This window comes from Oryctolagus cuniculus, chromosome 17 (genome assembly GCF_964237555.1).
Source record: "Oryctolagus cuniculus chromosome 17, mOryCun1.1, whole genome shotgun sequence".
Lineage (NCBI taxonomy): Eukaryota > Metazoa > Chordata > Mammalia > Lagomorpha > Leporidae > Oryctolagus > Oryctolagus cuniculus.
Window position 1 is genome coordinate 51,068,281 of NC_091448.1, and position 70,674 is coordinate 51,138,954.

General features: G+C 49.2%; 1 protein-coding gene and 1 long non-coding RNA gene across 5 annotated transcripts; both read left to right on the plus strand.

Moving 5' to 3' along the window:
- Nucleotides 1-8,381: 8,381 nt before the first annotated feature.
- Nucleotides 8,382-51,160, plus strand: SCIMP (SLP adaptor and CSK interacting membrane protein). 4 transcript variants are annotated; one of them, XM_070061266.1, is made up of 6 exons: nucleotides 8,400-8,476; nucleotides 20,764-20,837; nucleotides 34,418-34,541; nucleotides 36,795-36,858; nucleotides 39,061-39,134; nucleotides 41,249-41,599. In XM_070061266.1, exons 3-6 carry the CDS (start codon nucleotides 34,430-34,432, stop codon nucleotides 41,446-41,448), a joined length of 450 nt encoding a protein of 149 aa, XP_069917367.1. In that variant the 5' UTR covers nucleotides 8,400-8,476; nucleotides 20,764-20,837; nucleotides 34,418-34,429; the 3' UTR covers nucleotides 41,449-41,599. The 4 variants fall into 4 exon arrangements, with proteins under 4 accessions (XP_069917368.1, XP_069917367.1, XP_069917369.1 ...); XM_070061267.1 differs by lacking the exon at nucleotides 20,764-20,837 and having other exon boundaries at nucleotides 8,382-8,476; nucleotides 41,249-43,202; XM_070061268.1 differs by lacking the exons at nucleotides 20,764-20,837; nucleotides 41,249-41,599 and adding an exon at nucleotides 50,847-51,160 and having other exon boundaries at nucleotides 8,412-8,476.
- Nucleotides 51,161-64,224: 13,064 nt separating this feature from the next.
- LOC138846193 (uncharacterized) lies at nucleotides 64,225-66,734 on the plus strand. The gene is made up of 3 exons (XR_011383637.1): nucleotides 64,225-64,393; nucleotides 65,961-66,078; nucleotides 66,224-66,734. It is a non-coding gene; the product is annotated as an uncharacterized lncRNA (long non-coding RNA).
- The last annotated feature ends 3,940 nt before the right edge of the window (nucleotides 66,735-70,674 follow it).

Genomic DNA, 70,674 nt, shown 5'->3' on the forward strand with positions numbered 1-70,674 from the left:
GCCGCAATGCCCAGGGCTGGGCTAGGTCGAAGCTGGGAGCCCAGACTCCTTTTGGGTCTCCCATGTGGGTGGTAGAGGCTCAAGTACTGGGTCCATCTTCCATTGCTTTCCCAGGCACATTATCAGGGAACTAGATCAGAAGTGGTGCAAGGCCGGCGCCGCGGCTCACTAGGCTAATCCTACGCCTTGCAGCACCGGCACACCGGGTTCTAGTCCCGGTCAGGGCACCGGATTCTGTCCCGGTTGCCCTTCTTCCAGCCCAGCTCTCTGCTGTGGCCAGGGAGTGCAGTGGAGGATGGCCCAAGTGCTTGGGCCCTGCATCCCATGGGAGACCAGAAGAAGCACCTGGCTCCTGCCATTGGATCAGCGCGGTGCGCTGGCTGCAGTGCACCGGCCACAGCGGCCATTGGAGGGTGAACCAACGGCAAAGGGAGACCTTTCTCTCTGTCTCTCTCTCTCACTGTCCACTCTGCCTGTCAAAAAAAAAAAAAAAAAAAAAAAAAAGTGGTGCGGTGGGGACTTGAACCAGCACTCCGACGTGGATTGCCAGCATTGCAAGAAACAGCTTAACCTGCTGCACCACAGCGCCAGCTGCAAGATAAGTAATATTAAATCATACTTCTTTTCCAGAAGAATAATTGAGTACAAAAGAAGGGAGCTTGCGGGAGCAAAGTCTATGAGTAGGTGAGAGGGCATGGGGTCCAGAGAGCCAGTGGGGGCCTGCACTGGTGGAAAGGGGACCCCAGAGGGCCTCCTCTGATTGCAACTACCTTCTCCAGGGCTCACTAACCAAGACACCATCAGGGTGTGGGGGAGATGGTAGAGACCTGAAGAGAGGGAACTGCAAAACAGTACCTCAGAAAGTAAAAAAGCGAATTTACTAAGAAAGGGGATAGAATAATCTGGCAGCTTTGCAAGCTCAGTCGAGATTTGTAGCCATGACTTGAGAGTGAGTTCAGTTAGTGTTCACTTGCTTGGGATGCACAATAAGAGGGTAGTTGGGGTTAGCCAGATAGAATGGGCTTTTGTCATTTTTATTGGCTGCTCAGGTTCTGAACCCCTCTCCTATATTCCCTGTATTTGAATTCCCGTTTCCTGTCATTGCAGTCTTTGTTAGTAGTATAGCCCTTCTCCCATCACAGAAGCTGAGGCCACCAGATCCTTTTTTTCCCAGTCTCCTTTGCAGCTAGTGCCGAGCACACGACCTAGGTGCACCTGATCAGATGCACGGTCCTGAATTTTTAACGGGGACCTAAGGAATAAGCAGAGGCAGTGGCGCATCCTCCCTGACAGTGGTGGCCTCCAGTTCCCAGTGCCATCAGCAGTGTCACTGTGACCCTGAGCCCCCAGCATGGCAGCAGAGGAGGCCTCCGCTGTTCTCTGTCGTAGCTTTAGTCGTGGTTCCTACTGCATAACCTCAAAGCTGGTTCTCCAGCAACCCCAGCAGTTCTTTGAGTCAACCAGTGTCTGCGCCATGTCAACACTTCATTTATAAACTGGAGTGATAATTATCAGAAAGCCACTGAGTTCCCTTACAGATTAAGTGGACAAATTCAGTTTTTTCTTTCTTTCTTTCTTTCTTTCTTTTTTTTTTTTTTTACGTTTTAGGCCTTTATTTTGTGAGAACGATGCATAGGAGAGTGAGAGCTTTATCTGAGAGAGAGAGGTGAATGGGGTTCATACTGAGCACCAGGAACCAGCTACATGGATGAACATCTAGGTCAGGAAGCCTAGAGCACATGGCCCAAAGGCCATGCACCCTGGAGGCGCAGGGCTACAGCAAGCCCCCTCCTGGCAAGAGGTCAGGGAAGAAGAGCAGACAAATTCAGTTTCTTACCATAAGGGTATTTTGTGGCCTAAATAAGCAAACACAATTTGTCATAATAAATACATTTTATGGGTTTTATGATTATCCCAAACTGTGGTTAAAGGTTACATTTCTGGATGATTAGGCAAAAACAAAAAGCCTCCTATACTCCAACAGATGAAGAGATCATGGAATCTTTTGACTTCCTTCTCCTTGAATACCAGTAAACCCTGGAGAGGAACAGCCCTCACTCTGACAAGGAAGCAAGCATGTATACTTTAATCATAAATTAGATCTTTGGTGACACCTGGCTAGTCTCCAACAATGCTAACCTTTTCTCCTTTCTCTTACTAAAATGGTAACAACACTTGTATTCTCAAAGGATGCTGTAAAACATACATTTGCTTTCTAAGCTTTTTTTTTTAGAGATTTATTTTATTTATTTGAAAGAGTTAGAAAGAGAGAGAGAGAGAGAGAAAACTTTCATCTGCTGGCTCACTCCCTAAATGGCCGCAATAGTCTGAATCCAGGAACCAGGAGCTTCTTCTGGGTTTCTCACATGGGTGCAGGGGCCCACAGGCTTGAGCCATCCTCTGCTGCTTTCCCAGGCACATTAGCAGGCAGCTGGATTGGAAGTGGAGCAGCCAGGACTTGAACTGGTGTCCGTATGGGATTCCACCGCTGCAGGCTGGGGCTTTAACCACTGTGCCACAGTGCTGGCCCCCAGGCTTCTTTCCAAACATCATTGTGGCCAATAATTTTTTTAAGCCAAGGCTAAAGTTTTCAATCTTATCATGTTGAGTCTACATTTTTAGCAGCTGTGCCTTTTGTTTACTTTCTTGTCTCATCGTGTTGGCAAAGACCTTCCTTGATTATGAAACAGAAGTGGTGGGGCCAGCGCTGTGGTGCAGAAGGTTAACACCCCAGTCTGAAGCGCTGGCATCCAACATGGGTGCCGGTTCAATTCCCAGCTGCTCCTCTTCCAATCCAGCTCTCTGCTATGGCCTGGGAAAGCAGTAGAAGATGGCCCAAGTCCTTGGGCCCCTGCACCCACATGGGAGGCCTGGAAGAAGCTCCTGGCTGCTGGCTTCAGATCAGATCAGCTCTGGCCATTGCAGTTATTTGGGGAGTGAACTGGCGGAATGGAGGACCTCTCTCTCTCTGGCTCTGCCTCTCTCTGTAACTCTTTCTTTCAAATAAATAAAATAGTTCTTTTAAAAAAATAGTATTAAGATAATTGTGTTTGTCCTTTTGATTGTGCAACTGGACTCTCCCGTCAGTGACCAGTGTAAAGCCAGGCTCCACAGGGCTGCAACCCTGGACTGTAGGAGAAAGGACAGTGGGTGGGATCTGAGCAGTAGACATTAGTTTTGACTCACATTTTACTTACCTTGGCTCATTCTTCTCCCCCCTGCCCTCAAGAATTCCACCATTGCTTCTTAGACGCCCCCCTCCTCCACATCGGTAGTTTTGTAAATCTCCATTTTGCAAATGAGGGATGAAAGCTCCCAAGAGTCACAGAGCTGATTAATAACTGCCAAGTCTAGACGCGAGTCTATACACAGAACTGGGGGGCAGCTGAAGTGGGCCTGGTGGAGTAGCAGTTTAAACCACTGCCTGGAACACTCACATCCCATATTAGAGTGCCAGTTTGGTTTTTATTTTTAAAGTTTTATTTATTTATTTGAAAATCAAAGTTACACACACACACACACACACACACAGAATCTGCAATCTGCTTGGGTTCATTTCCCAGATAGCTGCAACAGCCAGCACTGAGCCAGGCCAAAGCCAGGAGCCAGGAGCTTCTTCTGGGTCTTCCACATGGTTGGCAGGGGCCCAAGGACTTGGGCCATCTTCCCCTGTGTTTCCCAGGCCATTAGCAGGGAACTGGATTGAAGTGGAGTGGCCGCGACTCGAACTGGCACCCATGTAGGGTGCAGTATCACAGGTGGTGGCTTCACCTGCTATGCCAAAACGAGGCCCCTTGAGTGCCAGTTCGAGTCCCAGCTACTCAATTCCAGCTCTTTGCTAACGCACTCGGTAAGCAGCAGATGATGGCTCGAGTACTTGCATCCCTGCCACCCATACGAGAAACCTGGATGGAGTTCTTGGCTTCTGGCTTTGGCCTGGCCCAGCCCTAGCTGTTGCAGTCATTTTGGAAGTGAACCAAATGAATGGAAGATTTCTTGTTTTCTTTCTTTCCTCCTCTTTTCTCTTCTCTTCCCTTTCTCTCTCTCTCTCCCTCTCTCCTTTTCAAACAAATAAATCTTTTTTTTTTTTTTAACAGGCAGAGTGGACAGTGAGAGAGACAAAGAGAAAGGTCTTCCTTTGCCGTTGGTTCACCTTCCAATGGCCGCCGTGGCTGGCACACCGCGCTGATCCGATGGCAGGAGCCAGGTACTTCTCCTGGTCTCCCATGGGGTGCAGGGCCCAAGCACTTGGGCCATCCTCCACTGCACTCCCTGGCCACAGCATTGAGCTGGCCTGGAAGAGGGGTAACCGGTTCAGAATCCAGTGCCCCGACCGGGACTAGAACCCGGTGTGCCGGCACCGCAAGACAGAGGATTAGCCTAGTGAGCCGCGGCGCCGGCTCAAACAAATAAATCTTTAAAAGAAAAGAATTTTGTGGCAGCAAACCCGAACTCTTTTTAGGATATTCTGCAGCCTCTGTGGTTTCTGGTTTCTGTTCTAACTTCCTAGAAGGTGTTAATGAAATCATGCTGTATTTACATAGGGAAAATCACTAAGCCAATGACAGCAGGCCATCAACTGAGATTCAACAATAAATTAGCAAGGAAAAGTTCCAGGGGCTGACATCATGGTGCAGTGTGTTAGGCTGCTGCCTGAGACAGTGGCATCCCATACGTGTGCCCGTTGGAATCCCTGCTGCTCCACTTCCAATCCAGCTCCCTGCTAACGCACCTGGAAAGGCAACAGAAGATGGCCCAAGTGCTTGGGTTCCTGCCACCCACGTGGGAGACCCGGATGGAGTTCTAGAGTCTTGGTTTTGGCCTGGCCCAGCCCAAGCTGTTGTAGTCCTTTGAGGAGTGAACCAGTAGATGGAAGTTCTTTCTGCTTCTCCCCCAACAGCCCCGTTGTAACTCTGCTGTTCAAATAAATAAATGAATAAATCTTAAAAATTTTTTTGAGTTTTAGAAATAACTGAAGCTTTTCAAATCACATTATTTACTAAAAAATTACATTATTATATGAAAATGTTTTATTTTGATAAGATTCAAATATCATGAAAATGAGTATGAATGTGAGAATATTCTAAAATTGTATCTTCCAGAGAAAAATGCTTTTACATTGTTCAAGAAATTTTTTTTTTATTTTTTATTTATTTTTGACAGGCAGAGTGGACAGTGAGAGAGAGAGAGAGACAGAGAGAAAGGTCTTCCTTTGCCGTTGGTTCACCCTCCAATGGCCGCCGCGGCCGGCGCGCTGCGGCCGGCGCACCGCGCTGATCCGATGGCAGGAGCCAGGAGCCAGGTGCTTTTCCTGGTCTCCCATGGGGTGCAGGGCCCAAGCACTTGGGCCATCCTCCACTGCACTCCCTGGCCACAGCAGAGAGCTGGCCTGGAAGAGGGGCAACCGGGACAGAATCCGGCGCCCCAACCGGGACTAGAACCCGGCGTGCCGGCGCCGCTAGGCAGAGGATTAGCCTAGTGAGCCGCGGCGCCGGCCCAAGAAATTATTTTTTTAATTGTTTAGTTTTATTTTATTTGAAATGTGGAGAGAAGAGAGAGCTCTTCCATCCACCGGTTCATTCCCCGAATGCCCACAGCAGCCAGGCTGAAGCCAGGAGTCGGGAACTGCATTCAGGTCTCCCACTGGGGAGGTAGGAACCCAAGCACTTGAGCCATCAAGGCTGTCTCCCAGGGTGCGCATTAGCAGGAAGCTGGAGTCAGGAACAGAGATGGGACTTGAACCCATGCACTCTTAGAAGGGATGCAGGAGTCCGAAGTGATGTTTTAAATGTTACACCAAACACCTGCTCCTATATTTGTTTTTCATAACTGAAATACAGTATCTTGATTCGTTTTAAAACAGTTTTAGATTTATAGAAAAACTGTGAAGTTAGTGCCGGGTTCCATATTCCCCACATACCTGGTTTCCTGAGTCTTGGCATCTTATCTTGGTATGATACCTTATTACCTCTAATGAGCCACTATTGGTGCCTTGTCAATTAAATTCCATGTTTCATTCTGATTTGCTTCACTTTTACCTAACGTGTCTCTTGTTGTCCCAGGCTCCCCTCTAGGACACCCCAGTGCATTTAGCTGCCCTGTCTCTTTGGTCTTCTTACAGCTGCAGTTTCTCAGGTTCACCTCGTCTGGTTTTTATTCGAGAAGCAGAGTCAGAGAGGATCGGGTCACTTCAAATAGGGCAGGGTGCACAGGGGTCCTAACGGAAGAGGGGGCACCTGCATCGGGGGAGGAGGACACAATGGTAACCACGACCTTGGCTTCACCACGTTGCTCAAGTGTGGCAGCGTCAATGGGCCCGGCGGGACAGATCTTCTGATTGTATTAACCAAGTGTCCCTAACCCACCCCTCAAAAACTGGACATGTGGCTTGCAAAGATAAACTAATGAAGCCAGCACACGTCCCAAACAGGCAAACGACAGATCTGATGCTTCTCTCATCCCTGGTTGAAGTCCTGAGACCAAAACAATAGTGCACTCACAGATATGATGTGAACATAGCTAACAACTGAGATGCTTACTCGTCTCTGCCCTCATTAACGATGCTTCGCACCCCCTAGTGTACAGTCTATTCTGAGAAAAACAGAGTACTATGCATAACCAAACGTGAGGAACTGGATTGGTTGGTGGCATGGGCTGTTTGGTGTTGACAACAGACTCTCCTAAGTCTAGTGACCATTCCGGTGACCTCACTGTCTCAGCGACTCTAGACTGTTCTTATTCCCCTCACTGACCCAGAGCAGTGCCCGATAAATACTTGTCCAGCAGGTGGTGGGTGCACTACTGAGTGACAGCTTCAAGATCAAGAAGCTGCCAGCCTTCCCAGCTGTGCCTTGCCCTGACGGAGCGCCCCTCCACTCCCTCTCACCCCAAATCAGATGTCTCAGACTTCCTTGAAGGTATCCGCAGCCCATCAGGCACCTTCTCTCAGCTGATTCCAACCAACCCCCCAGGACTTGAGCCTGATGGGATCTCATCCCTTCCTGATGTGCCTGAAGACCCTTAGAGTCCTTACCATAGTGTCTGCAATTTTAGTAAGATTCTGCTTTGCGGCCAACGCTATGGTTCAGTGGATTCAGCTGCCAGTTGTGATACTGGTATCCCACATCAGAGCGCTGTCTTTTCCTCTGTCTTTCGAATAACTAAACAAACCTTTAAAAAAATTTTTTGGGGGCCAGCACTGTGGCGTAGCAGGTGAAGCTGCTGCCTGCAGTGCCAGCATCCCATATGGGTGCAGGTTTGAGACCCAGCTGCTCCACTTCTGATCCAGCTCTCTATTATGGTCTGGGAAAGCAGTTGAAGATGGCCCAAGTCCTCGGGCCCCTGCACCCGTGTAGGAGATCCGAAAGAAGCTCCTGGCTCCTGGCTTCGGATCGGCACAGTTCTGGCCATTGCAGCCAACTGGGGAGCAAACCAGCAGATGGAAGACCTGTCTCACTCTCTGCCTCTCCTTCTCTCTTTGTGTAACTCTGACTTTCAAATAAATAAGAAAATATTTAAAAAAATTTTTGTTGTTGTTGTTGTTGAAGTAGAGACAGGCTAGTTCACTCCCTTAATGTCCACAACAACCATAACTGAGCCAGGCCATAGCCAGGAGCCCAGAACCCAATCCAAGTCTCCCACTCAGGAAGCAGGAACCCAATCACCTGAGCCGTCACCTGCTGCCTGCCAGGGTGCACATCAGCAGGAAGCTGGAGCTAGGAGTGGAGCCTGGACTGGAACCCAGGCACTCCCACAGGGCATGTGGCTGTCCTGAGCGGTGTCTCAACTGCTAGGCCAAACACCCACCCCAGCTTTTGCAGTTTTTAGTTGTGTTTTTTAGTCACCATTCCCTGAAGGCAGCATGTAGGGCCTGCGACAACAAATGGACTCCGATGACTACAAGGGGTCTTTAAAAAGTTTATGGAAAACACATATTTTGAATAAACTATACATGGATTTCAAATTTGTTTCCGTCATAATCAATTCATATTTCAGTTCCATTTTCCACCAAATTTTTGAAGTCACTTCGTCTTTTATGCATGAATGAATGGAAGGGAAGAAAGAACGAAACCCTGGGCTTGGTTCTCTACTAGAATGTCAATCAGAGGCTCGCTGCGGATTCCCATTGAGTGGGATGCACCTTGTAAGAATCCACTGTTTGGCGATATTAGGCACTCAGCAACCTTCTCAACTGTGCATCCGGCGTTGGGTTTGGCCCTCATGTCTATTTCTCTCTCTTTGATCAGATTTCAATCTTGTACCCAGATGGCTGCCCTAGGCAGCAAGATCTAGATCTGCAGGCCTGGTGAGGGCACACACCCTTGTCTCTGGCCCAGAGCACACACAGGAAGTCAGCCAGCCACCCAGTCCCAGCTATATTTAGGCTTGTGTCACCTGATGGGGTCATCCATTAATCAGGGCACAGCAGCAGCTGCCGCATTTCAGGAGTAAACTGAGGTGGGACGAGAGGAAGCAGGTAAGAACGTTGGGCTTTGCTCTCAGGCTGACTTGAGCAAGTCACAGCGCAGGAGAGAAGTGCAGGGCTTATGTGGCACCCAGAGACACAGAGGTCAGACTGCAGGAGGAACTTGACTTTACAGAGAGACCCATTTTTAGCTTGGGTAGGGCAAAGGCAGTGCCCCTGAGATCAGCAGGAAGAGTCCCTTGGTCCCTTGGTGCCGTTTCTGACCTGAAGGCCAGGTGGGCACAGGGACTGGAGCTCAGGCCCCTCCCCGCTGCGTGCCACCCAGCTGTAGTCAGCAGAGCTGTGGGTCACAGGACATCATTCCCAAGGGAAAAGCTGCACAGAAGCAGACATGGCAGGGTTGTTTATTTTTCCCCAAAGCCCCAAGGGCCTTCCTTGTCCTAGATTTGGTTTATCAAATGACTCTCTGGGAGCTGGGGGATGGGCCCTCAATGGTCATGGAGCCAGTTGCTCCTCCTCCCTTACATCTCTAAATCCATCTTCTTCACCCACCCCCACCCTCCCCCCACTACTCCTTGCTGTCTTCCGGTCCGCCTAGTCAGGTCCTGCCGACAGCTCTGGCTTCCCACAGTCAAATCCTGTCTGAAAGGCAGGGGCACGTGCCAATCAGCACGGGGTCATCTGTACCATTCAGTGTTTCCAATTCCTCCTGTTTTTTTTTTTTTTTTTTTTTTTTTTTTTTTTTTTTTTTTGACAGGCAGAGTGGACAGTGAGAGAGAGAGACAGAGAGAAAGGTCTTCCTTTGCCGTTGGTTCACCCTCCAATGGCCGCCGCGGCCGGCGCACCGCGCTGATCCGATGGCAGGATCCAGGAGCCAGGTGCTTCTCCTGGTCTCCCATGGGGTGCAGGGCCCAAGCACTTGGGCCATCCTCCACTGCACTCCCTGGCCACAGCAGAGAGCTGGCCTGGAAGAGGGGCAACCGGGACAGAATCCGGCGCCCCAACCGGGACTAGAACCCGGTGTGCCGGTGCCGCTAGGCGGAGGATTAGCCTAGTGAGCCGCGGCGCCGGCCCAATTCCTCCTGTTCTAATGTCGAGCCTTCCCCTACCCTAGACTGGTCTCTTTTGTTAAGAGCTGTATTATTATTAACAAAGTCTACAACTTGAGTTTTGACATCTGTATATATCCACAGAGTCATCACCATCATCACGACAACAAATGCACCCTCCACCCCTGAAAGTCGCCTCTTTGTAATCCTTTCTCCCCAGTTCTTCCACGGACCCTCCCAACCCACTGACCTGCTTCCCACCCCTATAGCTTGCAATTTGGAGAACCTTGTGTCTAAGTGGAATCATACAGTACAGGTTCCTTTTTATCTAACTTCTTTCATTCAGTGTAATTATTCTGAGATTCTTCCATGCTGTTGTGTGTATCAGCCATTCATTTCTTTTTAGTGCTGAGTAGTATTCCATCTTACAAATGGAGGACAAGTTGTCTATTCATTTACCTGCTGATGAACATTTAGATTGTTTCCATTTTTTATTCTTCCTGATAAAGTTGCTAGGAACACTTCTGCACCCGTCTTCACCTGGGTGGATGTTTTCATTCCTCTCGGGTAAATAGCTGGGAGAGCAATGGCTTGTCTGGCGGGAAGTGAATGTTTAACTTTGGAAAGAAACTATCCAAGTGTTTCTGCAAGCGGTTTCTCTGTTTTGCCCTCTCACCAGCAGTGGAGGAGAGTCCCCATGCTCCCTCCTCCTTATCAACACTTGGGTGCTCAGTCTTTCTCGTGTCAGCCACTCTCATAGGTGTGCAGGTGTCTCACTGGACTTTCAGTCTGCAGCTCCCTCTCCCTAGGAACTACAAATGCTGGACGTTTTTTCAAATGGTCGTTTGCCATGTGTGTGTCTTCTTTAGTGAAGTGTCTCTTTAAATCACTTCCCTACTGGATTGCCTGTTTTCTTTTACTATTTTGAGAGTTCTTCGTATATTCTGCACACAGGTCTTTATCAAATGTGGGATTTGCAAATATCATCTTCCAGTGTCTTCTCCTTTCACTCTCTCATCAGTGTTTTTTGAAGGGAATTTTATAATTTTGATGAAGCCCAATATATTGATCCTTGTTCTTTTTTTTTTTTTTTTTTTTTTTTTTTTTGACAGGCAGAGTGGATAGTGAGAGAGAGAGACAGAGAGAAAGGTCTTCCTTTTTTTCCGTTGGTTCACCCTCCAATGGCCACCGCGGCCAGCGTGCTGTGGCTGGCGCACCGCACTGATCCGAAGCCAGGAGCCAGGAGCCAGGTGCTTTTCCTGGTCTCCCATGGGGTGCAGGGCCCAAGCACTTGGGCCATCCTTCCAGGCCACAGCAGAGAGCTGGCCTGGAAGAGGGGCAACCGGGACAGAATCCGGTGCCCCGACCGGGACTAGAACCCGGTGTGCCAGCGCCACAAGACAGAGGATTAGCCTATTGAGCCGCGGCGCCGGCTGATCCTTGTTCTTTTATGAATTGTGTTTTTGATGTAGCAATTAAGAAATCTTTGCTAAACCAAAGTTCATTAGGATCTCTCCTGTTTCCTGCTGAAATTGTATAGTTTTTTTTTTTTAGCATTAGTTCTATGATCCATTTTTTGTTTGTTTATTGCATGTGGATGTCTTATGGCTTCAGCACTGTTTGTTGCAAATACTATTCTTCTTCTTCTTCTTCTTCTTTTTTTTTTTTTTTTTTTTTTTTTTGACAGGCAGAGTGGATAGAGAGAGAGAGACAGAGAGAAAGGTCTTCTTTTTGCCATTGGTTCACCCTCCAATGGCCACTGCAGCCGGCGCACCACGCTGATCCGAAGCCAGGAGCCAGGTGCTTATCCTGGTCTCCCATGGGGTGCAGGGCCCAAGTACTTGGGCCATCCTCCACTGCCTTCCCTGGCCACAGCAGAGAGCTGGCCTGGAAGAGGGACAACCGGGACAGAATCCGGTGCCCCGACCGGGACTAGAACCCAGTGTGCCAGCGCCGCAAGGCGGAGGATTAGCCTAGTGAGCGGCGGCGCCGGCGCAAATACTATTCTTTCTTCAGTGAATTGCTGTTGTAGTTCTGTTGAAAATCAAGTGACATATGTGTGCAGGTCAGTTCTGGACTTTATTCTGTTCCACTGATCTCTTTAGACAACGGAAAAACTCTCCTTTCTCCAGTGAATTGCCTTCCTTGCCTTTACACCTTTGTTGAAAATCCATCGACCATATTTATGCAGGCCTATTTCTTGACCCTCTGTTCCACTGATCCATGTGTGTACTGTATGTATCAAGAACACACTGTTTTTATTACTGCAGTTTTAGAACAAGTATTCAATCTGATAGTGGTAAGCTCACCAGCTTTTTTCTTCTTCAGTGTTATTTTAGTCATCCTAGCTTTTTCCATTTCCATATAAATTTTTAATTTTTATTTATTTATTTACTTAATTTATTTGAAAGGCAGAGAGAGAGAGAGAGAGAGTAAGAGAGAGAGAATCTCCCATCTGCCAGTTTACTCCCTCAATGTCCACAACAGCTAGGGCTGGGCCAGGCTGAAGCCAGGAGTTCAGGGTCTCCCGCATGGGTGGCAGGCACCCAACCACTTGAGCCGTCACCTGCTGCCTCCCAGGACGCACGTTAGCAGGAAGCTGGAACTGGAAGCAGAGTTGAGGCTCAAATCCAGGCAATCTGCCTTGGGATGCTGGCACTCCAGGCACCACCCCAACTGCTATGCCGGATGCCTGACCCATACATCCAAACTATAGAAGCAGCTCAGTTCACCCTGCCAAATAAAGCCCTCTGGGGTTTTGATTAGAAGTCTGATCATTTTACTGGTTAATTTGGAGAGAACCAAGATCTTGATCTTCTGATCCAAGGATGATACATAGCATTCTATTTATCTGGGTTTTCTTTAATTCTGCTCAGTAATATTTTATAGTTTTCAAAGTACAGGTCTTATAGATCTTTCATCACATGTCAGGAGAGCCTTCAGTATTTAATATGTCTGATAGTATTATAGATTATTTGAAAGTGAAAGTTACAGGGGGGTAGGGGGAGACAGAGAGAGATCTTTTATCTTCTGGTTCACATCACAAATGGCTGCAATGGCCAGGGCTGGGCCAGGCTGAAGCCAGGAGCCAAGAGCTTCATCCAGGTCTCCCATGTGGGTGGCAGGAGCAGGACTGGAAGTGGAGCAGCTGGGACTTGAACTGGCGCCCATATGGGATGCCAGCATCACAGGTGGTGGCTTAATCTGCTACGCTACAATGCCAGCCCCCGATAAATGATATTTTTTAAAAAATATTTATTTACTTGAAGGGCAGAGAGAGAGAGAGAGTGAGAGGTCTTTCATCCACTGGTTCACTCCCCAAATGGCTGCAATGGCCAGGGCTGGGCCAGGTTAAAGCCAGGATCCAGGAGCTTCTTCCAGGTCTCACATGCTGGTACAGGGTCCCAAGGACTTGGGCATCTGCTGCTACTTTCCTAGGTGCATTAGCAGGGTGCTGGATGGGAAGTGGAGCAGCCAGGACTTGAACCAGTTCCCATAAGGGATGCTGGCACTCCAGGTGGAGGCTTAGCCTTCTACACCACAGCGTCTGCCCCTAAATAGTATTTTTTAAAGTTTCAATATCTGATTGATCACTGTTTACATATAGAAATACAATTTGGCTTTGTATTAAATCCTGCAACATTGTTAGACTCATTTATTTTACTGTCTTTTCTGCACACACTAGAAAATTTTCCATATAAATAATCATATATTCAGGGAATAAATAGTTTTATTTTCAATCTATTCTTTTTCTTTCTTTTCCTTACTTTATTGTACTGTTTAGAACTTCCAGTACAATGTCAAGTTCATGTGGTGAAAACACACACGCATGTGCCCCCTGTCTCATGTCATGTGACGCTGTGTCAGCTCAGGCCTCTGACAGCAAGAGGACCATCACCAGATGTTGCCCCCTAGCCTTGGATCAGACCATGAGTCAAAATAAGTCTCTTTTCTTTACGACTTCCTCAGTCTGTTTATAAGCAAAACAGACTAATAATAGTGGTCCATGTTTTCTTTTATGGTTTCTGATTTGTAGTAAGCATAGAAAATCACTCCTCAAACATGATTATTTTAAAAAAGGGAATTCTGGGGCCGGTGCTTTTGCAAGTTCACGTTTTCAAGTTAAGCCCCGACATTTCTAGAACGATCTCTGCTGTGTGCAGTTGCTCAGCTGTGTCCTGCGGCTCCCGCATTGCATCAAGCTGCCGGCTGCCACCCTCCCACGGCCACTGCCTCTGAGCGTATCGGCTGCTACCAGGAGGGCTTTCTTCCATACTGGGAGCTCCCAGGGTTGGTTCTGGTTCTATATTTTGATGCCACACAATACAAGTGGAATTTTTCCCTCTGTGTCAGCAGTTGCAAGATCAGAAGGCAAAAAACAGCCTTGAAATATGATTCCTGCCCAGCCCCACAGAGTCCTTTCTTCACTTGCTTCTCATGACAAGGATTGATTGACACTTGTGAAGTTCCACCAAAAGGAAAGCCCTCATTTTATATACAACTTGTATGATGCCTTAGTGAGAAGAAACAAGGTAGCAGAGGCTAGGCGCCACCTGACGGGAAGTTCACCAGGACACTGAGTCACAGACACCAGGACACTGAGTCACAGAGTGAAGAGTGGACAAGAATCACTCCTCCAGTGTCCTCTAGCCCAGAGGTCTCCAGCTCTTTGGCTTCAAGAGGCTAACATCAGCCATAGCCTAGGGAGGTCCGGGCTGGACCAGACTCCTGAGAAGAATATTCCACAGATGACCACAAGAGGGCAGGCTCCATCCTTTTAGACCCTGTCTGGTTTGAGCTAACCTTGGGTCCTCCTACCTTCTTTAGCCATCCAGACCTACAGGCAACATTTCAAATGTTCCCTAAGGAGGCCAGATGCCCGACTTCCTGCTCTCCTCTTGTGGTAGAAAACCAAATGTGAGAAGAGTGTGGGTGGCAAGGAAGTGGGCAGGCCTGTTACTTGCCCTGGTGGGTGTCCCAAAACCTTGCCCTCAGGCCTCTGCTCAGCAGATTCAGTCCTGGTCAAGCACACAGCCATCTACTCTCCTCCTAACACTTGGGCTTTGTTTGCACACATTCACTGCTTGGTGAGCTCCTACACCTTCTTCAAAGCCCAGATCTCAGCCCTCCGACCTCTGCATTCATCAGTGTGGTTAACAAATAGTATCTGGGGGTGGGGGGCAGTGTTGTGGCTTTGCGGGTATTTGAGTGCCAGTTCATGTCCTAACTGCTCCACTTCCAACTCAGCTCTCTGCTGTGGCCTGGGAAAGCAGCAGAAGATGCCACACCTATGTGGGAGATGCAGAAGACGCTCCTGGCTTTGGCCTAGCCCAGCTCTGGCCATTGCAGCCATCTGGAGCCATGTGGGGAGTGAACCAACAGATGGAAGATCTCTCTCTCTCTCTCTCTCTTTCTCTCTCTCTCTCCCTGACTCTCCCCCTCTCTCTGTAACTGACTTTCAAACAAATAAATCTTTTTTAAAAAACAAGAGAGGCCGGCATTGTGGTATAGTGGGTGAAAGCAGCCGCCCACAACACTGGCATCCCATATGGGCACCAGTTCAAGTTCCGGATGCTCTACTTCTGATCCAGGTCCCAGCTAATGCTCCTGGGAAAGCAGCAGAGGATGGCCCAAGTGCTTGTGCCCCGGCACCCATGTGGGAGACCTGGAAGAATCTCCTGGCTCCTGGCTCCTGGCTCCTGGCTTGACATGGCCTAGTCCCACCAGGCCATTACAGCTGTTTGGAGTGAACCAGCCAGTGGGAGATCTCCCTCTGTCTCTCCCTCTCTCTAACTCTGACTTTCAAATAAATAAAAATAAATATTTTTTAAATGCAAAAAGAAACAGTATCTGCCTTTCTTTCCTGTGAGCGTAGGACTTAGCATAAGTGAAGGAGTTGAGCCTCACTTGTATTCTATTATCTCTTTATCTTCCTTCTATACCTTGAGGGACTTCCTTGAGGGCAGGCACTGGGTGGTTCTTTTCTTTGATCCTTACGCTGTCTAGCACAGAGCCTGGAAAGGCGGGCCCTCAAGCCGGGGAGAATGAAGTTGCCTTCCTTTGTGCCTGTAACTCACTTCTCTCTCTGGAAGACTCAGCTTTTTTTTTTTTTTTTTTTTTTTAATTATTTTATTTTATTTAAGGAATACTACTTCATGCTTCTTTTTCAGGTCAGCAAGAATCTACCAGGCATTTTCTTTCACGTTCAGGGCTGTGTTGAGTATCGTGGTTGGGGAGAGTAGTTGAGAAGGGGTCCTATCCTCCAAGATTTTACCAGCTGGGGAGAGCACATACTAAGAGAAGAGAGGAGAGGGAGAAGGAAGACACCAGTATGGCGGAACAGTTCTCAACTGTCTCCCCCACAGTGCCCTGGTTTTGACAACCACCCATGGCCCAGAGCACCCCTGTGGGAGTCCAGAAGTTCCACCATTAGAATGTTTAAAAATCTGAAAATAGATGCAGAAGAGAGTAAAAAGAAGAGTTTCACTTTACTCACATCACCGCTGGCCTCAAGTGGCACAGCTCAGTGCCATGTGAGACTTTCTCAGACCACAATTCCCCCAAGGTGGGCAGTAAGAGTACTGCGAGCATTCGACTTCCCTTACTATACAGCGCTGGCTAACCTCCTTCTCACCGCACCCAGAACACTGAGGGTATGAGTCTAGCAGGGTGACTGGGAGAAGCCAGGGGCAAGGAAGACTGGCAAAGACTCACAGCTGCCAGGGCTCAAAGGTCCATAGCCCACTAACTGCTTCATGAACCTCATCAGCAGGCAGCTGACGAGTCACTAGGGGTGCTGCACCTACAGACTCCCCTGCTGGCCTGGGGGCACCCACAATGCACTGCATGTCTTATCTCCCCACTCCCACAGGTGGCTCCCTGTGTGCGCCCTCTGATGGCAAGTGTGACCCTTTGCAGACGGCTCCGGCACAGTCAGATGGCTTGAATCTGCAGGATCGGGAGGAAGCACACAAACCTAAGCATCAGGGCACCTCTCAGTATCTAGTCTAGCTTTACAAGATCGATAAAGACATACAACATTGGCCGGCACCGCGGCTCACTAGGCTAATCCTCCACCTGCGGCGCCGGCACCCCGAGTTCTAGTTCCAGTGGGGGTGCTGGATTCTGTCCTGGTTGCCCCTCTTCCAGTCCAGCTCTTTGCTATGGCCAGGGAGTGCAGTGGAGGATGGCCCAAGTGCTTGGGCCCTGCACCCCACGGGAGACCAGGAGAAGCACCTGGCTCCTGGCTTCAGATCAGTGCGGTGCACCGGCCGCGGCGGCCATTGGAGGGTGAACCAATGGCAAAGGAAGACCTTTCTCTCTTTCTCTCTCTAACTGTCCGCTCTGCCTGTAAAAAAAAAAAAAAAAAAAAAAAAGACACACAACAATACAACATTAAGAATCTCCCCTAACAAGCTAGAATAAGAGGGAGGGAGCAGGTAAATCTATAGGAAGGGTCTAAGAGAACTTGAGAACCTCATGCTGGTCGACAGGTGACGTGCTTTTTCCCCAATGTCAGTGAGTAAAGGCTGGAGGAGGTGACTGCTTCTTCAGAAATGAAGACAGTAAAGACCACAAGGCACATGAGTAATCAAGGAAGTGTGACACATCATCAAAGAAACATAATTCCGGGGCCAGCGCTGTGGAGTAGCGGGTAAAGCCACCACCTGCAGTGCCGGCATCCCATATGGGCGCCAGTTTGAGTGCCAGCTGCTCCACTTCTGATCCAGCTCTCTGCTATGGCCTGCGAAAGCAGTGGAAGATGGCTCAAGTCCTTGGGCCCCTGCATCCATGTGGGAGACCTGGAGGAAGCTCCTGGCTCCTGGCTTCACAGTGGTGCAGCTCTGACCATTGCAGCCAATTGGGGAGTGAACCAGCAGATGGAAGACCTCTCTCTCTCTCTCTCTGACCTTCAGATAAATAAATAAATCTGTTTAAAAAAAAAAACATAATTTCCAGTATCTCCAAAGAAATGGGTATCTACTAATTTCCTGACAAATAGTTTAAAATAATTGTTTTAAGGCAGCTCAACAAGTTGCGTGAGAACACAGACAACTCAACTCAACAACAACCAAAAAAAAAAAAAATCATGAAAAAAATACATGAACAAAATGAGATGTTCCACAGAGATAGAAATTACTTTTTTACATTCTGGAGCTGAAGAGATCATGAATGAAATAAAAAATGCAATACTGAGCTTCAAAAGCAGAAGAAAGAATCTGTGAACTCAAAAGCAGGTCATTTGAAATTATGCAGTCAGAGGACAAAAAGCAAGAAAAGGCATGAAAAAAGGTTATAGAATTTAATGACTCTATCAAGAAATAATAATAACGAAGTTCTGGAAGAAGCGAGAGAAAGAGTAAGACAGTTTATTTAAGAAAATAATGACGAGGGCAGGCATTTAGTCTGGCTGTTGAGACCCACTTAAGATGCCTGTGTTCCACACCAGAGGGCCCAGGTTCAATTCCTGGCTCCGGCTCCTGATTCCAGCTTCCTGCTAAGGCAGATCCTAGGTAGCAGCATTGGTGGCTCAAGAAGTTGAGTTTCTGCCACCAGTGAGGGCAATTTGGATTGTGTTTCTGGCTCTCTGCTTTGGCCCGGCCCAGCTCAGTGTCACTGAGGTCATTTGAGAAGTGCACCAGAGGATGGGCTAGCTTGCTCTCTCGCAAATAAATAAATAAAAAAAAAAAAAAAAAAAAAAGAAAAAAAAGAATGGCTGAAAAGTTCTCAAATCTTGGGTGTGATATGGATCTCTAAATACATACAGCTCCAAAGTTTCCAGACAGGTACAACCCAAAAAGGACTTCCCTGAGGTATAGTCCGACTGTCAAAAATTAAAGACAGAATTTTGAGATCAGGGAAAAGATTCACCACATACAAGAGAACCTCCTTCAGACTATCAGCAGATTTCTCAGCAGAAACTCTGCAGGCTATGAGGGAGATGATATATTCAGAGTTCTAAAAGGAGCACAGACATTTGGTACAATGGTGAAGATGCTTGGGACACCTGTAGCCCGTATCAGAGTGCCTGGGTTCACGTCCCAGCTCTGCCTGATCCCAGCTTCCTGCTAGCGCACACCCTGAGAGGCAGCAGTGGTGGCTCAAGTGGTTGGGTTCCTGTCACCCCAGGGAGACCTGGACTAAGTTCCTGGATTCTGGCTTCTGCAGAAGCATTTATTCACTTCTCAGAAGATAATTTTGTTTACTTATTTTATCTGAGAGGTAGAGACAGAGAGAGCTCTCAGTGGCTGGTTTGCTCCCCAAATGCCCACAATGGGCAGGGTGGGGTCAGACTGAAACCAGGAGCTGAGAACTTAATCCGGATCTTCCACTCGAGTGGCAGGGACCCATCGAATGGCGCCTTTGCTGCTCTCTCCCAGGGTGTGCAGTAGCCAGGAACTGGAATCAAGAGCAAAGCCAGGACTCAAACCCAGGCACTGTGATATGGGATGCAAGCAACTTACCTACAGTGCCAGATGCTTGTCCCAGAAGACCATTTTTTTTTTTTTTTTGACAGGCAGAGTGGACAGTGAGAGAGAGAGAAAGGTCTTCCTTTGCCGTTGGTTCACCCTCCAATGGCCGCCACGGCCGGTGCACCACGCTGATCCAATAGCAGGAGCCAGGTGCTTCTCCTGGTCTCCCATGGGGTGCAGGGCCCAAGTACTTGGGCCATCCTCCACTGCACTCCCTGGCCATAGCAGAGAGCTGGCCTGGAAGAGGGGCAACCAGGAGAGAATCTGGTGCCCCGACCAGGACTAGAACCCGGTGTGCCAGCGCCGCAAGGCGGAGGATTAGCCTAGTGAGCTGCGGCGCCGGCCCCCAGAAGACGATTTTAAAATTGCTTTTTGGGAAAGTTTTTTGAGCAGTTAAACTTTGGGCCTACTAAGAAAGGGCACAGGCTTTGTGAATTTACAGACCTGGGTTCAAAGTCCCCTCCCTGGCTATGTAAACCTGATTCAGTGATGCAAACTTCCTGAGCTTCAGTGCTCTCGCTTGTAAAACAGGGGAGTGACAGAGAGGCGAGGGAAGGAGTGTCAGACACAGGTTCCAGGCCAGCGTCATGACCAAGTGCTCACAGATGGGACACAGCAAGGCAGTGGCATGCTGGAGCTGGCCCGGAAAGGCCCAAGAGAGCCAATCGGTCATGATAATCTTCTCCCACGTCCAAGTCCACGGACACCCTGCTGACCATTTTGGGAGTGCTTACATCATGGAAAGGAGCAAACACTGCAGACCCGGTGTGACCAGGTGCTGCAGACCCACTAGACTGTCCCCGTCCCCATCATTACCACAGCGGTAACAATCCCTTCACTCCCAGTGGGCACAAAGCACACCAGCTGGGGCTGTTTTTATGGAAGTGAGGGTCCATCTCAGAAACAGCGCATTCGACACAATGATTCATTTCTTGGTCTCCCCACCCCAGGCCCCATTTTCATGGGCTGTGAGCCTGGCTGGGAATTCTGTCTCATAAGTTTACACAGAGCGATCCGACTCGGCTGAAACAGCCTGCATGCAGCCTACCCACACAACCTTAGAAAGAGGAAACCGGCTGGTGCTGTGGCTCACTTGGCTAATCCTCCGCCTGTGGCGCCGGCACCCTGGGTTCTAGTCCCGGTCAGGGTGCCGGATTCTGTCCTGGCTGCCCCTCTTCCAGTCTAGCTCTCTGCTGTGGCCCGGGAAGGCAGTGGAGGATGGCCCAAGTGCTTGGGCCCTGCACCCGCATGGGAGACCAGGAGGAAGCACCTGGCTCCTGGCTTCGGATTGGCACAATGCACCAGCCGTGGCGGCCATTTGGGGTGTGAACCAACGGAAGGAAGACCTTTCTCTCTGTCTCTCTCTCTCACTAACTCTGCCTGTCAAAAAAAGAAAGAAAGAAAGATGAAACCTTTGTCTTGCTCCTCTGAGAGTAGTCCTGGGGTTCCCTGGGGGTTTGCTCATTGTGGACGGTGTGTTTGTCATTTGGGAGCTGGGTTCTTACCCATGTCTGTCTCTGAGTGGCAGTCAGGGCCCTGTGAGTCTCCTTGGGGTCCAGGCTGCCGGTCTGGGCATGCTCAGAGCAGATGCACACCCACACAGTGAAAAAGGCCCCTCCCACACCATCACAGACCTCTGATGGGCCTGGTGGCAGCACTCAGAGCAGTGGGAGCATTCTGGTCTGGGGTGGGCAGCTTCCCTGGAAAGGGGAATGACTGCCAGCTGGTGACGCCTGCGTCCCCTGTGGGTGGACCAGAAAGGGGAAGTGTGGTCAGGCTGGGCTCACTGGTGCGGGTGAGGAACACCTCTTATCAGCTGCAGCCGAGCCGCCACACTCAGGCCACGGTCGTCTCTACAGTCGCTCACATCTGGACAGCCTCCCCGTTCCGGTAAGCGCCTTGGCTCTCCCGGGCCATTTCCCACTTTCCCCCACCGCAGGCACCTGTTGGTATCAGGGCATGTCCATGGGAGTGATTGCCTGGATGCCAGGCCGGGGGCTGTGGCCTGGGGCCTTGGTACAACTGCTGGGTGGGGTCAGAGAAACACTGAGCCTAAAGGTTGCTGCTTTTCCAGTCGCTGGCTGGGTGAGCCGAGGCATCACATCCCCTCTCTGGGGCACTGCTTCTTGGTATCTGTGTCGGGAGCCGTGAGAAAGTCAAGGAGACGAGGACTGGGAGTGAGGCATGGCAGGAGCACAGTGTCAGTGTCGTTCTTTGGGTACTGACGGTGAGCTCGGACTTGGGACCCTCACGGCACTGTGCTAGATGTCAGGCTGAGGGTGGAGGCACCGATGGTGTGAACTGCAGCTCAGAGATGAAGAACCGGGACCCCTCAGGCCTTGATATCGTCGCCATTGCATCTATGGCATGCAGGGATTTAGAAGGCATCCTGCCTTTCAGAGGCCTTGGGTCAGGGAGTGCTGGGCTTCAGGGAGATGACAGGGAGTGCTGGGCCATTTGCCTTTGCCCTTGGGAAAGTTGGCTCAAGAGGAGACCTGGGTTCAGCTTTGCCATCTCCACTTCCAGTCACTGTCCCTGAGCCACTCCCTGTCCTGCCCCACTGCATCAGAAGCAGGCATTGCTGGGCCTGAAGAACATGAGACTGGGGAACTTTTTTTATTTTTAAAAAGTTATTGCTTTGGATTATTTTATTTATTTGAGAAGCACAGAGACAGAGAGAGACAGACTGATTGACCGAGATCTCACATCTGGTGGTCCACTCTCCAAACTGTTTGCAAGAACTGGGGCTGGGTTAGGCCAAAGCCAGGAGTTGAAAACGCCATCTGGGTCTCCCATGTGGGTGGCAGGGACCCAAGTTCTTGAGCCATCACCTGTGGTTTCCCAGGGTGCTCCTTAGCAGGAAGCTGGAATTGGGAGTGGAGCCTTCCCCCAAGCCCAGGCACTCTGACATGTGGTGTTGGTGTCCCTAACAGTTTCTTAAAAATTAAGCCAAAATCCCATGCCCACCTAATGCTAGCACCCAGGAGCGGGCATGGTATGGTTACGTTGCTGCTTACGGTGTTTGTATCCCATATCACAGTGCCTAGCGTGAGGCTCAGCTACTCTGTTTCTGACCCAGCTTTCTGCTAATTCACACCCTGGGAGGCGCAAGGTGACAATTCAAGCACTTGGGCCTCTGCTACCTACTTGGGAGACCTGGATTGAGTTCCAAGCTCCTAGCTTCAGCCTGTTACTGTCTATGCTACTGTTACAGCCTATGTTACTGTCTCTGTCTCTTTCTGCCTTCCAAATAAAATGAAAATACGAATTAGGAAAGCTAGTGACCAGCAAAGCTCGTGACAAGAGCCCCACACCCTGATGTCCAGCCCAGTGCCCTTCAGTGCTTCACTTGTGTACACGAACAGATGTGCACCTTTCACCTTGTAAACTTTCATTTCCTACTGAGGATGTTGGGTAAAAATAAAATAGGGAAATGCTGCATGAACCCACAGTCTCAGGAACTCCTGGCGAGGGACAATGTGGTATCCGTCGGTGACTCCCCAGAAATGCCCTTTGGAGAAGTAAGTTGGGGTGAGACCATGAGGACTTTTAGCCATTCCCCCACCCATCCACTCCTCCCTGTGGAAGGACTTGCTCAATCCGTTCCCTGTAAATCACTCAGAATTGCAACAGGCTCACCGGTGTTCCTGGGCAATGTCTCAGTCAGCTAGAGGAATGTGCAGAAGCCAGGGGGAAGCTGGATCCCCACCACCCCCACACTTGCACGGCCTCTGCTTCCCAGCCAGCCTTTTGACCCTAGTGGCCTCATGGAGGGCAAGGAGCTTGCCTAAGGTCCTGTGTCCAAGGAAACTGGCTTTGGACTTCAGATTGCTGGAGTTTCAGATTCATCATTACAGGGGAAGGCCATCTGTAACACGGAAAAGGACCCCGGGCATCACTCAGTCACCCACATATTCACAGACGGGGGTCTCGGGGGACATCACAGTGTCCCAGGTGACGTTCAAGGACTAGAGACAGAGTGGTGAAGAGACAGGTAAGAGCCTGCTCTCCTGGGAAGCCAGCTACGAGCAGACAGAACAAGCCTCCAGGGACAGCCGTCACTGTCACAGGCTCAGTGTGGGGGAACACATGTCGGCCACCCTACACGGCAGGGTTAGAAGTGCCCCTTCCTGTGGCTGAGGAGCACTCTTGACGCAGTGGGCAGTGCAGGAGGAAGGAAGGAAGCGCCCTGGGAACGTGGGGCAGGGCAGGGAGGGGTGCTGGAAGGTGGGAGAGGGCTTTGTCATTGCTGGACCACGGCCCTCAAGCCTGTCTGCCTCCTGCCTGCCCACTCCAGCCAGCCCCCAGGCCTTGGGCTCTGCCTCCTGCCCGGGAGACAACAGAAGCTCTGGGATGTGAGCTTCCTGTCCCCACAACCCCAGTCCTCGCTGCTCCCATTCTGCACCTCTCTCACGTCTCCATCCGTGCCCTCTTTGGAGAGCTCACTCTTCCCTAGGGCCCCAGGCAGGTGTCTCCTCCGCTCTTCTTCGCATCTTGCTCTACCTCTCTCTTCCTTCCCTGTGTTTCATGCTTGTCCTCTCTCCTGGCCCCAGCAGAGCTGGAACGCATACAAGCCTCTCATACTGCAGCCAGCCAGCCCTTGCTCAGTCTCCTGTCCCGGAATTCAGGCTCCCCGTGCCAGTGGAAAACCCCTCTCCCATTCCTGACCTCCTCCTCCTCCTCCTCCTCCACTTCCTCCTCCTCCTCCTCCTCTAGCTGTTCCTCCTTGCCCTCCTCTGCCAGTTCTTCTTCTTCTTTCCTCCCAACCGATGCAAGGATTCCTCAGGACTCCATCTCTCCCTCTGGCCTTCTCTGAACACAAGAGATTCAGAGCCTTTTCCGAGGGCAGACGGCCGAGGAGAGAGAGGAGGGAGAACCTGGGGGTGCCGAGCTCCTCAGTGGGGAGCACTTGCAGGCAGGGAGGTGAACAGGAGGTGTGGACCTCCTGGGTCTTGGCCCTGCAGGGACTTCATTCCTGCAGCCCTGTCACATTCAGCTCTTAGCGTCCTCCCAGGACGTAGGACAAGGGTTTACAGATGTCCCTGCTCCTGGTCATGCCCCAGGGAGGGAAAACAGGAAGCTACGAAATGTTTCTCTTCCTCCATGGCTACACACCCAGCCAGTGAGTTTAAATGATGCAGAGGCCTAAATCAATCTCCAGGTTTGGGAATTTACAGAGTTAGGGTACTTGGGGTGGAACTGGGAGAACGGAAGTGAGAGGACATCATAGGTGCAGAGGAAAGCGTGGGAGTCCTCTGGGCATGCGCCTTGACAAATCGTGTCTTGTGTACAGCCTATGTCCAAAGAGAGCTGCTGAAATGTCATCGGACCTGTGTATTTAACATGATAATAAACGATAAGGTGACCCTCTCTGCAAGCTCCAGTTATAAGGTTGGCAGCAGCCAGTTCAGTCCAGTTTTATCAGGGACCCTAGAAAGACAGCTCAGCGGATTTTGTTTTTTTAAAGCAACAATTATGAGGCTGCAAGTTACTATGCAGTAGGTAAGTAGAAAGTATTATGGGCTGTATGTTAGGCAGCCATGGGAAGCTTGATGTTGAACAAGGGGAGAGGAATCCTTTGCTGCCCGTGATTTCAAGAAGAGGGGGATGAGCCCTGCCATGGAGAGGCAGGACCGGGTGTTGGGATTTCAGGCACTGTGATCAGCAGACAGGGATGGCATCTGTGTTCAAGGAATCTTCTTCAGTGACTCTCACTCTATCCAGATCCTGCTGCCACCTATGAATGTTCTATGGGGGAAGCCTCCAGTTTCCTCATTTGCCCCCACTCGGGCTCTGCAGATTGGCTAAGTGCAGTGCTCCTCGCGAAGGCCTGAAAACAGCTAGGGCTGCTTATTTAAAATGCTGATGCCCGATGCCCACATCAGACCTCCAGATCAGAGTTGGGAGTGGAGTGGGGACTTAGGACCTTGTCTTCAAGTACTTTTTCATGCGCTTCCCAGGCAACCGGAATGTGATGTGTGAAAGGCTCTGGCTTAGTGGTCAAAAGTTAAGCCAGACAGACCTTGATTTAACTTCTGGTTTCTCTACTTCCTAGCTCTGCAACCTTGGGCAAGTTATTGAACTCTTCTAAATCTATGGTTTCTCATCTATAAGATGGGATAGTGGGGGCAGGTTTGTGGCACAGCAGTTAAGTAGCCACTTGGAATGCCCACATCCCACAGCATTGCTTGGGATTGAGTCTCAGCTGCTCTGCTTCCGATCCAGCTTCCTGCTAATGTGCACCCTGGGAAGCAGCAGGTAATGGCTCAAGTACTTGGGTCCCTCACACCTATTTAGGAGACCTGGATTGAGTTCTGACCCTTGGCTTTGGCCTGACCCAGCCCTGGCTGTTGCAGGCATTTGGGGAATGAACCAGCAGATCAAAGATCAATCTCCTTGCTCGCTCTCTCTCTCTCTTACTCTCTCACTCTCTACCTGTCTTTGTCTCCCCCCTTTTTTTTATGATTTTATTTATGTATTTGAGAGGCAAAAGTTACAGACAGAGAGAGGGAGAGACAGAGACAGAAAGGTCTTCAATCCACTGGTTTACTCCCCAGATAACCACAATAGCCAGAGCTGGGCCAAGCTGAAGCCAGGAACCAGGAGCTTCTTCCAGGTCTCCCATGTTGGTACAGGGTTCCAAGCACTTGGGCCATCCTCCACTGCTTTCCCAGGCCACAAGCAGAGGACTGGATCAGAAGTGGAGCAGCTGGGACACGAATTGGCGCCCATCTGCCTTTCAAATAAGATGAAGATAAATAAGAAAAGTGATAAATGGTATAGTAATAATTATTACCTACTTTACAGAGCTGAAGCATGCAGAGTAGTCAGAACTCGTGGTAAGTCAGCACATAACGCATGCCAGTTTTCTAAAGTCCATTTTCATATTGAGGTTCTCATTGAATGGAACAAGTCACAGCAAAAGACTGAGGTCTTGCCAATATTGGAAGTTCTCAAACAATGGTTCTGCTTTCAGTTCTGTTATGAACAAAAAGAATACACCAACATGGTGTCAGTGTGACAAGGTAATCAGGGTAAACAAAGTTTAGGGTCAGCTGAACTTAGCTGGAACTTCATTTTGGTTAATTAGTTGTGTAGCCTTTGGTAAATTTATTTTTTTTCAATTATTTATTTATTTGAAAGGCAAAGAGAGAAAGAGCTATCTGCTTGTTCACTCCCCAGATGCCCACAGCAGTCATGCCAAAGCTGGGAGCCAGAATCTCAACTTGGTCCTCCCATTTGGGTGGCCAGGGACTCAACCACTTAAGCTGTCACCATGCTCCCCAAGGTGTGCATTAGCAGGAAACTTGCAGTTAGGAGCAGAGCCCAGACTTGAACCCAGGCACTCTGATATGGGACGTAGGTGTCCCAAGCAGCGCCTTAACTGCTGTGCCAAACACTCACCCCTCTGGCAAATTTCTTAATGTCTCTGAGCTCTATTTCCTCGTCTGTAAAATGGAAGCACAGTCAGTTCTCCATACTCACGGGTTCTGCATCTACGGATTTAACCAACTGTGGATGAAAATATTTGCAAAAAAAAAAAAAAAAAAGTGTCTGTACTGAATATATACTCTTGTTTCTTGTTGTTATTTTTTGAACAATACAGCATAACAACTATTTATGCAGCATTTAATTGTATGAGGTATTATAAGCCATCCAGAGATCACTTTTAAGATATATGGGAGGATGTACATAGGTTATATTCAACCCAGATCATTTTATAGAAGAGACTAGAGCACCTGCTGGTTTTGGTACCCATGGGGGGTTCTGGAACCAATCCCCCAACGATACTGAGGAACGGCCGCTGGAAGAGCCCCTTGCCTGGAAGGTTATTAGCAGGATGAAATGTTAACATGTATATCCGTGGTTCTCAACCTTGACCTCCTATTAGAATCATCCAGAAAACTTAAAAAAAAAACAAACACGGCCAGACCCCAGTCCAAGCCAGTCAAATCAGAATCTCTGCTGCGGCGCACACATCTGCGGTTTCTAAAGCTCCTCGGGGGATTCCACATGCAGGCGGGGGTGGGGACTTCCGATATCCTCAAGGTCCTGACCCAGGGCCTGGCACACACAAGGGACCTGGTAACTAATAACTAGAGGATGTCTCGAGAATGCACCTTGCTCTTCCTTCTTCCACTCGTAGTGTCCACCAAATGTTCCCCCAAAACAACAGGAACAGGCCCTGCCGGCTCTCCTAGCAGCTGGGACCCCGACACCTGCACCTGCGGGTGCAAGTCTCCCCTGTGCCCAAGGCCTGGCATTTGACCTGTGCTCTGGGGCTGGAACAGCTCTGCTCCCACATCACTCTCCCGGCCTAGACTGATCTTGGGCCCTGACTCTGGCCTCCCAGGGCCCTCCTGTAGACCTCAGAGTCCTGCCCTGAGAACCCTCCTGTTTCCTCGGCCTCTTGAAGTCAGTCCCTGAGAGACACATCCATATCTTTGGGCTAATTCTCAGCGTCCTGTCATATAAGCACTCCCGTGTCCACGCTTCGGCAGCTCTCGGTAGTCCTGCACCCCAACTCCATGCCTGATGGTAAGAGTAGACTCCAGCTTCGACCTCGTCACCTCGCAGCTGCTGTGCTCTGCTCTCTGGCAGAACTCCCTGCTGTCCCCCCTGAAACTAGCCCAGTGGCCTAGAAGACATCCAGCTGGGAACACGATGTGATTCTCCTGGGACCCCTCTCTCAGCTCTTCTCTCCCCAAAAGACAAGCTCTTCTCTGCTCTGTTGCAAAGGCCATCTCTTAGCAGCCTATGGAGAAGGGGCTGACCACAGCACTGCTTCTCTGGTCATAGTATGTGGGGGACTAGACCCTGATCATTCCTTTTGGGGGATTTCCTATGACCTGTAACACTACCAAATCACTGTCGAATGATGCTCCTTCCAAAGCAAAATATCTTGAGCCCCATTTGACTTTTCCTGCCTGACTCAGAGGGAAAGCATTCTCGCCCTCCTTCCTTCCCAGGGGGGCTTGGGCAGGCTGCTCTCAGTCTCAGCTCACTGGCAGGAGAACACAGTGGCAGACAGGATGAAATGAGGTGAGAGTCAGGAAAGCACTTGGAAAACTGCTCAGCGCACTGCGTATGCTTGAAACATCTGATGGCAAATAAAACCCATTGCATTAGTCAGAACAAAACTTTTAAAAAAAGAGATTATTCTGAGGAGTTATTTCTTTTTTAAAGATTTATTTATTTAGAAAGTCAGAGCTACAGAGAGGGAGACAGACAGACAGACAGACAGAGATAGAGATCTTCCATTTTGTGGTTCACTCCCCAGATGGCCTCAATGGCCAGCGCTGGGCCAAGACAAACCTGGGAGCTTCTCCCAGGTTTCACACGTGGGTGGCAGAGGCCCAAACATCTGGGCCATCTTCCGCTGCTTTTCCCAGGGCATTAGCAGGGAGATGGATCGTAAGTGGAACAACTGAGATATGAACCAGCACCCACATGAGATGCCAGTGTCTCAGGCGGCAGCTTTACCCATTAAGCCTATAGTTTTACTTTTGGCAACATCATTCCATTTCCTCTTTCTCTTTTAAAACATATTTACCTGCTTATTTTTTTATATATATATTTATTTATTTATTCATTTATTGACAGGCAGAGTGGATAGTGAGAGAGAGAGAGACAGAGAGAAAGGTCTTCCTTTTGCCGTTGGTTCACCCTCCAATGGCCGCTGTGGCCGGTGCACCGCGCTGATCCGATGGCAGGAGCCAGGTACTTATCCTGGTCTCCCATGGGGTGCAGGGCCCAAGCACTTGGGCCATCCTCCACTGCACTCCCTGGCCACAGCAGAGAGCTGGCCTGGAAGAGGGGCAACCGGGAGAGAATCTGGTGCCCCGACCGGGACTAGAACCCGCTGTGCCGGCGCCGCTAGGCGGAGGATTAGCCTAGTGAGCCGCAACGCCAGCCTGTTTATTTATATTTGAAAGACAGAGTGACCGAGAGAAAGAGAGAGAGAGAGAGAGAGAGATTTCCCATCCTCTGGTTCACTTCCCAAATGCCTGCAACAGCCGGGATTGGGTCAGGCTGAATCCAGGAACCAGGAATTCTATGCGGGTCTCTCATGTGGGTGGCAGAGGCCCAAGTCCTTGAGCTACCACCTGCTGCCTCCCAGAATGCACGTTAGCAGGAAACAGGATCAGAAGCAGAGGCAGCACTTGAACTCTGAATTCTCATATGGAATGTGGGCATCCCAAAAGACGACTGAACTGCGGCACCACCATGCCACCCTCCATTGCCTCTTTCTTTCTCAAGAAACTTGACAAGAATGAAATTCCTTTGGCCTTGAAACCAGACTCACGGTTTTCGTTGAAGCTATCCCGCACAGTTGATTCAGTCTTCTTTTGATTTCCTCAAAGTAAATGCATTTAGCTAAAAAATCAAGCAATATAGAGGATTTATGGGAAGACATGACAGCCTCCTGTCTTCCTGCCCAATCTTCCTCCACCCAGTCATGTTCCTTGTATATAACAGCTTTTAACTCTGGTGTCCTGGTATTTACTTCTATAGCTCCAAAGTGTAGGTCTGTGTTGCTTTTTGGAGAACTTCTTCAAGAATAAGACAAAAAGACAAAGAGCTATAAAATATGAGAGGCAAGACAGTCAAAGAATCAGGAGTCAAATATTTGAATAAGAGATAAAAGAACTGAGAAAGTGAAGGGAAGAAAATTCTATTTTCTATCATCTATTCCTTCCTTCCCTCCATCCTTCCCTTTCTCTCCCTCTATCTTTTTTTTTTTTTTTTAATAGGCAGAGTGGACAGTGAGAGAGAGAGACAGAGAGAAAGGTCTTCCTTTTGCCATTGGTTCACCCTCCAATGGCCGCCGCGGCCGGCACACCGCGCTGATCCGAAGCCAGGAGCCAGGTGCTTCTCCTGGTCTCCCATGGGGTGCAGGGCCAAAGCACTTGGGCCATCTTTCACTGCACTCCCGGACCACAGCAGAGAGCTGGCCTGGAAGAGGGGCAACCGGGACAGAATCCGGCGCCCCGGCACCGCAGGCGGAGGATTAGCCTATTGAGCCACGGCGCCAGCCCTCTGTCTTCTTTCTCTCTATCTACCTACCTACCTGCCTATCTGGATCCATCCATCAATATTAGCCTTTTCTTCCTTCCTTCCTTTCTTTCTTTCTTTCTTTCTTTCTTTCTTTCTTTCTTTCTTTCTTTCAGAGGTAGAGTTATAGACAATGAGGGGGAGAGACAGAGAGAAAGGTCTTCCATTTACTGATTCACTCCCTAAATGGACACAACGGCCGGAGCTGAGCCGATCCGAAGCCAGGAGCCAGGAGCTTCTTCTGGGTCTCCCACGTGGGTGCAGGGGCCAAGGACTTGGGCCATCTTCTACTGCTTTCCCAAGCCATAAGCAGAGAGCTGGATCGGAAGAGAAGCAGCAGGGACTAGAAGTGGCGCCCATATAGGATGTCGGCACCACAGGCAGAGGATTAACCTGCGCCACAGCACCAGCCCCCCCTATTAGCTTTTTCATTACTATAATGAAATGCCCGTAGCAGGCTACTTATGAATAGAAGAGATTTACTTCGTTCACAGTTTTAGAGGCTTAAGGGCGTGGTGCCAACACCCGCACAGCTCCAGTGAGGACCCTCTTGGCTCTTTATTTATTTATTTTTTTGACAGGCAGAGTGGACAGTGAGAGAGAGAGACAGAGAGGTCTTCCTTTGCCGTTGGTTCACCCTCCAATGGCCGCCACGGCCGGTGTGCTGCAGCCGGCACACCGCGCCAATCCAATGGCAGGAGCCAGGTATTTATCCTGGTCTCCCATGGGGTGCAGGGCCCAAGCACCTGGGCCATGCTCCACTGCACTCCCTGGCCACAGCAGAGAGCTGGCCTGGAAGAGGGGCAACCGGGACAGAATCCGGCGCCCCGACAGGGACTAGAACCCGGTGTGCCGGCGCCGCAAGGCAGAGGATTAGCCTACTGAGCCGCGGCGCCGGCCCCTCTTGGCTCTTTAACAGGAAGTCAGACAGAAATTGAGTGGAGCCGAGCTCAAGTTTTTCTAACAATCTTCTAGTGAGGGGAGGGGTCCCAGGACAGCTACCTTGAGTCCTCTCGAGGGCAGCACCCACAGCAAGACCTAAAATCTCCCCCTAGGCCATGCCTCTCCCAGTACTAGGCCTCTCTGCTCCCAATACTGCCACCATGGGGACCAAGTCTCCAATCACAGTGGACCCTTGGAGGACACCCAAACCATATCCAAACTACAACACTACATCTGTCTGTCTGTCTGTCTATCTATCCACTTATCTACATTTCTATCTGGTTCCCCTGAACTAAAGGAGGTGAGAGTCCAATTTATGTTTTCTAAACAAAGGTTCTGACATGTGGCCCCTTCTTATGTCCAGTGTCTTTTTGACCTCACTAGGCCCTGCAAAACAAATTGTACAGGCCCCCTAAGTTTTCAGTCTTCATTTTTCTTCCTTTCCCCTGATACTTCTTCCTCTATTACTCTCTTTTGTACATACTGAAAAGATTATCTGCAACAAATCTTGGTGTGTGCATGCCTAGGGGGTGAGCTACTCTGGGTAGCTGACAGCTCCCTTAAGAATAAATCTCTTGGGGCTGCCGCCTGCAGTGCTGGCATCCCATGTGGGTGCCAGTTCGAGTCCTGACTGCTTTATTTCTGTCCTGGCTCTCTGCTGTGGCCTGGGAAAGCAGTGGAAGATGGCCCAGGTCCTTGGGCCCCTGCACGCACATGGGAGACCTGGAGGAGGCTCTTGGCTCCTGGCCTTGGATTGGTGCAGCTCTGGCCATTGTGGCCATTTGGGGAGTAAACCAGCAGATGCTTCCATCCTCTCTCTCTCTGCCTCTGCCTCTCAAACAAATAAATCTTAAAAAAAAAAAAAAAAAAAAAGAATAAATCTCTAGGAGCTGGTGTTATGGCACAGCAGGCTAAGTCACTTTCTGCAACACTGGCAGCCCATAGGAGCACTGATTCAAGGCTTGGTTGCTTCATTTCTGATCCAGCTCCATGCTAATGCTCCTGGGAAAGCAACGGAAGATGGTCCAAGGGCTTGAGCCCTTGTCACCCACATGGGAGACCTGGATGAAGTTCCAGGCTCTTGGCTTCAGTCTAGCCCAGCCCCAGCTGTTGTGCCCATTTGAGGAGTAAACCAGTAGACAGAAGATCTCTCTCTCTACTACTATTACTACTAATACTGCTGCTGCTGCTGCTGCTACTCCCTCCTTCTCTCTGCCATTCAAATACATAAAATAAATCTTAAAAAAAAAAAAGAATAGGAGCCAGTGCTGTGGCATAGTAGGCTAAGTCTCTACCTGCAGCGCCAGCATCCCATATGGGCACCAGTTCATGTCCCAGCTGCTCCTCTACCAATCCAGCTTTCTGCTATGACCTGGGAAAGCAGTGGAAGATTGCTCAAGTGCTTGGGCCAATGCACCCACGTGGAAGACCTGGAAAAATCTCCTGGCTCCTGTCTTCGGATTGGCCCAGCTCTGGCCACTGCAGCCATCTGGGGAGTGAGCCAGCGGATGGAAGACCTCTCTCTTTGTCTCTTCTCTGTCTGTCTATAACTCTACCTCTCAAATAAATAAATAAAATCTTTTTTTAAAAAAAGACTAAATCTCTAGTTCATTTATCATTATGGATAAATCATAGAAGTATCATACAAAACCAAAAAAATAAGCTGAAGAATGAAGTATACAGAGGGTACAAGTTATACACGATTGGTTTTGCCATTTATAACTTATTAGTGACCAAAGAACATTATATTAATCAAGTCAAAGCTTAAGAAGCAAAATTTTAAACTGAAAATCCAAGTCCACAGACACTATGCCAGTAATACAATCACATTTTTACATTTCCAACCAAGTCAGAAGATCTGTGTAGTAAGAATGGCTTTAGAAGCAGCCTAATTCTGCCCTGTTTCTCTGCCACCTTTTACATTGTTGACATTATTCAAATACTCTGAAATGGCACTGTGTGAATATGCACCAGTGAGCTCCCGCGGGCTTGAATGGGACACAGGTGGTTGCCTCTCCGAAGCCAGGATGCCAGGACACCTCCCAAAGATCCCTAAATGGACATTTTGACTTTAATATCCAAATGAACCAGCACAATACCCCTTCCATGGATGAAGGGAGCCCAGCCTCAGGGCCTGTGTTGTGGTCCAGTGGGTTGAGCTGCTGCTTGCAATGCCAGCACCCTATATCAGAGTTCTGGTTCACGGAATCCTAGCTGCTCTGCTTCTGATCCAGCTCCCTGCAAATGTGCCTGGGAAAGCAACAGAGGGCCCAAGTACTTGGGCTCCTTCTACCTACATGGAGGACCCAGATGGAGTTCCTGGCTCCTGGCTTTGGCCTGGCTCATCTCCTGTCATTGTCATTTCTGGCATTTGGGGAATGAACCAGCCAATGGAAGATATCTCTCTCTCTCTCTCTCTCTCTCTATCCCTCCCTCCCTCCCTCCCTCCCTCCTTTCCTCTCTGTCATCCTGCCTTTCAAATAAATAAAATAAATCTGAAAAAAAAATGAGCCCAGCCTCTTTTCCAGGCCCCCCTGAGCTCATGGGGGCTTTCCTGCATCCTGCAGCCACTCCCCACTGTCACCGGGAGCCCAGCAGCTGGTGTCCTCTCCACCTGCCCATGTGTCCCCGTGGCTCAGAAAAGCTCTGTACACACGTCATTCCCTGACACAGGATCTGCTCACAGCAGCTCTGGTGTGTTGCACAGTTTTTATAGAAAGCATGAGGTTGCCAGAAAGTTACAATACAGAATATCAATTAATAATTAATATTGAATATCACACATAACCCTCCTACACACACACCACTCATTCTCCGCTACGGAGCCTCTCCCATCACAGTCTGACTCGGTGCGGTGCTCTCTCCTTGGCCTCTCCCTCTGCTGCTGACCTCCCCCAAGACTCTCCCCTTCTCTAATCGACCAGCCTTCAGCCCCCAAACTCCTGTTACTTTCTTCAGCTTGCTCTGCACCTTTGGCTCTGCCTTTCTGGCCATGCCGCATTCAGAGAGACCCACCAGAGTAGTTTCCTAACTCCTACCTTGAAAAAAAAAAAGCTCTCAGAGTTGTCTTTGCCCTGTTTTGCACTAAGCCTGCTTAGTGCCCACACAACATAAAAACCATGAATTATGGCCTTGAATGGCACTTCTCCCTCTGCTTCGTGTTTTATGTACAAGAAAGAGTGGTGACTACACCGAGCACTTCAAGAGTACCTCAAAGCTAGGTTAATCTTCACCAAGCCCTGTAAAATGGCAAATGGTATCATTCCCACATTACAGAGGAAGACACTCTGGGAAGGTTAAGTGACTTGCCTGAGTGGCCTGCTAATGGCTAGGGTTTGACTTGAACCACGCCTGCCTGATTCCTAAGCAGATGTCTGCTTCTCTACACAGCACCGCAGACACTGCTCCCCGCCCCCACCCCAGCCCATACGCCTTTGATTCACACCTCTTTCCTCCATCTCCATTCTCCCCAGGATCCCACTGCAATGAGTTGGTGGAGGGACAATTTCTGGATCATCTTGGCTGTGGCCATGATCATTGTCTCTGTGAGCCTGGGCCTCATCATGTACTGTATCTACAGGTGTCAACTTAGACAAGGTAATGGCCATCTCGCCTGGGCAGGTGGTGGGAGGGCTGAGGGCATTAGAGCCCCTTTAGGACAGGCAGATTAGTTCTGGGCCTGTATGAGCTAAACTTTGGATTAAGCATCACACATTCTGGGTTTGAATCCTAGTCCTGCCACGGACTTAGGTCCCTGGTCCTCAGTGTTTCCTCCTATTTGCACAGTAAAGGGAAGGAGGGCGGCTGACCTCCGAGTCGCCTTCCAGTCCTCGGGGTCTGCCTCAGGGCACGGTAGGCTCCAGGGCTTTCTCTTCCTGTGCTGACTGCTGATCACAGCATCCTGTCTCTGGGGCTTGAAAGAGAACATGGGGCTACGGAACACCTGGAATTGTCTTGAGGAGTGAAACACGTGCTCAACCAAGGGCCACAGTGTTTGGCCACCTTCTCCATTGGATGATATTCTGTGTGATCCCCACCTTGAACACATGCTTTTTTGGCATCCTCTGGTTGTGAATGATATCATAAATGGGGAAGTAGCACTAACTCCAGATTATTTACAAGTGGTTTTTCCACTTTGCTGTTCATCTCCAGAAACATGGAATCCTTGATTCCGTAGTGTGTTGTTTGGAGATTTACTGGGGAGTGGGGTGGGGGGGGGGGAGCAGAGATATCTGGCCTGTGGGCCGTATAAGACCCACATAATCATTTGGTCTGGCCCTGCCAAGGCAGCTGCAGGTAGGACTTCAAAGTCAATAGAAAAGTTCCCCAACCCTGCGTAATGGCCTAAGCCGGGAGTACGCAGGGGTGGGGGTGGGGGTTGTACTAAATGCACTGAGGGGTACCGCACCTGTCCCTGGGCACCCCTGGGGCAGGCATCCGTCAGTGATCAAGCACTGTCCTCCCACTGCAGCTGGGCACAGCTCAGAACCTGCCTCAACCAAGGCTGCACAGGAAGTAGACCTTTTTTTTGTCATTCTCCTCAATCTCTTTTATTTTATTTTATTTTTATTTTTTTGACAGGCAGAATGGACAGTGAGAGAGAGAGACAGACAGAAAGGTCTTCCTTTTCTGCTGTTGGTTCACCCTCCAATGGCCGCTGAGGCTGGCGCATCGCGCTGATCCGATGGCAGGAGCCAGGTGCTTCTCCTGGTCTCCCATGCGGGTGCAGGGCCCAAGCACTTGGGCCATCCTCCACTGCACTCCCGGGCCACAGCAGAGAGCTGGCCTGGAAGAGGGGCAACCGGGACAGAATCCGGCACCCCGACCGGGACTAGAACCCGGTGTGCCGGCACCGCTAGGTGGAGGATTAGCCTAGTGAGCCGCAGCGCCAGCCCCCAACTCCCACTTCTAACTTTAGCTTCCCATCAGTGCAGATCCTGGGAGTCAGCAGTGATGGCTCAAGAAATTGGGTACCTGCCACTCACATGGGAGATCTGGAATGAGTTCCTGCCTCTGAGCTTTGGCCCAGGCCCAGCTATTGCAGGAATTTTAGGGGGTGAGGGTGGGGCTGAACCAGCAGATGGGAGCTCTGTGTCTCTTTTTTTCTGCCTGTCAAGTAAATAAAAAAGGTCTGCTCCATGGCTCACTTGGCTAATCCTCCGCCTGTGGTGCCGGCACCCCAGGGTTCTAGTCTCAGTTGGGATTCTATCCCGATTGCTCCTCTTCCAGTCCAGCTCTCTGCTGTGGCCCGGGAATGCAGTGGAGGATGGCCCAAGTGCTTGGGCCCTGCACCTGCATGGGAGACCAGGAGGAAGCATCTGACTCCTGGCTTCAGATCGGTGCAGCTCGCTGGCTGTAGCAGCCATTTGGGGGGTGAACCAATGGAAAGGAAGACCTTTCTCTCTGTCTCTCTCTCTTTCACTGTCCACTCTGCCTGTCAAAAAAAAAGTAAATTAAAAAATCATTTTAAAAAGTACATTCTATGCTCCTAAAGTCCTCTGTCCATTTGCCTTCGGAAGACTTTTCATTCTCAGATATGGTCACAAGTGTGACCCTGGACAAAAACTGGCCTACCCTCTTTAACTTGAACCAATCCTAATAATAAGTAGGTTATAATTAACACCAACTTAATACTGAGGAGATAAACATGGTGTCCAGGTGGTTGCTGCCCTCCCTGGGGTTGGGTGCTCAGATTCTAGCTCTGTCACTTACTAGCTCTGTGTGTCAAGTCTGTTTTCTCCCGGCAATTCTTTCAAATGTCCTGGACCTGCCTGGTTTCTAAGGACTTAATTCTCAAATCACATGTTGCGCTAATTCTTCCTAAATGAATGTGTGTTTCCCTCCACATAGGCAAGAAATGGGAAGTTGTCAGGCCCTTGAAACAAAACCGAAGAGATGAAGAAAAGACATATGAGTAAGTGTGTGTGTGGAGGGGGGAATCCCTCTGCCTCCTTAATTCTGAGAACCCCTTGTTTACTTCCACCCTCGCCCTCCTGTACTGCACTGGTGCGACTGCAACGCCCACTCTTCTTGTGGAGCTGGAGAAATGCTGGGTCTCGGGGTGTTGGGGGTACAGGGCACCACTGCTCTACACAGCGGCCCTTATCTACTTAGACAGAGGTCCCAGAGGTCCCAGGTTAGGCTCTGTGTCCTGGCCCACCACCCAGTCTGTCCCTTTTTTTTTTTTTTTTAAAGATGGATTAAAACTACAGTCCTCCAAATGCTGTTTTGCTGGACAAAAAATAGGCCATTTCTTTGCCTTGGTACTGCGTGCTGTATCGGGGTGTTACGATTGCTAGCCATGTCGGAGCTCCCCAAGGCCACACTTGGGCTCGGTGATCCCCTAGAAGGACTCAGGGGACCCAGAAAAGCTCACAGTTAGGTTTAAATACAACAAGAGGATGCAGATTAAAATCAGCAAAGGCAAAGGCACACAGGATGATTCAAGGAGAAGCCGGTTGCAAGCTTCCGGGAGTCTCCGAGGGCAGTGATGTGTGAGCACTGCAGACCAGGGTCACTCATCCGAGCCTTGGTGTCCAGGGCTTATTGAGGGACAGCCATGGCGGCACGGAGCACCCACAAGACTGGCCTTTACTACTCACTCTCCAATCCCTGCAGGGGTCAGCTGATCCAGCCTGGCCCAGGGCCCCAGTTCTATATCAGGAGGACTATCCCAAGAGCTCACAGGAGACCTCCCAGGAGCCAGGCGAGAGCCATCCTTTTTTAAGAACACATGCACTCTTGAAAGCATGATCTATAATTTTCTAAAATGGCTTTTTACTGGGGCCCAGCCAATAAAACCCTTCCCCCACCAATTCTGATCCTCTCGAGGAGTAAGATAAATGTGCCAGGTGGCTAGATGACCTAAATGCCACCTGGATGAGGCTAATGCTGTTGAGATTCCCTGCTGAAGTACAACATGAGCACAGGAAAGCACACGTGGTAAGCACACATCCCCATGGATCTCCGCACACCCAACAGACCCCGGTAGCTAGCACCCAGACCAAGAAACGGTGTCACCAACACCTCAGATGAGCACCTTATTCTGCCTCTCAGCCATCACACCCCAAGGGAACCACCATCTGTACCAGCATCAAGTTTATCTTTTCTTGTTTCAATGCTTTCATAAACGAAATTATACAGTGTCTATTATTTGGCATTTGTCTTCTCTTGCTCAATGTCATTTTTATGAGATGCCTTGTGGCAGCTGTCGATTATTCATTCCCACCACTACAGTGCTGCTAACTGCTGGGCATTTGGGTAATGTGATGGCTAATTTTACATGTTTCTGTTTCTCTGGAGAACCCAGACAACACAAGGGGCGTCCAGTTTGGGGCTGTTATGAATTGTGCTGATATTAACATTCTACTGCGTGTCTTGTGGTGAACACAGGCAAGCATCTAAGTGGGGCATAAACCCTGTAGTGGGACCACTGTCTCAGGGGGAGTGCACACGCAGCGTTAGGAGTTCATCTGTTTTTTGTTTTGTTTTGTTTGACAGGCAGAGTGGATAGTGTGAGAGAGAGAGACAGAGAGAAAGGTCTTCCTTTTGCCGTTGGTTCACCCTCCAATGGCCGCTGCGGCCGGCGCACCATGCTGATCCGAAGCCAGGAGCCAGGTGCTTCTCCTGGTCACCCATGCGGGTGCAGGGCCCAAGCACTTGGGCCATCCTCCACTGCACTCCCGGGTCACAGCAGAGAGCTGGCCTGGAAGGGGGGCAACCGGGACAGAATCCGCCCCGACCAGGGCTAGAACCCAGTGTGCCGGCGCCTCAAGGCGGAGGATTAGCCTATTGAGCCAAGGCACCGGCCCTGTTTTACAAATCAAAACAGGTGTCTTCCTCCCTGTGCTGAGCCAGCTCAGGTGAACACAGGAAGGCGTGCTCCCGGCTCTAAGCTACCACACTTCAGCCATTCCTTGACCCGAAGCAAACCGTTCCTTTTGGTGCAGTTGTGAAGCGAAAGCGGGGCCCAGGAAGGCAAGGGAATGCTTCCAATCTGTATGGGCCAAAATCTGAATGTGCAACCCGTTCACTTTCCCTGACATCTTCCTTTCAATCCTCTGACAGTAGGCATGGGCCAGACCAAACACTGATTCCTCGCTTTCTTTGTTCCCAGGAATGTTTTTAATCAGTCACCAACTGAATTACCCCCTCTGCCGCCCAGGGGTTTGCCTTCTCTTGGAGACTCCTGTAAGTATATTTTGCTGATAAGAGCTTCATTCAGGGTAGGATAATGAATTTATCTGGGTCTCTTAGCTTAGACTGACATAACAAAATTATGGTAGACTATAAACAGAAATCTTTCTCCCAGGTCTGGCTGTTGTAAGACTGAGGTCAGGTGCCAGGCAGTTCAGTTTCCGGTGAACGTTCTCCTCTGGGCTTGCAGAATGCTGCCTTCTTGCTGTGTCCTCCCGTGGCCCTTCCTCGGTGCAGTCGAGCTGGGGAAGAGAGCGGGAGAGCCAGCTCCCGAGGTCTCTTCTGACAAGGACATTAATCTTGCTAACTCAGGGCCCCACCTTATGATTAAATACAGCCACATTGGGGGTTATGGCTAAACACATGAATTTAGTGAGGACACATTCAGTCCACAGCACTAGGATTTGCAGACACAGGAATACATAAGTTTAAAAGGAATACCTAAGTTAACAAGGGCCAGCAAAGCACTGGTATTTGGCCTAGCAGTTAAGATGCCCACATCCCACATCCAAGTACCCGGATTCCACACCCAGCTCAAGCCCCAAACCCCAGCTCCCTGAGGATCCTGGGAGGCATCAGTGATGGCTCACGTAATTGGGAGACCTGGATTGGGTTTCCAGGTCCCAGCTTCATCCCAGCCATTGCGGGCATTTAGGGAATGAACCAGTGGTGGGAGCTCCGTTACACGCACACACTCTTTCTCTTTGACTCTCAAATACATAAATAGTAAGTGTGGAGGGAAAAATACCAAAGCTCCCAGTATCCTGATATGAATATGCAAATTCATGGTCAAATCCCAGCTAGAAACATGAGTGATAAGGAACTTGGGGTTGTCACTGGGTCTCACACACTTTCTGTCAGCAAAGTCTGCCTGGGTCCCCTGACTTCAGCTCTTCACTAGCTGGCTTTGCCCCATCCTTTGGGGTTTTGCTCAAAAGTCACCACCCCCAGAGGCCCTCCTTGACCTATCTAAAATAGTCCTGCTACTTTCTGTTGTAAAATTTGTGGCAGTTCTCCAAAACTGCCTTATTTAGTTATTGCCTATTTGTCTAGGACCTATCTCTTCCACTATAATCTCCAGGAAGTTATATATCTTCCATATATGTCTAATAATATATATATATCTAATATATATCTTATAATAATATATATTATATATATAATTCTATATCTTCCATATAATCTCCAGGAAAACAGGAAGCTTTATTGTCTTATTCACGGCTGTCTACCCACCAGGACAGTGCCTGGAGCTTCCTAGATACTTAGTGAAGACGTTCTGATTGAATGGATAAACAACCCTATTGGCCAACACTTACGGAGCACACACCGTGTCGGGTACCATGCTAGGCACTCTACAAGCACTGTCTCAGTAATCCTCCCCATGACGCTACAGAGCAGGTGCACTGCCCATTGTCAGAGGAACACACTGAGGTACGGAGAAGTCAGATGACCCATCCGTGGTCACAGAGCCAGTGATTGCTGGAGTCTGACCATGAACTCATCCTAACTGCACAGTTCAACAGGAAATGACAAGGCAGTCATTTTGAGATTGTGGCACAGGCAGTTTCCACACACATCCAAGGTGCAGCTGAGCTGTTCTGTGTCTCTCCTTTTGCTCTAGGTCTTTTCTGTACTAATCCCGCTTCCTGAAGCCACCTCTGGTCCTTCTTTCTTAGCAGATAGATTTGCACATAAGCAACTATGGAAAGTGCTGGAAAACAGCATAAGTCATCAGGAGGGATGTGCCAGAAAAGGAAATGGTTTGTACTGCTTCCTTGTGAGAGAGTTAGGAGCTGTAGTCACAACAGCGCTCATCTGGCTACCGGCTCTGGTCTGTTTCTTTTCTAAGCTTTTGCTTCACGGTTTCGGTGCAGCGCAGCCATAGGCAGAGAGACTTGGAGTCCGAGTGTATGACCAATATGCATATTTGATGTTTATTCACTTGGATGATCCTGAGAGCCATGACACATCTATGCTGTTTGTAAATGGGGATCTGGTCCCCCAGAACCTGGGAAGATCACCAAAACCCATGAAAATCTGGTTGAGCCATTTGGTCAAAAATACATCACAAACAGCTTTGCACGTAAGGAACTTGCTGTGTGTTCCAGCCCCACAGGAAACCCCAAGTCTGCAGCCGCCTACATACTCACTGGTGAACATGAGAAACAAGACGGCCACTTCCAGCTACATGGAGCCTGAAAGTGACTATGACGACATAGAAATCCCCGCAAATACAGAAGGCCATCATTTAAAAACAACCTTTCCTTCAAACTGGGAAGCCAAACAGGGCTCCCACGGCTTATTTTAACACCACTGAGAGTGGCTGAATTGCACTGGGCATCGGGGTCCAGACGGCTGTGATGAAGGGACAGATGCCACTGCTTGACCCTGGGAATAAGAGCTTTCAAGCTCGTGGGAGGAAAAGTTTCCAGTGGGAGGCTCCAGGCTTTCACCTGTGAGACACGTCACATTTCCCCAGCATGCTTTTCCCTGCCGTTCCTTGGTTTGTGTTTCTAAATGATGTTACATGGCAGTGTTTGTGCAGAGCCTCCTGGACTCCTGCCCCAGCAGGGCCTTGCTCTGTGCTCCAGTCGCACGTCTTTCTGCCCCACCCACTGAACAACACAGCTGAGTGCTCTTGCGTGCAAGTTACCACCTCGGGCCTTGTGAGTCTGCAAGGGTTTTTTTTATTTTTGAGGCCCTCCCCAACCACATAGACCCCAAACTCAGCGCCTTCGTATGTTATAGGCGAACGTGACCATCAGATTCAAGTTTTCACCTGGGTTTTTTCCCCATGCCTACAGGTGACACTACAACCATCAACAAAGACAGAAGTTACCTCCTGGTTTATTCCTAGAGGTGTCATTTTGCAGCAGGTGTATTGAGAGGCTACAGGAAAAGTAGGTTGACCCAGGAAAGAAAGGGACCAGATCACAATGGCCTATCCAAATGATGGCTCAGGAGGCTTGCTGCCCTCTGTCCACAAATTTTTTTTTTTTTTTTTTTTTTTTTTTTTGGTCAGGCAGAGTTAGACAGTGAGAGAGAGAGACAGAGAGAAAGGTCTTCCTTTCCATTGGTTCACCCCCCAAATGGCTGCTACGGCCAGCGAGCTGCGCCAATCCAAAGTCAGGAGCCAGGTGCTTCCTCCTGGTCTCCCATGTAGGTGCAGGGCCCAAGAACTTGGGCCATCCTCCACTGCACTCCCGGGCCACAGCAGAGAGCTGGACTGGAAGAGGAGCAACTGGGACAGAATCCAGCGCCCCAACCGGGACTAGAACCTGGGGTGCTGGCACCACAGGTGGAGGATTAGCCTAGTGAGCTGCGGCGCCGGCCATGTCCACAATTTTTGTTATTGCTTCCTCCCCCGACACGGAGTTCTGTGCAAACAGCCTCAGCCCTGAGAGTCCGGGAGGCAGAAAGCCAGGTGAGAGGCGCTGCAGCGAATGAGATGCCAAGGAAGTCGGCTGCTGCCTTGTCCAACAAGTGCCCCAGAGCTGCCAGGGTCACCGCTGCCCATGCCAATTTTAAAGGCTCTTAGACCTCGTCAGGTTCCTTCAGGTTGATCTGCTAGAGCCATAGGACAGGACTCAATCTAACCAGACTCACAAGATGCTGATTTGTAAGCAATCCTCAGGAATTCGGCTATCAAGCCAGCCTGCAGCGAGAGCACCATGGGCCTGACAAGGCCTGGGAGTGACTGCTGGACTGCGCTTCTCCTTAAGCAGTGGGGAAGTGTGCTCCTGCCACAGTCAAGCTTTGGCCCTCGGCGACTGGCGGGCAGAGGGGATGCCTTCCTCCCTGGATCTCCCTTTCTACACTCCACCGAGCCTTCCACCTTGCCGCTAACACCTCCTTGCTACAGGCCGGTGGTTCTCCAACAATGGCCCTGTGGAATTCTGGTGTTGTACAAGCCAAGAAAGGACTTCCCCCACACATTACAGAACAAAAATAAGCCAAACGATAGAAATACTTCAAGAATATGTGTTCCTCTTATAAATTTTCTGTAAACCCTCTGCATCTATTTAACTATGAAGAACGTTAAAGGAAAATACCAAACATTAACTCGTCCTTGGTCTCTGGGACCCCACCCTCTCCTGGGTCGGTCTCCTCTTCCCTGTCTGAACTGACTTGGCCTCGTCTGTGGTCTGCCCTCTCAGCCTGAAACATCATCTCTGTGCAGGTCCTCCGTGGGGTTCTGTTCATGTCCCTGTTCTCATCTCACTCTGAATGCTCATGAGTGAACTCAACAATGCCCACGGGCCCAGCAGCCCCCGCCATTCTGATAACCTCCAACTCACAGGCTCCGGGTGAGCTCTTATTCCCCAAGTTCCAGACCCCACTGGCAAGTCCATATGACTGCCCCACAGGCCCCTCAAGTGCAACATAAGCCAAAGAAACTGACCACCTACTTCTTGTGCTCTACTCTCTTCTTCGTCCCTGAAGTCAGAAACTAGCATCCTTCCTGCCCAGTGTCCCCACCTGTTGAGCTCCCCCACCCCCCCAGCAGCTCTCCCATCAGCCCATGTGTCCCCAGCACTAGGCTGAGCTCAAGCCATTGCCTTGGTTGCCAAGAGAACTTCAACAGCCTCTTCACTGGTCTCCTGCCTCTGGCTGCTCACCCTTCAAATAACTTTCTACAGGGGAGCCAGTGATTTGCTCAAATGAACATCTGTCCATCTCAGTGCCTTGATCAAATTTCCTCTCTGCTCATTCACCTTAGAAGAAGTCCAAAATCCTTGGCATGGCTTACAAGACTTATCTGGATCTGGTCACTGGTCATCTTTTACCAAAACCGTCCCCCCACCATCTTGCAGTCTTCAGTCTGTCCAGATGTTTTGACTCAGCCATCTGAGACGACCTTTGCCGAGGTCTATGCGGCCCCTGTCCTGTGTTCAGCCCTGTCCCCTCTGTATGGAACACTCTCCCCCACCTGCAGCTCCTTCCCATCTCACTCAGGGATCCTCTCACCCCTGCAGATGCGGACTGGGTGGTCTTCTCTCACAGCATCAGCACTTGTAGGGGCTGCTCACTTGCTGCTCCCCTCCGGAGACCTAATGCACCCGAGAGCAGGGACTGTGTCTTTCTTTCCTCTGTTGGTTTCCCTGTTCTTAGCAGAGTGTGCAGGCTTGCCCAATACACTCTCTGAATGATCAATCAAACTGAACAATGGAGGCACTCCTCTGTGCTCTCACAGCAGCCTGTATTGGCCCAATAGAAACACTTTTCCCTTTGCATTATAATTATCTGGTTACTTCAAGTCCTCCTTTCTAATCTGTGGGCTCCTTTGGGGGCAGGACTTGTCTGGTTCGTGGCTACATCCTCAGTGTCCAGCATAAACCCTGGCACACACTGGGTACTTAATAAATAGTTACTGAATATTGAACTTTATTTTCAAAGATTTATTTATTTATTTGAAAGGCAGAGTTACAGAGAGGCAGAGTTGGAGGGTGGGGGTGGTCTTTCATCCGCTGGTTCACTCTCCAGATGGCTGCAATGGCCAGAGCTGAGCTGATCCGAAGTCAGGAGCCAGGAGTTTCTTCCAGGTCTCCCACGTGGGTGCAGGGCCCCAAGCACTTGGGCCATCTTCCACTGCTTTCCCAGGCCATAGCAGAGAGCTAGATTGGAAGTGAAGCAGCCGGGACTCGAACTGGAACCCATATGGGATGCCAGCACTGCAGGCAGCAGCTTTACCCGTTGTGCCACAGCGCCGGCCCTGAATGTAACATTTAAAAATCTACACAACTTTCTCTGTGCATGTGTAATTTAGTTGAGATTTTATGCTGGACATACATAATAAAGCCATACCTTCTGCCAATGAAATTGCTACCAGCTTAAGATAACAGAACTAAATACATCAAGATTTCATAGGACTTTTTCATGTATTCTAGCCCCACAGAAAACCCCAAGTTATCCCACCAGCTGTATACTCGTGCATACAATTAGGAATAAGAAGGCAGGGGACTGCCTGCAGCAGCAACATCCCATGTGGGCACTGATTCTAGTCCCAGCTGCTCCACTTCCAATCCAGCTTCCTGTTAATGTGCTTGAGAAAGCAGCAGAGGACGGCCCAAGTACTTGGGGCCCTGCACCCACGTGGGAGACCAGAATGGAGTTTCTGGCCTCAGTCCGGTCCAGACCTGGCTGTTGCAGGCATTTTGGGAGGTGAACCAGGGAATGGAAAACTCTGCGTTGTGGGTCTCCTCTCGTCTGCTGCTTTTTCAAATAAATAAATCTTTTAAAAACTCACATGTGTCAGGATTGCTTCAGGCTGCAAGAAACAGACTATCCAACCAGAGATAACTTGCAGAATAAGGAGCTTATAACCACACAAAACAAGTCTAGAGACAAGAATGCCAGCAGTTCTGTGACTTACACGTGTGGGCTGACTTTGATTCTCTTAGCGGCGTAAGCCTGTGCGTGAGAGCTGAGCCCTCCTCATCTATTCACCTCCAAAGGCCTCCCCTCTTTTTATTTTTAAAGATATATTTATCTATTTATTTACTTGGTTATTTATTTGAAAAGGCAGAGTTTAAGAGAGGAAGAGACACAGAAAGAGTGAGACAACTTCCACTAGCTGTTTCATTCCCCACATGGCCACAATGACTGGGGCTGGGCATGGCCAAAGCCAGGAGCCTGGAACTCCGTCTGGATCTCTCATGCGGGTGGCAGGAGCCCAAGCACTTGGGCCATCTTCTGCTTTCCCAGGTGCATTAGCAGGGAGCTGGATCAGAAGTAGAGCAGTCGGGACTTGAACCAGCACTCTCATGGGATGCCAGCGCTGCATGTGGCTGCTTAACCTGTTGTACCACAAGGCCAGGCCTCACCTCTTAATACCATCATCTTAGGGATTAGATTTCACCATGTGGATTCACAGCAGGTGCAAACATTCAGACCACAGCACCTAACTACAGGACAGGCTGGAGAATGCGGATGGCATGTTCAGCCTTTCTGGCTCAAGCTGGACTTGGCTATCAAGGGGAAGGGAAGAAGAGCTGTTGGACAGGCAGCCTGCTAGCCCCTGACCAACTCACTTCACAAATATACTCTTCATGATTTGCTCTTTTTTTTTCAGTTACAATTGTAGAGATGTTGAAGAGTTCAGGTTCGGGTGTAGTGTACAGATTCTACCATTCAACCTTCTTCTCTTATAGGGTTCTGACCCATAAACATAGATCAAGGTCACATGGGGATGACAGTAATAGTGGCAGCAACACTGGATGAGCACTTCCTCTGTGTCAGACAGCATGTTAAGGGCCTCGCCGTATAGTGCACCCACGACATTGAATGGGCAGGACTCCCGCTTCACCCCCTGCTATTCCTTGAAACACACTGTGATGGGCCTGTTCTCCCCGCCTCTGGTAGGGAAGTCTCAGGCAGGAGTCACTGGCCCTTCTGGTTACTCTTAGGTAATAAAAAGCCCTCAAGTGCAAGTTACTCAGGTGCAGCATTTGCCAAAACTCAGTGGACATACTGTTAGTAAAATGGCACAGTCTTATCTAAGGCACAATTACACCCCGACACCATGCTAGGCTCTAGCCCCTGCCGGCCTGGCTGGAAGCCAGGTGGCCACGTGGCCCAACCACCAGTGTCAGTTCCACCCCAACCTAATGGGATTCGCTGCTCCTACTTCCCTGCCCGCCCTGGCAAAGGTTTAAGAGGACCTGCTCCTGAACATGTGTGTGTCTCTCTCTCTTTCTCTTTCTGGATCTCTCGTTCTTGCTCTCTTGATCTCTCTCTTACACTCTCCTTCTCCCTCTTTTCCTTCTTCGCCCCTTCCCTCCAGTCTGTCGGGTTTCCCCCCAATAAACCCTTTCCCTTACTCCGGTGTTTGGTGTGTTTTGTGGTAGCCTTACACATACACTTAAGATTTTTCGCATTTCATCCTATGTGAAGACTACCTTGAAAAAAAAAAACATGGAGACACTGAACTCTGGTTCATGATATGCACACAGAAATATTTAGTGAGAAAGGCACTGATGTCTGCAGTTTACCTTGAAATGCGTCCCAAGGAAAGACGACTCAAGAGCATGCATGTTTAGGCCTGAGATCCAAGCGCAGCCGTCCTGTTACCACCGTAAGCACAGGCAGATGTGGAAGATCCGCTCCTCCCACCCGCTCAGCCCTGTCCTGGGGAGAGAAAGTGGAAGAGTGCGTGCACACGGGTCACATGGAAGGGCTGGAGCCTGTTCTCCTTTCTGAGGCAAAATACCTTCATCCTCATTCTCAGCAAGACTCGGCTGGGTGGAGCTAGCCCAGCGCCTCTCCTCCTCCCCGGCACAGAAGGGCGGTCTTCTTTGTCCCATGTGGAAACCAGGGGAAGGGGATGACTCTCTTGACTTGGTGGTGCCCTTTTCTGACCTCAGAACAACAGTGGGAGAGCGGCCCGGGGTCAGCCCAGCTCGGCCTCCATGGCAGACGGTTGCTCCTTACTCTCTGTAATGTATCCCACTCCTGGGATACCTTCTGGGATCCTGCTGGGATCCTGCTGGATCCACTTCCTCCTCTTCTCTCGGTCTGGATAACTGGCACGCAGCCAGCCTCAGCCCCTACCCAGAGAGAGCGAGCATGTGATGCAGACTGGCCAATCAGAGACTCCTGTTCCCTGGCGATGGCGACTGGTTGGTTGAGGCATCTGGTATAGAGCCGGTGTCCTTTCCCACTGGGTTTGAAGCTTAGGGGATGTAAGTTCTCAAGGTGAAACTTCAGAGAGCACTGAGCTGAGAAGGGTTCAGATCTCTCCACGGCACTGTCTGGGCTCCTGATCCAACCATTCCTTGTGTAGGCATAACCTCTTGATATTGTTTTCACTTGCCTGAGTCAATATTCTTTAAATTCTTTAAACCCAGCCCTTTTTTTAAAAAGATTTTATTTATTTATTTGACAAGTAGTGTTACAGACAATGGGAGAGACAGAGAGAAAGGTATTTCTTCTGTTGGTTCATTCCCCAAATGGCTGCAACTGCCAGAACTGCACCGATCTGAAGCCAGGAGCCAGGAGCCTCTTCCTGGTCTCTCATGTGGGTGCAGGGCCCAAGCACTTGGGCCATCTTCTACTGCTTTCCCAGGCCACAGCAGAGAGCTGGATTGGAATAGGAGCAGCTGGGACTAGAACCGGTACCCATATGGGATGCCGGTGCTGCAGGTAGAGGATTAACCTACTGCGCCACAGTGCCAGCCCCTAAACCCAGCCTTTTAAGTCCCACTCCTCGCCATCCCTGCCTAATCTTGGTCTTATCTTTCATTCGACCTAATGCAAGACCTCTTTACTCTCCTCCTACAATCTATCTCCCAACGTGCTGCCAGAGGTAACTATAAGAACACAAATCTCACTAGGTCGTGGCCCTGCTTAAATGTGTTCAGTGACTCCTTTGTACCCACAAGGACAAAATCCAACCCTTCCCCTCTTTTTTTTTTTTTTAAGATTTAGTTTATTTATATGAAAGATAGAGTTATGGGGCTAGGGGCGGGGAGAGGGAAAGAGAGAAAGAGATCTTTCATCCTCTGGTTCAGTCCCCAAACAGCCACAATGGCCAAGACTGGACATGACCAAAGCCAGGAGCTTGGAATTCCATCGGGGTCTCCCACGTGGCTGGCAGGGGGCCAAGCACTTAGGCCATCTTTTGCTTTCCCAGGCACATTAGCAGGGACCTGGATTGGAAGTGGAGCAGCCAGGACACAAACTGATGCTCATATGGGTTGCTGGTGTCACAAGCTGCAGCTCAACCTGCTGTGCCGCGATGCTGGCCCCTTCCCCTCCTTCTTTACTAGAAAACGGCAGCTCTCTCTGTACCCACAGCTACAGCAATATTGTCTTCAATGACTCAGGTGCGCTTTCCTCAGCAGTTCATAGCCCGTCCCGGGGTTGCACCCTCTTCTTCAGGGGACGTCACATTATGTCTTAGTCATAGGGAAAGCCTACCTTCAGCTCAGAACATGTTGGCTTTTGTTGGATGGCTTGGTTTCATTACTCATAGCAGTGCTTCTCACTCTCGAAAGTGTCCCGCTATTGATGATAAATTACATGCTTACAGGCCGGCGCCGTGGCTCACTAGGCTAATCCTCCGCCTAGCGGCGCCGGCACACCGGGTTCTAGTCCCGGTCAGGGCACCGGATTCTGTCCCGGTTGCCCCTCTTCCAGGCCAGCTCTCTGCTGTGGCCAGGGAGTGCAGTGGAGGATGGCCCAGGTGCTTGGGCCCTGCACCCCATGGGAGACCAGGAAAAAGCACCTGGCTCCTGGCTCCTGCCATCGGATCAGCGCGGTGCGCCGGCCGCAGCGCGCCGGCCGCGGAGGCCATTGGAGGGTGAACCAACGGCAAAGGAAGACCTTTCTCTCTGTCTCTCTCTCTCACTGTCCACTCTGCCTGTCAAAAAAAAAAAAAAAAAAAAAAAAATTACATGCTTACTTATTCATGGTTAGGTCAGTGTTCCAGAATGAGACATAAAATAATATTTGCCTGGGTTAGACACTGTGGCACAGTGGGTTAAGTCACTGATCCCACATCAGAGTACCTGGGATTGAGTCCTGCCTCCATGTCCACTCTAGCTCCCTGGTAATGTGTGTGAGGGGCAGCACATGATGGCCCAAGTAATTGGGCCCCTGGCACCCATGTGGGAGACCCAGATTGAGTTCTGGGCTCCAGGCTTTGGCTCTGGACTAGTTCTGGCAATTGTGGGCACTTAGGATATGAACCAGCAGATAGCAGAGATCTCTCTCTCTCCCCTCTCCCTCTCTCTCTCTGACTTTCAAATAACTAATACATAAATAAAAACTGCTCACAAAAAAATTTAAAAATTTGTCAAATTAATGCATAAGTGATCCTCCCCTAGCTCTCAGTTTCTCCTTTCAAATAGTTGAATTAGTTGTTCTTAACTAAGTTATTAACTCCTCAGACCAATTCAAATGAAGTCAATCACCCAAAAGGTTAAGACACACAATTCTTTTATTGATTGACTGATTGATTGATTGACAGGCAGAGTGGACAGTGAGAGAGACAGAAAGAAAGGTCTTCCTTTGCCATTGGTTCACCCTCCAATGGCTGCCGCGGCCGGTGCACTGATCCAAAGCCAGGAGCCAGGTGCTTCTCCTGGTCTCCCATGCAGGTGCAGGGCCCAAGCACTTGGGCCATCCTCCACTGCACTCCTGGGCCACAGCAAAGAGCTGACCCAGAAGAGGGGCAACCGGGACAGAATCCGGCGCCCCGACCAGGACTAGAACCTGGTGTGCCGGCGCCGCAGGCGGAGGATTAGCCTATTGAGCTGCGGCGCCGGCCAAAGACACACAATTTTTATCTTCCATTTAAGGGGCTCTCGATATAGAATCCTACATTCAAATGTATTCATGGTTAGATCAATAAATATACCACCACTAGCTGGCGGTAGTTTGGCTATCGCACAAATGAATACAGCAATCATCTCAAAGTGAGATCATGTCTGGATAATCTCCGAAGGACAGGTGAAAAGTAACGCCCATTTGTTTCCGTGATGCATGCTGTATCAACAGTGTTGCTGCCACTGAAGACATGTCTCCTGAGTTGGGTTGTGCTTCCAGGTCATCCACTTCACCTGTGTGCCTATGTGTATGTACTGCAGTGGCTAAATGGCAGAATTTAATATCACTTAGACTAACACACGTGGCTGGACACCTCCACTGTATCTGACTACATAAATAGCTAACAGTTGACTGTGGTCATATTTCATTTCACTACAGGACAGAGTGCAAACAGCCAACTTTACCTGCTATGCCATAGCGCCGACGTCCCAAATGGGCACCAGTTCAAGTCCCAGCTGCTCCACTTCTGATCCAGCTTTCTGCTAATGGCCTGGAAAAGCAGCAGAGGATGGTCCAAGTAGTTGAGCCCCTGCAGCTACGTGGGAGACCTGGAGGAAGTTCCTGATTCCTGGCTTCAGATTGCCCCAGCTCCAGCTGTTGCAACCATTTGGGGAGTGAACCAGCAGATGGAAGATCTCTCCCTCTCTCTCTGTAATTGTGCCTTTAAAATAAATAAATAATTCTGAAAGAAAGAATGAAAGGAAGGAGGGAAGAAAAAATAGAAGGGAGGGAGGGAGGGAGGGAAGGAGAAAGAAGGAGCGAGCCAATAGGGGCGGGCATTGAACCTATTGTTTGGGATGCTCTTGTCCCACACTAGGGATTTGATCCTCAGCTCTGGCTCCTAACTCCAGCTTCCTGCTGATGCAGACCTTGAGAGACAGGTGATGGCTCAAGTAAGTGGGCTCCTGCTACCCATGGGGGAGGCCTGGATTGAGCTCCTGGCTCCCAGCTTTGTCCACTCAGCCACTTCAGGCATTTAGGGAGGTGAACTAGTGGATGAGAGCATGCTCTGCCTCTCTCTCTCTCTCCTCAAATACATTTTTTTAAAAAGAAAAAGAAAAGAAAATAATACTGCTGCACCCTGATCCTTTACCTGTAAAACTCAGTTTTCACACTTACCCACATACTTTATTGCCACCATTTAGTGCCATTAAATTTTTAGATCAACTACACTTGAACAATTTTAAATATCCTACAATCAAGAAACAACACTAGAGGCCAGCCCGTGGCTCACTTGGTTGATCCTCCACCTGCGGCGCCGGCATCCCATATGGGTGCTGGTTCTAGTCCCAGCTGGTCCTCTTCCAGTCCAGCTTTCTGCTGTGGCCCGGAAGGCAGTGGAGGATGGCCCAAGTGCTTGGGCCCCTGCACCTGCATGGAAGACCGGGAGGAAGCTCCTGGCTCCTGGCTTCGGATCAGCCCAGCTCTGGCCGTTGCAGCCACTTGGGGAGTGAACCAACAGAAGGAAGACCTTTCTGTCTGTCTCTCTTTCTCTCACTGTCTGTAATTCTACCTGTCAAATAAATTTAAAAAGAAGAAAGAAGAAAGAAGAAAGAAGGAGAAACACTAAATAAAATAATCTCACAAAGTGACATATAAAGAATGGTCTTGCAAGTTTTTTTAAAAAAATAGATGCTTTTTTATTACAAATTAGGTGTTAGTGGAATATAGTTTTAACAAAAGTTGCAGAAGGTAGCATTTAAGAATAATAAAATTCCCCTGTGTTAAAAAAAAGTTTATTTGCATAGCGCATACACTTCTACCTCCCACAAGCCACCAAACAAAAATAAATTTTCCGATACACTGGATGTTGACACTCTACAAAGCTATTCTCAGTGACCAAGAAAAACTCCCTCTGAGTACGTTAAAAATAAATGCTACCCTGCATTTCTCACTAATGGTTAGAAAGATAGTCAATCAATACTTCACAGACAAAATCGCTGCTGTATTATTGTGGTATTTCTAATTTAATAATTTTATAATTCTGAAGCAAGTGTTGTGGCCTGCGACGCCGGCATCCTATATGGCCATGGGTTTGCGGTCCAGCTACTCCACTTCTGATTAAGATTCAGCTCCCTGCTAATGTGTCTGGGAAAGCAGCTGATGATGGCCCAAGTGGTTGCCACACATGTGGGAGACCTGGAAGAAGCTCATGGCTCCTTGGCTTTTGTATGGCCCAGCCCTGGCCATTGCAGCATTTGGGGAGTGAACCAGTGGATGGACGATCTCTAACTCTGTCTTTCAAATAAAAAATTTAAAAAAAAACTGAATTCTACTAAAATGAAATATATAAATAATTCTATAATTCTTTATAATTTGAAATTTGAAAAAAACAAAGGATATGAAGATTTTTTTAAAAGGTTGGCTTTGGCCACTTTAGATAGCAATGTGACAACACTTAGTAAGATTTTGAAATTGTGGACACTCTATGACACAGTAAGCTCACTTTGGGATACACACCCTAGAACAATGGTGTGTATCAGATACCAGGTCTCTGTTACTTGAGGACACCAATGAGATTTTGTACAAGCAGAACATATTAATGGATATTTACCATCTTAGAAATTAAAACTGATCAAGTGTAAATGCATATAATTCACTTAAAACAACATTAAATCCATTGCATACTAATATAAATAACACTCCAATTAAAATGACTATGTTTTCCCAAACAGAAAGAAATGAGGAGTATCATTATGAATGTTACATTCTTGTGAATATCTTTCATGTTTGGCTTACTAGAGAACATACGGATTCTCACACCTGCTTCTGCAGCCCATCAGTTACAATATCATAGTCCACGTTATGATGAAAATAGTTTTGGTCTGGTGGCCCAGATCACACCTGGAAAACCACTGCCCTAGAGAAACTCAAGCACATCTTAAGAAAGTGGAACCAACGTTTCTATCTGTCGATAAGGACTGGAAGACCTACGAGGGCTGCACTACTGCTGCTTTGCTCACTGTTGTACTTAACAGTAGGAGCACATGGTGTCACATGATAGGCACTCAAGAAGATTTGATGAACGGAGGGAGGGCCAGCGCCGCGGCTCAATAGGCTAATCCTCCACCTAGCAGCGCCAGCACACCAGGTTCTAGTTCCGGTCAGGGCGCCAGATTCTGTCCCGGTTGCCCCTCTTCCAGGCCAGCTCTCTGCTGTGGCCCGGGAGTGCAGTGGAGGATGGCCCAAGTGCTTGGGCCCTGCACCCCATGGGAGACCAGGAGAAGCACCTGGCTCCCGCCTTCAGATGAGCGTGGTGCGCTGGCCGCAACACGCCAGCCGTGGCGGCCATTGGAGGGTGAACCAACGGCAAAGGAAGGCCTTTCTCTCTGTCTCTCTCTCTCACTATCCACTCTGCCTGTCAAAAAAAAAAAAAAAAAATGAACGGAGGGAAAGAAGGGATAGAGGCAGCAAGGGAGAAAGAAAGGAGGTACAAATATTTGTTCTGCAATCTGCTATTTTAATTTAACTATTTCATGGGCATCTTTTCAGAGATGTGGACTTTAGTTCACAGGATAGGAATAGACAAAGGCCAAGTGATTCTCACACAACTAAGAAGCTTACTTTTCTATTGTCTAACAATAAAGTTGGATTTAAGACGGCTTGATCTATACCTACTGTTACATACAACCACAGGATGCAAACCACTGCCACCTAATGATGTATTAAAAAGTCCATCTGGCTTAGCAGTTATGCCACTGGTTAGGACACCCTAGTCCTGTATCAGAGTGTCTGGGTTCCAGTCCTGGCATCCACTCCTGATTCCTGTTAATGCAGATCCTGGGAGGCGTAAGAACTTGGGTTTCTGACACCCAAGTAGGAGACCTGGATTGAGTAGAGTCTCCTGTTTCAGCCTTACTCAGCTCTGGCCCTTGTGGCATTTGGGAAGTGAGCCAATAGATGGGAGCTCCATCTGTCTGAATGTCTCTCATCTCTCTGTGTCTCTCTGTCTCACAGATTAGAAAAGAAAGTCTACATACGGGCAAAAGCGTCTTTGCTATAAGAAAAAAAATAAATCTGAATATCTGTCCCTATTTTGTTTGAGGGTGTTGGGTAATTCAGACAGAAAACTGAGTCTTTCTAGAAACTGGATAACCAATGTAGACCTCTTTGTTATCACTGAAATACGCGACAATGGAGGATGTTCTTAAGGTAATTTAGGTAAAACTGTTAACATTTCTCAGACCACAGAGCAACATCAATGGTTAAAACAAGCTAATAAGTTGTGGTTTTTTTTTTTCATTCAAAGATTTTTTTATTGGGGTCAGCACTGTGGCTTGATAGGTTAGGCTTCTGCCTATGGTGCTGGCATCCCTTGTGAGTGCCAGTTTGAGTCCTGGCTGCTCCATTTCCAATCTAGCTCCCTGCTGAGGGCCTGGCACAGGTGCTTGTGCTCCTGCACCCACATGGGAGACCCAAGGGGTCTCCTGGTTTTCGTCTGGGGAATGAATCAGCAGATGGAAGACTTCTCTACCTCTTCCTCTCTCTACATAACTCTGCATCTCAAATAAATAAATAAATCTGTTAACTTTTTTAAAAAAATAAAGATACTTTTATTTCTTTCCTCTTTCCCTGGCTTCTTTCTTGCAGTCTAACTATCCTGCCCTTCAGTTTTCTCTGAAGATGTGAAGATTGATTTATACAGTGAGAGATCTTTCAAATTGCATGCAGAAAAAAAAATGACAGTGCATAGCAACTGTTCAATAAATGTTTGCTGCAGGGCTGGCACTGTGGTGTAGCAGGTAAAGCCACTGCCTGCAGTGCTGGCATCCCATATGGACATCGGTTCGAGTCCCAGCTGCTCCACTTCCAATCCAGCTCTCTGCTATGGCCTGAGAAAGCAGTAGAAAATGGCCTAAGTTCTTGGGCCCTTGCACCCATGTAGAAGACCCAGAAGAAGCTCCTGGCTCCTGGCTTTGGATCAGCGCAACTCTGGCCATTGCAGCCAACTGGAGAGCAAACCAGCAGATGGAAGATCTCTCTATCTCTCTCTTCCTCTCTTTCTTTCTCTGTGTAACTCTGACTTTCAAATAAATAAATAAATCATTTTAAAAAAACTTTGTTGCTCATGAGGAAAAACCAGCCATGGAAATTTTTTGTTAAATATCTGGTTTTGCTCACTTAAAAAATTTAAGTTATTTTTAATTATTTGAAAGGCTGAGAGACATACAGAGAGAAAGACAGAAGGACAGAGATAGACAGAAAATGTCTGCAGTACCAGGATGGACCGGGCCGAAGGCAGGAGCTGGAGATTCCATGTAGGTCTCACATGTGGGTGGCAGGAATCTGAGTAGCTGAGGCATCACCTGCTGCCTCCCAGAGTGCACATTAGCAGGAAGCTGGAACCAGGAGTGGAGCCAGTACTCAAATACAGGCTCTCCGATATGTGGCATCTTAATCACTGCGCCAAAAGCCTACCCAGTTTTGCTCACTTTTGTGCCAAATAAGTACTGTGGGAGGAAGAAGGGGAGGGAAGAAGGAAAGGAAAGAAGGAAAACTGATTATGCACATAAAACAAGGCAGAAAGCTACCATCTTCTGTCATCTCCATGATTCTAGAACATTACTAACCATGACAAAGAAGCTATGGGAAATTAAGACCACCTCAGGGGCTGCTGTTGTGGTGTAGCAGGTTAAGCGTCCACCTGTGACACCAGCATCCCCTGTGAGCACTGGGTCGAGGCCTGGCTGTTCCATTTCAGAACCATCCCCTTGCTAATGCGCTTTGGAAAGCGGTGGAGGATTGGCCAACTTCTTGGACACTTGCACCTATGTGGGACACCCAGATGAAGCACCTGGCTTCAGACTGGCCTAACCTTGACCATTGTGGCCATTTGGGGAGTGACCCAGTAGATTGAAAATATCTCTCTAGTTATCTTTCTTTTCTTTTTAAAATATTTATTTATTTATTTGAAAGGCAGAGAGAGAGAGAGTCAGAGACAGAGACAGAGACAGAGGTCTTTCATCTGCTGGTTCACTCCCCAGATGGCCACAACAGCCAGAGCTGAGTCAATCTGAAACCAGGAGCCAGGGGCTTCTTCCAGGTCTCCCATGTAGGTGCAGGGGCCCAAGCACTTGGACCATCTTCTACTGCTTTCCCAGGCCATAGCAGAGAGCTAGATCGGAAGTGGAGTAGCCGGGACTCAAACCAGCACGCATATGGGATGCCAGCACTGCAGATGGCAGCTTTACCCGCTACGCCACAGCGCAGGCCCTTCTACTTATCTTTCAGTAATTCTGCCTTTCAAGTAAATAAATCATGCTTTTTGAAAAAAGACTTTCAAACATAGAATACCTAAAATCATTGCACTGACAATGAAACCAAATGAAACCAAAGGGAAGCTCCATATGTCACCATTGGAACAGCTGTACTCTGAAGATTACTGGGGGAGGTGGAGGTCCTCATTTTTCAAATAGTCATATATAAGTCTCCACAGTTAAGAGTCTGGGTAGGCAAAAGTCATCAAAACATGAAAATACTTACTTCTGCTTACAAAATTAGTTCCCTTGGCAACGTCGCTCCCCAATTTATGTTCACATCTATCCCTACCTATATAGTTAACATCTTTGTCTCTCCAGTGAAGTAAAACACATGTAAGAAAACATAAAAATTGTGCAGCGAGCCGGCGCCACGGCTCACTAGGCTAATCCTCCACCTTGCGGCGCCGGCACACCGGGTTCTAGTCCCGGTCGGGGCGCCGGATTCTGTCCCGGTTGCCCCTCTTCCAGGCCAGCTCTCTGCTGTGGCCCGGGAGTGCAGTGGAGGATGGCCCAAGTGCTTGGGCCCTGCACCCCATGGGAGACCAGGAGAAGCACCTGGCTCCTGCCTTCGGATCAGCGCGGTGCGCCAGCCGCAGCGCGCAGGCCGTGGCGGCCATTGGAGGGTGAACCAACGGCAAAGGAAGACCTTTCTCTCTCTCTCTCTCACTGTCCACTCTGCCTGTCAAAAAAAAAAAAAAAATTGTGCAGCGAAAATGTTATCACAAAGTAAAATTACCAATCTTCCAACTTCCTCACGATGTGAGGGAAGGTGCTGAGTCAAAGCTATTGACAAATGAGAATACGGCAAATTCAATCTGGAGAGAATTGATTCTAAATGATTACATGGTAGCCACTTGATCTGCTAGTTATCTAAGCTGTGTAACAAATCACTGTGAAAGTTACTGACTTAAAAAAAAACTATCATCTCTCCCAGTTTCACGGTCAGGAACTCGAAAGGGGCTGGGCAGCTAGGGCTTGGGGACTTCCCTGTAGTTGCAGTCACATGATGCCCCCACACACCCATATAGTCTCACCCGCAGGATAAAGCCACAACTTCTACGCATGGCTTTCCAGACGCTCTGTGGTGTGACCCAGTCACCTCAAGTTCATCTTGTGTTCCTCTGTGGGATCTTGGGGCTTCTCAGACGTGCTGTCAGTTGCTTAATACAGGACCTTGTCCCTGTAGTTCTCACCGCTTGCGCTGCTCTTCCTCTTTAGTCTCCTGCAGACACCTGCCACTTCCTTGTGATACAGCGTCTCTGTCTTGTTTCCTGGCACTCAGCTCCTGAAACTCTTGGACCCTCTGGAGTAGGGAGAGTGTCTTTTACATATTAACGAGATGACTGGTGGGTGGCTTCAGGATGAGGTCTGGTCCCCAGAAAGACCAAGGCACGATTACAGGGTTGGGACACATGGAGGCTCCTGGAAAGCAGCATGCCCGGAGAGGGCAGGGGAGCTTCGTGTCCCTTCCCCCCGTGACTTGTCCTGTGCAGCTCATCTATTGAGGTGTTCATCTGTATCCTCTGTAATGTCCTTTACAATAAATGGGTAAATGGAAGTAAAGTGTTTCCCTGAGCTCCGCAAGCCACACCAGCAAATTAATTAAAAAGGGGGTCACGGCAATCCTGAGTCATACCCAGCTTGTCAGTAGCACAAAGTAACCTGGGACTTGCAGCTGGCATCTAAAAGGGGAGGGGCAGGGGCTGGCGCTGTAAAAGTCCCACTTTTACAGGTAAAAGTACTTTTATGAGGTAAAAGTGCCAGCCTGCAGCGTTGGCATCCCATATGGGTGCAGGTTTGAGCCCTGGCTGCTTCACTTCTGATCCAGCTTCCTGCTTATGGCCTGGGAAAGTAATAGAAGATGGCCCAAATATTTGGGCCCCTGCACCCATGGGGGAGACCTGGAAGAAGCTCCTGGCTTCTGGCTTCGGATCGGCACAGCTCCGGCTGTTGCAGCCAACTGAGGAGTGAACCAGTAGATGGAAGACCTCTCTCTCTCTTTCTCTCTCTCTCTCTCTCTGCCTGCCTCTGCCTCTCTATAACTCTGCCTCTGCCTTCCAAATAAATAAAATAAATATTTTAAAAAGGGGGTAGGGGCAATCTTGGGACCTGAGCCCTGAAACTGTGGGATCTGATGCTGTCACCAGGTAGACACTGCTAGAATTTAATTGAATTAAAGGATATCTCACTGGTATCCACAACAAAACTGACTGTGTGGTATGTGGGGGGAAACCCACACATTGTATCAGAAGCGTTGTACTGAATAACCATGTAACTTGTGTAAGAAAATATTCCTATATCTGTCCAAATAACTGACTCACTGTTCTGGTAAAAACAAAAACAATAACAACCAAAACACCATTCTCCTTCGAAGAGCTACCCCTCTCTCATCTGATGGTCTTTTATCCCAATATGTAACTCAAGCCAACCAACCAAAGAACCTCATTCACTAGATACAGTGATTGGTCCAGGGTTAGAATATGTAATCCAAGCAGAACCATTCAGAGTCTTTTTTCTGCAATTGTTGCAGCGATTTTCCTTCTGTAATCTTTTTTTAAAATTTATATTTATTTATTTAGAGGACACAGTTACAAAGTGTGGGGGGTCGGAGAGAGAAAGTTCTCCCATCTGCTGGGTCACTCCTCAAGTGGCTGCAACGGTCTGGGCTGGGCCAGGCTGAAGCCAGGAGCCAGGAGCTTCTCAGGTTTCCCACGTGGGTACAGGGGACCCAAGCAGCTGGCCCGTCCTCTGCTGCTTTCCTGGCACATTAGCAGGGAGCTGGGTGGGAAGTGGAACAGCCAGGACTCAAACCAGTGCCCATATGGGATGCCAGCATCACAGATGGTGGCTTTATCCTCTATACCACCACATCTGCCCCACCTTCTGTAATCTTAGCATGTATATCTCCACGTGGAGAAAAAAAATCTATGAAGTCAACACAGAGAAGCAGAACCGCGAGATGGAGAGAAAGAAAGGAATCCTGGTGGTGTTGTGGAAACCCCTGAGCTCCGGCCTTCCCTGAAGACTTTCCTGGTACAGGAGCAAGTTCAGATCAAGGTAGAGGTGGATGTCTGCTACTCCATTGCCCTTCAGCCACCTGACTCTCGGGAAAGTCTGCTTCCGGAAAGCTTTCACAGACCTGTGTGGGTCAAATCGGGGCCCTATGTACTCCCTAGTGTGAGGCCCCCTGCAGTTATCACCCCATATTCATTCATGGAATCATTTCAAAGTCCCTTCCCCATGACTTTAAGCCCCATGAGGGTCCTTGGGTTTGCTCAATGCACTCTGCCTGGCAGAGACAGCGACACAGCACACGTGTCTGCAGAATGAAAGAACTGCATAAAGAATCCACTCTGCTCACAGGGGCCGCATGTTAAGCCCAGAAAAGAGTTGCTGGTGCTGTTTTTTTTTTTTTCCTGTAATGAATAAAAATCTAAAATAAACCATTTCTAGCATGATTTCATATTTCCAAACAAAAATGTAACCACTGTCCTTCCCCAGATCCCCTTCTCCCCCATTTTCATTCTTCTAACTTAAGCAGATCTTGGTTCTTAAAGCAGAAAAAGGAAGGAAGGGAGGGAGGGGGGGAGGGAGGAAGGAAAGGAGAGAGAGGGAGGGAGGAAAAGAGGACTTTATTGTTAATAAAGTAAAACATTCATATAAAGTCAAATTTTTTTTCCGAGAAAGGAAGAGTGAACAGACTAGCCCTAATAGATTTTAAAATATAATTAAAAACTCAAAATAATTAGAACGTTTATGATCAAAGAAGAAAGCAACAAATGGTTTGGTGGACAGAAATGTATCCAAAACACATAACCAGAAACATGTGGAAACTTAGTTTATGGTAAAAGGAAGCATTTTAAATTAAGGGGAAAGGGGAAGAGACATTAAATGGGATCCACATTTATAAGATAATTTGCAAAAGCACTAAATGAGTTCAGTGGGAAAGGCAAATCTATAAGAAATGTTGCAGGAAGAACTGGCTGTCCACATAACACCCTGGCCTGAAGCACCGCATCCCATATGGGCGCCTGTTTGAGACCTGGCTGCTCCACTTCCAATCCAGCTCTCTGCTATGGCCTGGGAAAGCAGTAGAAGATGGCCCAAGTCCTTGGGCCCCTGCACCCACTTGGGAGACCCAAAAGAAGCCCCTGGCTCCTGGTTTCAGATTGGCTCAGCTCTGGCTGTTGCGGCAATCTGGGGAGTGAACCAGCGGATAGAAGACCTCTCTCTGTAACTCTTTCAAATAAATCTTTTTGTTTCTTTTTCTTTTCTTTTCTTTAAAAAAAAAAAAAGAATATAGAGCAACCAGAAGTCTCATACATGGCTTGAAGAGTGCAAAGTGTTACCAACCACTCTGAAAAACCGTTCAGTAGATCCGTTTCATTTCAAGTGTACATTTACTCTAGACCCAGCAATCCTCCTTCTAGGTTTTTATGCACACACATAAGAAAAAATAGAAGACAATGCTCATAGCTGTGTTTGTAATTGGAAAAGAACTAGGTCCATCAACAAGAGCAGAGATTAATAAATTGTATTATGTCCATAAAATGGAATACTAGTGAGCAGTAACAAGGAATGAACTTGACATGCAGTATGAATACACAATAAAAGCCTGTTATATTAAAGGAGCTGTCACAAAAGAGTGCACACTGTATGACTGCATTCAAATAAAGCTCAAGAATAATGTAATATTGGGCTGGCGCTGTGGCATAGAGGGTAAAGCCACCACCTGTAGTGCCGGCATCCCATATGGGCGCTGGTTCAAGTCCTAGCTGCTCCACTTCTGATCTAGCTCTCTGCTATGGCCTGGGAAAGCAGTGGAGGATGGCCCAAGTCCTTGGGACCCTGAACCCACGAGGGAGACCTGGAAGAAACTTCTGGCTTTGGCTCAGCATAGCTCCAGCCACTGCAGCCATTTGGGGAGTGAACCAGCAGTTGGAAGGCCTTTCTCTCTCTGCCTCTGCCTCTCTGTAATGCTGTCTTCCAAATAAAATAAATAAATCTTTCAAAAAAAAAAAGAATAATGTAATATGGGCATACACTTGTATCACTGGGTAATAAGAAATAAAAATAAGGAAATGTGAAATAAATGAGAAAAAGGATTTAAAAAATGAGTAACATTAAGAAGTTTGGGACTTATTTGGCCTTCCAGTACCATGCTCCCCCCCTTCTTAGTGGCTCCATGCATGATCTCCCTCTCAGAGAAGCCCCCACTATGTGGTAGCTTCCTGGAAGTCAGACAAAACAAAAGAAGCCAAACTTTCCCTCTCCACAAACTCACGAATCAAGAGCTCTTCCCCTCAGTAGTTTGAATTCTGGAGGCAAGGCACCTATTTCCCTTTTTGAAAAACAGTTCTTGGCTTGGTACAGGGTCTGGGGACACTAAGCACCAGACCAAGGGACAACTGTTTACTGTGTAGCCTCAGCTTTCCACTGCTAACATTCCCAGACACAGAATGAGAAGCGGACAGTAGAGCTCCATCATCAAGTGCAAATGGTCCATACAGGACCAGGTGCAGGCAGGGTCACTATCTCAGGATGCCAGTCCTGCTGTCCTGCTGCCCCACATGTATGGCCACACAGGAAGTTCCCTGTGATTACTCGTGTGAGGAGGAAGCAGCCAGAAGACACCTGGAGCATTACAGCTCCCACGAAGGGCAGTCCTGATGACAGAGGAGAAGAGATGTCCCCTCAGGAGGCAGAACTTCAACAGTACATCTCATCGGTCACTGCAGCCGCAGGGAAATGTGGTTTGGAGTCTGGCTTATGGAGAGCGCCAGATGTCAGTTCACAGTTCTTTTGGTACCTGCCTGACCTCATTCTTCAGGCAGACCCTCTCCACGCGTGGGCACACTGTTCCAATCTGCAGCCCCAGCTTCACATCCTCACAGTTTAGCAACCCCAGGAGAGAGACATTATCTTCCCCACCAGCTCCCCTGGTTCCTGAGGACAATCTGACTGGGTCACATGCCTCTCCCTGAACCAAATGCTCTGGCAAAGAATAGGTCAGGTCATTCACCAGGCTGTGCCATGAACCTCGACCCCGTGGCTGGGAAAAGTGGCACCATGAATGTCACTGCACCAGGATTCATGAATGGAAATGAGGTAGGCCTCTGACTAACACAACATATACAAAAACGTGTCACCAGAAAGGGATGAAGAATCACAGAATCATGTTGGGAAGAAAACTACAAAAACCACAGCCCACTGTGCTGGGCACTTCAATGCTGCCAGTCTGGTGGGCGACCCTGAGCACTTTTGCATGGATTTCTTGACTATTTACATTTCTTCATGTCTTCTTTTGTACACAGTCTGTTCTTTTATATCCTTTGCTGATTTTCCTCTTGGGTTCCTTGCCTTTTTCTTATTGTTGTTTAGTTCTCTGTATCATGGATATTATCCTGTTTCTTGTCATATGTGTTATAAATACTTCCCTTTAATTTCTCATGACATGTACAATTTTATAAAACGTATTTTCAAATTAAAAAAAAAATACTTCTCAGGCCAGTGCTGTGGCGCAGCGGGTTAAAGCCCCAGCCTGCAGCACCAGCATCCCATATGGATACCGATTCAAGTCCCAATTGCTCCACTTCTGATCCAGCTCCCTGCTAGTGTGCCTGGGAAAACAGCAGAGGACGGTCCAAATCCTTAGGCCCTGCACCCACTTGAGAGACCTGGAAGAAGCTCCTGGCTCTTGGCTTTGGATCAGCTCAGCTCTGGCCATTGTGGCCATTTGGGGAGTGAACCAGCAGATGCAAGACCTCTCTCTCTACATCTCTACTTCTCCTGGTTCACTCTTTCAAATAAATAAAATAAATCTCAAAAAAAAAAAAAAAAACTTCATAGTGCATTCTTATTATGAGAATTAAGAGGAACTATTGCCGGCGCCACGGTTCAACAGGCTAATCCTCCACCTTGCGGCGCCCGCACACCAGGTTCTAGTCCCGGTTGGGGTGCCGGATTCTGTCCCGGTTGCCCCTCTTCCGGGCCAGCTCTCTGCTGTGGCCAGGGAGTGCAGTGGAGGATGGCCCAAGTGCTTGGGCCCTGCACCCCATGGGAGACCAGGAGAAGTACCTGGCTCCTGCCATCGGATCAGCGCGGTGCGCCGGCCGCGGCAGCCATTGGAGGGTGAACCAAGGGCAAAAAGGAAGACCTTTCTCTCTGTCTCTCTCTCAATGTCCACTCTGCCTGTCAAAAATTTTACCAAAAAAAAAAAAAAAAAAAAATGGCAGAACGAACACGTCAAAGGACGAGGCTCCTATCCCTGACGGGAGAGGGCCAAAGCCCAGCCCTACGCGTGTCTGGGACCATCGGAGGACTCAGGGGCACCCTCACTCACGCGGCCCTGGCGCCACCAAGTGTTCCCACCTGGCCGCCGCGTGGGCTCCTCTAGGCGTCCCCGTCACCCGGGCGCAGCCGCAGCCGGCTCGGCGGAGTCTGCGCGGCGCGGGCACGTGGGTCCTGGACGCGCGCGGATTGGCCGGGGAGGCCGCGGCCACCCGGAGGAGCGCGCCGGGAGTGGCCGGGAGCGCACCGAGCCGGGGACCCGGGGTCTGAGGTGGTGCGCGGAGCCCGAGCGAGAAGCCTCGGCTGCGTGATGGCTGCCGTGATGGTGGGGGTGGGGGTCCCCCAATGGAGCGGATGACTAGGGGTGGCCTGGAGGTGAGACTCGGCTGCGTTCGCAAAGCTGGCGGCCCCGGCGCCGGCGTCCCTCCGGGAAGCGGACAGGGAACAGATTTCCCGCGGCAGGTGCCGGCCGCCGGCTTCCTCAGGGTAGGGTGCGGCCGGGCCTCCTGGAGGGCGTCGGCGCTGGGGGCGTAGGGCCGGGCCTCGAGCGCCCTGGGCCCCCTGCTGGCTCTCGGCGTGCCCCGCCTGTCTGTCCCTGTTTCCCCCAGGTTCAGCACAGCCGCCGTGTCTAAGTTGATTCTATTCCTGGCGCCAAGCTGTGCCAGTCATGTTTGCAGTGCCAAGGTTTGCAGAGCCAAGGTCTGGTTTCTATGTCTCAGGTGTGAGGGAGAACTATAAAGGGAGGACCTGTAGGGTAGAGTATCCGTGCTGTTGGATTTCAGGGGTGGGAGGGACGCAGGGCTCTGCATATCTTTTGGGAGCAGTAGCTTCCAGTCGTTTCTTAGGCGAATCCTTCCAAGACCTCTTCTGTGTGTGTGTGAAGCCATCTGTGCTTATTTAGTGTCTTAATTCATAAGCATTCGTGATTTCATTATGTGTGTGTGTACTTTTAGTCTGTTTAGCATCACCTAACGCAAGCGCATAAACGTGAATTTGAAAGACTTGGTTAGAAGGTAGTGACGGGGCTGGGCCTGAAACAGTGGGAAGAATTTCGTAAGCTGAGCAAGGATGGTCCCTGGTGAGATGTGGTTGGAAGACACAGTTTCTTGGCTCATGCTATTCGTTTTTATTTGAATTTGTGGCCAACATTTTTTCCCCTTTTTTTATTTAAAAGGCAGGGAGACAGATCGTCCATGTGCTGGTTCACTCCCCCAAATACCTGTTAACAGCTTAGGCTGGGTCAGGCTGAAGCCAGACGTCTGTAACTCCATCTGGGACTCCCATGTGGATGGCAAGGACCCAAGTACTTCAGCCATCATCTGCTGCCTCCCAGGGAGTGCTTAACAGGAAGCTGGTTCAGAAGTGGCGTAGCCAGGACTTAGCCCAGGCACTCTGATAGGGGTGTGGGCATCCCAAGCTGCTACTTAACTGGTGTGCCGCACGCCTGCTTCAGTGACCAACATTTTAAAATCAGGAAGTTTCTCAGACATAAAACCTGTTTCCAGCAGCTCTTCGAAAAAGCAGAAGTCTTGGTGAATCAGTGCTCACATACTTGGATGTGGCAACTGGGCAGCAGTTCCCTCCCTTGGACTCAGAAAAAATTAGGTCCCCAGTCCTTCAGTCTTCATTGTCTTCCTGACACCAACATGAAGTACTGATTGCTACTCATCACAGGGCTCGCTTCACTCAGTCTGATGAATTGCTTAGCCTCTTGCAGCCATTTGAGTTCTTGAGTCTAGGGGCAGGTGACGGAGAGTAGGAAGGGCATCGCCAGTAGCGGAGGCATGGGTAAGTGGGAAGAGGCAGAGTATATGGGAAAGTTGCCAGTGGTCCTAGAGTGCAGTTTTGATCTTAGGTGACTAGTACATAGAGGAGGGGTATTGTTTTGGTTGAATTATGTCTCCCCGAAAAGGTGTTGGAACTCTAACCCCCCATACCACAGAGCTTGATGACCTAGAGACAAAGAGCTGTTCCAGATGTGATTAGTTGAAGTGAAGCCATGCTGGAGTAGACTGGAACCCGAATTCAGAAAGCCTAATGGCATTCTGAGGAATGACCAGGTAAAGTAGGGGTGGGGAGCTTTTTCTGCCAAGGACCATTTGCTGTGTGTAACACCTTTCCCAGACCATACAAAAGTATCAACTTAAAAACTAGCCTGCTGTAGATTCACTGAATTTCAAGTCCTGCCTGTGTTTGCCTTGGCAGAACCAGACCTAATGATTCTGTAGGCTGTATATGGCCCACAGGCCATCCTGACGTAAAAAGCAGGAAGAATACCACATGAGTGAACATGGAGGAGGCAGAGACTGGAGTGATGGTTCTGCAAATCCAGGAATCACGAGGATCTCCAGCTGTCACTCGTAGCTAGCAGAGGAACACGGAACAGGTTCTCCTTCTCAGCCTGCAGAAGGAAGCAACCCTGGGGCCAGCATGGTGGCATCCCATATGTGCACCAGTTCCAGTCCTGGCTGCTCCTCTTCTGATCCAGCTCCCTGCTAACGCAACTGGGAAAGCAGCAGAGGGTGTCCAAGTGCTTGGATCCCTACCACCCATGTGAGAAACCTGGAAGAAGCTCCTGGCTCCTGGCTTTGGCCTGGCCTAATCCTGGCTTTTGCAGCCATCTGGGGAGTGAACCAGTGGATGGAAAACCTCTCCCTGTCTCTCCCTCTCTGTAATTTTGCCTTTAAAATAAATAAAATAAATATTTTTTAAAAAAGGAAGCAAACCTGCCAAAAATCTTGATTTCAAGTTTCTAGCCTCCAGAAATCAGAGAATAAACATCTGTTGTTTTAAGCCACCCAGTTTGTGGTCCTTTGTTGTGGCAGCCTTAGGAAATGAATACAACTCTGTAAGTCAAAGAGAAGCCATAATTTCCTTTAGTAGGTGATAGAAAATTTATTTCATTAGTGAAGTTGGTGTTTTAAAATTGTTTCATCTGGCAGTGCTGCCAGCACCAACTGGAGCCAAAAAACATATTGAAAGATTGTATAGCAATGCAGGGCTGCGGTGAAATGGTTCTGTATTAAGATGGGGTTGGGAAGAGCCAAAGGAGCAGGCTTCAAAGTTAGGCAGCAGGGGCTGGCACTGTGGCATAGGCAGGTAAAGCCACTGCCTACGATGCTGGCATCCCATATGCAAGCCTGTTTGTGTCCCAGCTGCTCCACTTACAATCCAGCTCCCTGCTAATGGCTTGGAAGAAGTAGCAGGAGATGGCCCAAGTGTTTGGATCCCTGCACCCATGTGGGAGGCCCAGATGAAGCTCCTGGCTCCTGGCTTCAGCCTGGCTCAGCCCTGGCCATTGTGGCCTCTTGGGGAGTGCACCAGTGGATGGATACTCTCTTTCTTCCATTCCCTCTGTAACTGATTTTCAAGTAAGTAAATAAATCTTTTTTAAAAAATGGATATGAATGTCCAGAGTAGCCAAATGCCCACCCTGAAACTTCCTAACCTGGTTTTATAAAGCTCCCATGGTACTTGTACTGCCCAGCTTCATCTTCTACTGTCTTGTTCTCTGGACTTCAGTCATGTGGCACATCCATGAGCCATCAGCATCCTGGGTTTTGTAGATGCTATAGCATCAATCTCAAAAATGCTTCCTTTTTCTTCCTCCATTCTTTTTCTTAAAGATTTATTATTTTTTTGAAAGGCATAGTTAGAGAGAGGAAGGATCTTCCAGCCACTGGCTCACTCCCCAACTGGCTGCCACAGTCAGGGTTATTCCAGGCCAAAGCCAGGAGCCTAGAATGCCATTCAGATCTCCCACATCGGGGCAGGGGCCCAAATACTTGGGCCATCTTCTCCTGCTTCCCCAGGCACGTTAGCAGGAAGCTGGATCAGAAGTGGAGCAGCTGGGACTCAAACCAGTGCCCATAGGGGATGCCAGTGTTGCAGGTGGTGGCTTAACCTGCTCGGCCACAATGCAGGGAACACCCTCTTTCCTTTACTCTAGTTATCTCCAGTTACCTTTCAGGCCTCAGGTTAGAAGCCACCTCAGGCCTCAGGTTAGAAGCCACCTCTTTCAGGACATTTCCTCACGCATTCTGCTCCCTTGAGGTTGGGTTCTTGCTGTGCGGTCCTACAGCATTCTGAGCATTCTGCTTACCTTAATGAGCACTTGACCCGGGTAACTGACACTGTAACAGTCATCACAGCTCCTCAAGGACTCCATCATCATTGTATTCTTTTTTTATTTTATTTTATTTTTTGACAGGCAGAGTGGACAGTGAGAGAGAGAGACAGAGAGAAAGGTCTTCCTTTGCCGTTGGTTCACCCTCCAATGGCTGCTGCAGCCGGCGCACGGCGCCGACCTGAAGCCAGGAGCCAGGTGCTTCTCCTGGTCTCCCATGTGGGTGCAGGGCCCAAGCACTTGGGCCATCCTCCACTGCACTCCCGGGCCACAGCAGAGAGCTGGCCTGGAAGAGGGGCAACCGGGACAGAATCCGGCGCCCCAACCAGGACTAGAACCTGGTGTGCCAGCGCCACAGGTGGAGGATTAGCCTATTGAGTCGCGGCGCCGGCCTCATCATTGTATTCTAACCACCCAGGGTAGTGCTGGCTCATAGTAGGCACTCAATTAAAAAACAGATTAAATACTAGAGAATGAAAGAAGAAACAGCATAAAAAGACGAAGAGCCACTGCACAGATTGGGGAATGTGAGGTGATTTTTGCCACATGGTCTCACATGTTTTTAAACTAGAGGAAAGATTATCTACTGAAACCAAGGATAACATTGATATTGGACTGGTCAGGGAGATAGACTAGACTCAGGAGCCGGAGGCCACACCCCGCCTTGTCCCCATGTAATCTCACCTGTATCTACCCACCTGTCAATCGGGCTATGTAGCCACGCCCCTTCTGGAAGTGACTAAGAGGCCTGGAGAGCACTGGCCCACTCTCTCCCTTGCCTGCCCTCTTGCCTGCCCCGCTCTCTCGCCTACACGCCCTCTTGCTCGCAGTCTCTGGCCTGCTCCTGGGAATGACTGCTATGGAATTCCCCGTTTACCCTTTCTGGCCCACTCTTCCTTAATAAAGCCCTCACATTCCTGTGTAGTCTCACTTTCTAAAATCCTAAACCTTATCATGTTAAATGTCTTGTTTGAGCCGGTGCTTAGAATTCTTCTCTAGGTAAACGGCAAGAACCCAAAATACTAAATCTTGGCCTAATTTAGCCCACAACAACAGGAGAAGTAGTGGAGGCTAAGAGAAGGTATGAGTATCTGCTGATGACTCTGTGTTGGGTAGTCACTGAGCAGAACTTCTGTTCCAGGAATTCAAGATGTGCAGGACGTGGCTGTGAGTGAATCACGAGAGAATGCTGGGTGCCAGGTCTGCACTCGGTGGGATCTCTACAACAAAGATGCTAGAGGAGGAGGCGGAGCTACTCTCCTGGGTAAGGGCTCTGTGCCCTAACTCAGAGTACATACACTTTGGATCCTCTGAGTTTGGGTGAAAAACCAAAGCAGGAGAAGTTTGGTTTTCTTTTTTTAATGATTTATTTATTTACCTGAGAGGCAGAGTTACAGACACAGAGAGGGGTCTTCCATCTTCTGTTTTACTTCCCAAATGGCTGTAGCAGCCAGAGCTGAGTCAAGCTGAAGCCAGGAACTTTTTCCAGGTATCCCATGTGGGTGCAGGGGCCCAAGCACTTGGACCATCTTCCACTGCTTTTCCAGCCATCAGCAGGGAGCTGGATTGGAAGTGGAGCAGCCAGGACTTGAACCAGCACCCATATGGGATGCTGGTGCCACAGGCAGAGGATTAACCTACTGTACCACAGTGCCGGCTGCTTGAAATATATTTTTAGTCCAATCTGTGAATTAGACCTGACTCCTCCTTGACTCTCCCTGAGCTTACACTGTCTCCATTTTTCTAGTCCTATAGAAACAGAGACAACCAAAACTGAACTCATGCTCATACTTTCAGACCCTCCAATCCTTGAAATCTACCCTTTCTCCACTGACTTCTGTCTTGACAGCATCATTCCCCACCCACCTCCCATGCCAGAACGCTGAGTCCTTCTCCATGCCTCTCTTTCCCCACATGCAGTTCCCATGTTCTGTTGACTCTAGGTTCTCCCATAGCAGACTGTGCTAACCTTATGTGTTTATACATGGATCTCCCCTCCAAGTGTTAATTCCTGGAGGACTGGGTATCTTACATTCATGTCTGTTCCCAGTATCCAGTATGAAGCCTGGGACACATCAGTTAATATTTGTTAGGTGAACAAATGAAACCCTGAGACCTTTTCCCAGAAAATCCCTACTGATGCACCTGCAGCTTAACCCGCGGCCTCTCAACGGCTGGCATCAAATTTATCTTTTTATTTATTTATTTATTTATTTATTTATTTATTTATTTGTAAGGCAGAGTTACAGAGAGGGGAGAGAAAGAGACATTGATCTTCTATCTGCTGGTTCACTCCCCAAATAGCCAGGCCAGGGCTAGGCCAGGATGAAGTCAGGAGCGAGGAGCTTCCTCCAGGTCTCCCATGTGGGAGCAGAGGACCAGACACCTGGGCCAGCACCGTGGCATAGCCGGTAAAGCCACTGCCTGCAGTGTCAGCATCCCATATGGATACTGCTTCAAGTCCTGGCTGCTCCACTTTGGATCCAGCTCTCTGGTGTGGCCTGGGAAAGCAGTAGAAGATGGCCCAAGT

Coding starts and splice junctions, on each gene's coding strand:
- SCIMP (XM_070061267.1), top strand. CDS start 34,430: ATGAGTTGGTGGAGGGACAATTTCTGGATCATCTTGGCTGTGGCCATG. Junction 36,859..39,060: donor GATGAAGAAAAGACATATGA/GTAAGTGTGTGT, acceptor CTTTGTTCCCAG/GAATGTTTTTAATCAGTCAC. Junction 39,135..41,248: donor GCCTTCTCTTGGAGACTCCT/GTAAGTATATTT, acceptor TGTGTGTTCCAG/CCCCACAGGAAACCCCAAGT.